The following is a 72,089-nucleotide window of genomic DNA, read 5'->3' as shown; positions in this document are numbered from 1 at the left end:
ATAAGAGAAAATCATTATTAATATTATTTTAAATATTTTCCTCTAATATTTAAATTTTAATTAACTAAAAAAATATTAAAAAAAACATTTGAATTTATAATATACACGGTTCATACTTTAAAAGCATTATTTACACCTATATACATGCTTATTTTGGAATAAATATTTTATAATTTTAATTTATTTATCAATAATCATTAGGTGTGAATAGCACAGATTTAGTCTTCATGGAATATTCATGAATATTTATAGTAGTATACAGGAATTAATTTTTGAAATTTATCTCCAAACTAGTTATGTTGTTTTCACTCTTCTAAATAAATTGATTAATTAAAACAAAATGGCATATGAACATGTGTCATGTGGAGTGAGTTATGGTTTTTTTTAGGCATGTCATATTGATAATCCATGATATTGTAACAAAGTTTATTTACAAATCAAAATTCTCCATGGTAAAGTGGAGGTAAATCTCCATGATAAAAAAATCTTCTTCTATGTTTTTTTTAAATCTATATGTTTAAGTCACATATTAATTCATTTTATAATTAATAATAATAATAATAATAAAGCTATAATTTAGTTAGGGTTTATTATTTTTAATTTTTTTTTTAACAATGTGAGATGTATCATGAAGTAAGTGTTATGATGCAAGAGTTTTGATGCTTATTTTGTATTGATGTCTGCACGATTTAATTTATATAGTTGAGCTAGTAATACATCCAAATTCTTATGTTAACTTCTATCTTATTAATTTTGAACTTATTATATATAAGTTATAGTATTGGTGTCATTAGCCAAGTCAACTTTTTAATAAAATAAATAAAGTGAGATATATGGTAACAAAAAAAACATAAAATGATAAAAAAAATGTTATTTGTTTTTTCAAATGTAGTACTTTATTTTAAATATATTCATTCATAATATTTTTTTTGCACAAGTATCAACTCGCACAACCACATTAATAAAGTGGTTGATATACTTTAACAAATGTCATTTTCCATATGTCAATTGTTATATGAAAAGTAGAAAATGACACTAATAGGTGTAAATCAACCATTTTTTTAATGTGATTGTGCTAATTAATGACTAAAATATATGAATAAGATTAATAAACCATAATAGAGTATGATTAAATATGATCAAACTATACTTTGACGCTATATGATTCATTTCACTATTTTCAATCTCACTTATTCGCCGTGCAATGAGTGCTCAGTGTAATATTAAAAAATCATGAGAAATTAGTGAGTTACGACTACCTCTCATAGAAATGGTCATACATGAATAACTTAAGGCAGTTGAATCCCATACAATGATTTCTGATATAATGTAGTGTGAAAACCCCTTAATACTAAAAACTAAATTATAACTAATAAACACTTCTATCTAAATTGATATGCGATTTTTTTCTATTAATTTGAAATATAAAAATAGTTAAAAAATTATATGTAATAGTACTATTTTTAAGGTTAACCTTTCAACACAAATATCAACAAGGTTAAAGGCGCACTAATGAACACAAGCAAATAAATTAAACTGTGAAAAATTGGACATGCTCTCCTGTTGCTAACTACGCTACACTCGAAACATAAATAATGATTCAAGTTTTGGAATGTTTTAAATTTGGTGCAAAATATATTTTAATTTTATAAACCTAATGTATGTCATACATGAATTGTTCATTTTGGTCGAGGTCACCGAAGTCTATGAAAATTTCGTCTATGTTAGAAATAGTAATTACTCTTGCACGTGGAGTTAGTTAAAAATAGAGAGTCAGCTAATTGAATGATTGAGTACTTGAGTTAAGTTGAGTTAAGTGATAGATGACTTTGAGTGTGTGATTGCATGTCTTTGCATGTCAAGATATTTTAAGTAGTTAGCTAGTTGGAAAATGTTTAAATACCCTTCACCGGGTTCATTGTAATCATCATGTTTTATGTAATCAATAGAAGAGCAGAAACGCGTGAATTTATGTGTGAATTCGTGATTTCTCTACTCTGCCTTTCTAACAAATTGATATTGGAGCCATAATATTTCGGGAGTGAGAGTTTGCCTATAAGGACCTCCGGTCCAGTAGACTCCCGACGTGTGAAGTGTGATATGTTTTGAGTGGACGAGTTAATGAAATGGCAGAGTGAAGCACTCGGGCATGTGTGCGAAGTGTTAGAGCGATCATGTGTTTATACGGTATGAGCTACGAATTCGTTCAACAAGCCGACGATGGAGGATTAGTAATTTGGGTGAAGGTTGGATGGGCCGACTGAACGAGTTGATAATGGAGGGCGTTAGCTAGGCATTAAAACGCAAGTCGGCCAAGGATGGCACGACTGCCCACCAAGCATATATATAACGTGCGATGGATGGGGAGAAAGGCATCGATCAATCACATTCGATGGACATTCGAATGTGAGCATTAGGTGGAGAAGAGAAAGTGTGAGATAGGTGAAGGCCATAGCAAGGAGGCACAACACTTATGTGCCCACTCTTGGGCAGCACTACACGGTGATATGCACAGGTCTTGGTTATCGGGTGAGGATGTGGGTGAAGGCGCCCACTATTCGAAGGATACACGGGTGGAGACTTGGGTGAGGTCGCCCGCCCATCATACGAAGGTGAACAGGTGGAGACTCGGCTGAGGTCGCCTGCCTGTCGTGCAAGGTGAATGCGGTGGAGACTCAAGTGAGGTCGCCCGCCATTTGTTGGCATTTCGGTTGAAGGCTCAGGTAGGCACGGTGCATGGGGCGCCCGCCCGCCTAGTGAAACGAAGTATTGCCGGGGTTGAATGAAGTTCGGTTCAGGAGTGTGGTTGGCGGTCCATGTGAGGGCACGCCCGCCCAACTCAGGCAAGGAACTCAGTTGGCACACGAAGGTGTGACTTGTTATAAAATTGGCTACGTATGAAACTTGGTGTTTCCCAAGTATACTTGTAAATATTGGAAAGTTGAATAATATATTGAATTCGGGCAGACTCATTGTTCAGGGAGTTGCCCCTCCCTTTATACTGTTGCAATTGTCTTGTTATTTATAATTGCTGTGGATAATGAATGTGTATGGGTGTTCATTGGTATAGAGGAATAATAATAATACTTGGTTGAGAAAAAAAAACTAAGTAGACAAGTGGTTAGGCGCAGTCCATGAACATAAGTATTGGTGAAAAGAAAATGTTCGGTGGTGCCGCACCTCGCTATAAGTGATTGAAATACTACCACAGGTGTAGGGGCGTGATAGTTGGTATCATAGCAAGGTTTTCTCGTGACAAAGTGATTATGGAAGCAGGTACTTGTAGGTGAAGGAAGTTGGTTTCGCACAAGTGAAACAAGAACTCCTTCGGTTTTGTAGGAACCTGACAAAGTTGGTGAATGTGGAGAAGCCTGAAATGGTGAAGGTGGTAGATAAACCTATGGAAGGTGAATCTAGACATGATGCAAGTGAAGCTCTCTAGTACAAGGTGTTGGAATAGGTGAGTAGATGGAGTTCTGATTGGGTTCTGATGAAGGCTAAGAATATGAACATTCAGAAAAGTTGTTCAAAGTTGAGGAAGGAACTTGAAGAACTCAAGTCCCAATACGGAAGTATGATGGATGGTGAACTCAGGGAACTTGACAAGGAGATCTGACAGAATGGTCTTGATCTTCAAGAGCTCTTGGATGAAAGGGCCTGCTTGAGGAAGAAAAGTGCCATGGTGGAGACCAAAATCAAGCAACTTGAGGAAGAGATAAAGAAGAAACTTCTTGGTAAGAAGGTTGTTGTAATTGAGGAGGAAGAGCTCGACTACATTGACAAGCTAGGGACTCACTACTGTAACAATCCAGAGGATGTTTGGAAGCTTAGTTCTATGAAGGTAGTCAATGGGCACTTGGTTGGTGCACTTAAGCAGGATGCGATGGAGGACAAGCTTGAAGGAAGTCAAGCTGAGCCAAGATCGAATTGCTTAGAAGAGCCAAGCAAGGAAGTGAAGTACCTTAGGAGGAATGTTAGATTGGAGCACAAGCCAATGGTCACTTCTAAGGCTGTGTTTTTGAAGAAGGTTGCTGATGTGAGACACAAGATAAAGCCGACAGAAGGAGGAGATGCCTTGAAACTGAGTTTTGTGCAGGTGACCGTGAAGGGCAAGAGATTTGTAGCTTTGGTGGATATGGGGGCTACTCATAGTTTCTTGAGTAAGAAGACATCAAATTCTTTTGGGAAGAAAGCTGAAATGGAGAGGGAGTGGAGTGCTTTAAAAGCAGTCAACTCCACCATGAAAGTTGTTACTGCTGTGATGGAGAACACTCAAGTGAGAGTGGGATCATGGTTTGCAAGGTTGGACTTGAGGATAGTGGACATGGATGATCATTCTATGGTGTTGGGGCAAGATTTCATGAAGCTTGCACAAGCCATATGAATGGTGGACTGGGACATTCTCTTGATCACAGCTGGAGGAAGAACTATGTTGGTTCCAATGAATAGAAGGAGTTGCTTGGGGTATCGACCAAGGATGAATTCTATGACTTTGTATCCCAAAGATCCGAATGTGAAGCATGAGGATGTGGAGCAAAGAGGACTTGGGAGTATGACTCAAACGACGAAGGAAGGGAAGGTGATTGACTTTGTTGCAAGAGCGAGGAAGAAGGAAGGAAGTGAGAGGACAATCTCACAGATCATGGAGCAATTGACAAAGACATCTTCTACTGATGATCTTCACAATGGAGTTGCAAATGAAGGGAGTCCAAGTACTACATCAGAGGTAGTGGTTGGAGAGGATTATGCAGGTAGAGATCCAGCTGGTATAGTGGACTTTTGCACGTATGCTATGGGTATATATGACTTTCAGTTGATGAAGGACAAGCTAGGTGAGCTTGGGTGCACATGTGAGGAGGTTGAGGCTGCGCGTAGATATCTGAGGACACAGTATCGATCTGATATATGGGTGGATGAGAGTTAGGAGAAAACTTCCTAACCCTCCTTTTTCTATAAACAACCTTGGAGATGCGTTGGTGCAGGGACCTTAATGGGAAGGGGCTGCACCACCTTGGCAAGGGGCCTTGGAGAAGGCTTCTTTATGACAGATTTGCAGACTTGGATGCGGATGACCAGATGTTGGGATGAGACTACTTGGTTGGGTATCATGGACAACTAGAGTCATGAACATCAGGTTGGAGACATGGAGCATGGTTTATGGAAGGACATGATGCAGGAGCATGTATAGAGGTGTCACTTATGGACATTCTATGGGAATGCCGAGGCAGAGATGTTGTGCAGATGCTGATGTGACATGGAGATGTTTTGTATGATTCGATGGAGAGGTTGTACACTCCTTGTACAATAATACCATGGGCTGGACATGTTGTAGATGGGTTGGAGTTTCCATGGACCTGAGCATGGGATTTTGAGCAGACTTGATGAGTCTGAGATGTAGCAGAAGTTAGGGGAAGATTGATGATGGCATAAGGATGTGCATTCCTGTGGTTTGAGCGTACGGTTGGATTAGCTACCCAACTAGTTTGAGTCATGAGGGGTACCAGTGTGCAAATGTGTGTCAGAATCAGGATGATGGCAAGTAGACTACAGGGAGGGACAAGACAAGATAGAATTGGTCGTTTTTCATATGTTGCAGGGATGCTTGTGATGTATGGATTGATTGGTATCATGGATATGACTGTTTGGATATGAAAATCTTGGTGATAGGATGGTTGCCCGAATGGTAGATATTGTCGAGGACGACAATGACTTCAGGTGGAGAAGGATGTAAGGACCTACGGTCCGGCAGACTCTTTCCATGCGAAGTGCGACATGTTTTGAGTGGACAAGTTAACAGAATGGCAGAGCGAAGCACTTTGTCGCATGTGTGAAGTGTTAGAGCAATCATATGTTTATACAGGACGAGTTGGGCATTCGTTCAACAAGCCGACGATGGAGGATTAGTAATTCGGGTGAAGGTTGGATGGGCCAACCGAATGAATTGATAATGGAGGGTGTCGGCTGGGCATTAAAACGCAGGTCGGCCAAGGATGGCACGCCTGCCCACCAAGCATATATATAACGTGCGACAGATGAGGCGAAAGGCATCGATGGACATTCAAAACGTGAGCATTCAGTGGACAAGAGGAAGTGCGAGATAGGTGAAGGCCGCAGCAACGAGGCGTAGCTCTTATGCGCCTACTCTTGGGCAGCGCTACACGGTGATAGGCACGGGTCTTGGTTATCAGGTGAACACGTGGGTGAAAGCATCCACAGTTTGAAGGATACACTAGTGGAGACTCGGGTGAGGTCGCCCGCTCGTCGTGCGAAGGTGAATAGGTGGAGACTCGGGTGAGGTCGCTCGCCGGTTGTTGGCATTTCAGTTGGAGGCTCGGGTAGGCATGGTGCATGGGGCGCCCGCCCACACGGTGAAATTAAGTATTGCCGGGATTGAACGAAGTTCGGTTGAGGAGTGCAGTTGGCGGTCCGTGGGAGAGCGTGCCCACCCAACTCGGGCAAGGAACTTGGTTGGCATACAAAGGTGTGACTTATTGTAAAATTGGCTAAGTATGAAACTTTGTGTTTCCCATGTATACTTGTAAATATTGGAAAGTTGAATAATATATTGAATTCGCTGCAGCTCGTGAGCCGTAGTGTGTGAGTGATTAAGCATAATTGTAAAGAAAAAATCCAGCGATACGTTGTGGCTTGTGGATTTTTATTTTTGAACACTGTGAGGGCCGCAGCCCAAGTACGTAAACCATGGACGTGAGCAAGTCATCCGTTAATTAAAGAGAGTCGCAACTCTCATCCCTCTTACAGCCGTGTTAACAATCAAACACTTGGGGGCTTTTGTATACACGCGGGTCAACGGTAAATACAGCGCGTTACTAGAATAACGTGGGAGTTCATTTGCGTGGCGTTAACACGTAACCAGTTTCAATGATACAAGGAGTTAACAATTCCGAAGTCGGGTTCACTTCGTTATACGTTGACTCTTCATCACGCAACTTGCAAGCTTAAGTTGACGGCTTATGAGTGACATAGCCTTATGAGTTATGTTTCCAAAGTCAAAGGAGTCACTTAAGCTTTACATTAAAGTGGTTTTTTATTACGTGAGGTTTTTTCAAGTATGTGAGCTTTATTCAAGTATGTTTCACTTAAGCTTTACATTAAAGTGGTTTTATTTAAATATGTGAGTTTTATTAAAGTATATTTAAAAAAGGCGTGCTTAAAAGGTTTAAAGAGTTATTAAAGTGTTTGTATAATTCAAAAAAAGAAAAAAGGTGTTTCGTAGAATATGGTTTTGAACCGAGTTTTTTTAGTTGGCAAAAAATATTTTGAGGATTTAAGTTTATTTATTGGTGAATTTTGTGGTGTTTTGTAAAGCATGACAATTTTTTTGGTGATGATTGTGCCTTATAGGGGCACATTGAAAATCATATTTTTTTTGGCGTAATATGGAAGATAGTTGCATGAAATCAGTGAAGGAGTTATAAGAAAAAAAGATACAACAATCATGGGTCACAAAGCGCCACTGAAGAAGACTAAGAAAATGAATCGAAAAGAAGAGGTAGAGATTGTTGCCATGGTTAGAGAGGTTCAAGCCGCAGTCGAGGAACTGAGAATTATAGCAAAAGACAAAGAAGAAATCGAGGGTGATTGGTGTAGCTTTGATCTACTACCACCTCCTATGTTTACAAGTGAATATTTTGATCATTGGGTTATCAAGATGCTAACTTTTCTTAGAGTTAAAGAGTTAATTGAGTACAATTCCAATAACCCATATGATTAAGTATGCGATGCTTTAGCATTGAATTTTATAAAACAGGCACTAGATGAGCAGTGTTTGTGCAACGTAGAAAAAGCTACAACTTCCAAGGAAGCATGGAAGTTCATGGAAGTAGAGTTTGGTGCAAGGGGGAGTGACATGCAATAGCAGGTTATGTCACAAGCAAAGAAGTTAGTCACAGATCTGAGAGTAGATGAGCAAGACTCTAAGAGGAAAACAGGGCTTGCAGAATCTCACTCAAAAGTGGATGATGGTTGTCAAGACTATAATATTGAAACCCATTATGCAAACATGCGTATGCATGAAGAAGATGCAACAAAGATTGCTGAGAGACAAGTTGAGGCCTCTGTGTGTGAAACAGAATAAGAAAAAATAAGTGCTCAAGGTCTCCATTGTAACGTGGATGATATAGATGATGGTGAATCCCACTTTGGTGAGACAGATGTGGATGATAACTGCAAAGTTATATGCAAATTCATGCATCCAACTGCAGCTGATGGATTTGGTGAAGTTGAAATTGATAATGAGCACATGTGTGCTTCAATATCCCACCATAGTGTGGATGAACATTATATTGATGATATGTGTGGTTTCTTTTTTGGAACAAGGATTGATTGTGACAATATGGTAAGCACAATGTTTGATGAAACATTGAAAGTTGACGCTGCCACTGTAGCAATAAGATATGAAGCAGTTGGAACTACTCATGAAGTAGTGGGTCATCTAGTAAGAGTTGATGATCAAGAATATGATAAAGTGATTGAAGAGTTTTTTATAAGAATATCCACTAAGAACATAACAATGGAAGACAACTTCCATGCAGTTGAAAAGAGGGAAGATGTAGAGAAGGAAGCTCTCACTGAAGAGAGACATATTAAATATTTTTTTAACATTGTTTCTAAATATGCAAGTGTTTAGAATAGCATGGGCAAAGAAGTTGAAAGCAAGGTTGTTAATAAGTTTGATGCAAATTTAAAGCTTATTGAATAATGGATTCAGAAACCAATTGAACAAATTGATGAGAGTCTTAAAGAGACAACTGGAATAAAAGAATTGAATGAAATGGTGAATAATGATCTTGAGTATGCACATTACACGAAAAAAGCACCAGTTCTGATGATGAAAGAGAAAAGAATGAATATGAAGAGAAAAGAAGATAGTTTGAAGATGCAATGTTGTGGAAACAATCCATAGTTGAATGAATATTTGAAGAGGAAGGTGTAGAAGACATGATCCAATTGTTTTTCAGACTAGGTCCAAGAATAAAGCCTACAACAAGAAAGTTCAAGAGAGAATGAAGCAATTTCGAGGATATAGAATTTGGAAGTAGAGAAAAAGAAAATGCAAAATTGTAAAAATATTGAGTCATTGTAAGCCTAACTCAGACATAAACCAGCAGACATGTTTATGTGATAGTGAAGTCATGTCGAGTTATGTTGAGTCATATGGTCGTAATTAAGGGGGAGTGTTAGAAATAGTAATTACTCCCGCATGTTGAGTTAGCTAAAAATAGAGAGTCAGTTAACTGAGTGATTGAGTGGTTGAGTCAAGTTGAGTTAAGTAATATATGACTTTGAGTATGTGATTGCATGTGTTTGCATGTCAAGATATTTTAGGCAATTAACTAGTTCAAAAAGGTTTAGATACCTTTCACCGTGTTCATTGTAATCATCATGTTTTGTGTGATCTATAGAAGAGCAGCAACTCATGGCTTTATATGGGAATTCATGCTTTCTCTCCTCTTCCTTTGTAACAGTCTATTTTTGCTACATTTCCTGTAAAATAATGGGACCGTTGTTCCGCTTCTGTTTCAAAAAAGTTAGCATTTGTCATATCAAATTTGACATTGCCAAAGCCATTTACAGGAATGGAACCCTTTACAAATAGGTCACACCATGAATGGAATCATTTGGAATTTCTTTAATATTACATTTTTTGAATGCTTAACGATGTAGCCGAATAATGAGTTCCTCATTGGGAGCAATGTTTCTGCATTTAGTGTTGATCAAATGTAATGCACCCAAAGTATTATGCAACTTTATTCACATGGCTTGAGACCTGGAAAACATATTCTAGACCTATTTTAGTCTATCAAAATATATATATATATATATATATATATATATATATATATATTTTCATTAATACAAATCTATTAAGATTCACCTGCTTTTACTTTATTGGAAGATTTATCCATCCAACATAGTTGTGAAATGCAATTAAGGCATTATCATATATTCTTAGCAGTCCAGGCCCCGGAGTTGAGCCCTTCTTTACCGTAGCGATGATATCTACCCATCTTGGATACTTTCCTCCTGTTAACCCTTAAAACTACCTCCAAGGTCCATGATCTCCTCTTCTTGGAACAAATGTAGTATTGGCCTCTTCAATACTCTTTCGTAGGGCTTACAGAAGCTGAAGAAGCTGGAAGCCAGTGGTGGACAGTGGCTCAATGTAGGCCGAAATCTAGGCCACACTTGTATGTGCAATTATTTACGATAATGAAAAAACTTGCCCAAGCTTCTGCAATTAAACCCAAAACATCAAATCTCTTCACCGTGTAGTTATGGGCTAGCTAAGAAAATATAGAAGCATATTGCTAAAAAGCCTGCCTACCAGGTGTTCATGTGGCACCCAGGCTATTCAAATTTCAAACCAGTGGTATTGTGTTTAAAAGGATTTAATTGCGTTGAGTTGAATAGTGAGAGAAGTTACCGATAGATAGTGTGAACTACAGTGAAAAAGATACAAGGCGACATGCGCTCCAGATTGCAAATTCTCACCAGTTTTCTGACTTCCACAGCAGAATGGGCTTATAAGTTTATGTAAACAAACATCAACAGAAATGGAGAGTGCTCACTAGCCACGTTGACAAGCCCAACGGAGAGTGCTCACTAGCCACGTTGACAAGCCCAACGAATGTGCAATCTAGATAAACTCGGTGGTTTATTACTAACATGTATCAATGTTTATTAATAGAAATTTGAATTATTGATATGTTAATAACCATTACTTTTTCATGGTTATATTATTGTGGGCCACCCAAGTCTATGGCCACATCTTCTTGAGAGGTGTGTTGCAATAGATACAAATGAATTAGAGGTAGAGTCTCCTGTCGAAAGATATCATTTCTACGACTGATGGCTAACCATAAAAAATAAAGAATGTTCAAGAAGATCCCTAAAAGATGGCCACAAGAAGAGGATCCCTAAAAGATTGCCAGAAGAAGGAAGTTTTTCGTAATCCCCCTGAACCATTTACTTATGGATTGACTTTTCTCATCCCAAGCACCCCTTCGGTGTTCCTTTTCACTTTTAGGTGTGATTACTAGCTATTAGTATATGCTCACAAAGTCGCAATATAACAAGATTTTATAGTGGATTTTTATCAAATAATATGATATTTGAGAGCCAAGTTGTTAGTTTTAAATGTACTTTTTAATCAATGCTCATAATTATTGTGCAATGCAAGGTGATGATTTTTTACTTTAAAAACTTCATTTAAGGGATGACTAACACAAGATGACCTTTTGAAGTAAGGATTATTTACAACTAGGTATAGATTTTTGAAATCGAAGTTAAATATCTTTTACATGTTGATTATGTGATTTATTAATGTGATTTATTAATGGAGAGAAATTAATAATAGTGATTAGAATTTCTATGTTCTCTTCCCTTTTCAATTGTATTTTTCCTTGTATTTGATATTTTTCAAGTCCTTTGTTATGTCTTATGGTGTTTGGGGGCTTTTATATGTATGGATTTTATGTAGAATGATTTTACGTAGGTTTGTTAGTTTTCGATTAATCGTGATTGAATAAATATTTAACTTATTGTTCTTATTTTCAATGATCATTGGTTATTTCTTTACAATATCTTATGATTGTTATGGCTTTAAAATAAAATAAGATTGATATGAGGTATAACTAATAGAATATTTAATTTTAGTTTTTGATAGTTTAATGTGGGATAGTATAGAGTTTTATAAGTTTGTTTAGAAATTCAATTAAATGGAGACAGTTTTTTTACAGGTTGCTACTTAGTTAAACTTAATAACAGAGCGGCATTTTATGCATTGAAAGGGTCCTTTTTATGGGAGGACATATCAATAATGAACTTTAATAGTGGTTCTCAAGGGAAATCCCAAACTTTAGAAAGGAACTTTAATATGAGTAACCTTAACAAAGAACAAAATTATAAATACAAACTAGAGTTATCACTAAATGTTATTGCCAAAATATGTTCCACTAGTTAAAGTGAAATTTGATCATTCATTGCAATTTAATAATCGATAATGTGACCGGGAGCCCAAATCCCCTAATCAATTTCTAACTAAATCCATCAAAATTTCATAGAATCCAAGTAAAATATCTAACAAAAGAAACCACTATATATGGATCCATAACAATGTTTGTAGTATGAAGAAAAGATATAGAAAAAATCCCATGATAAGAGTTGACCTATTATATAAAATCTTACTATTTTTCTTAAAATAGGAAGCATTTTAGAACACTTTTTCACGATTATTACCTTTTTGGGGGGCTAAAAATGGAAAAATTCCATAAAAAATTGATATCATTTGAACTCACTCTCAAGGGTGCCACATTGAAGTGTCATTGGACATATGATGATAAATTATCCTTAATAACTTGGATCAAATTGATTAACTAGTTCCGTGTGAGATAGGGATAAAACCATTAGATTTCACAAAGTTTGTAGGAACCCATAATATGAATGAGAATATTTCTCACCAATGAGAGTATCAACTTTCTAGACCATGTTTTAATGGATTAGTCTATGTTGGATTATTTTTATAACCATACACTATGACTTTGAGGGAATGAGAGACCCTAAATATGGAAATTGCAATGAAGAGAATGAATATGAATATGAAGCATTAGAGGGAGAATTGAGAGACTAGTAAGAAACAAATTAATGTAAGCACCATTAGCTAAAATAAGGGGAATAGCTATAATGCAACATAGTCCACTCCTTTACTACTAATTAATTTATTAAAACCATGCTTCATTTTGGAGGGCCCAGATTTTCACCTTATGCGAGAATGCCTACATTTCCACTGTGTATCATTATTACGGATTGTGGACATAGAGTATAAGTTTCTATGGTGAGAAATTCTTGTGTGTACTACGTTGTCTCTTCACATCACTGTTCTCCACACACATTTTTTCCACTCACCTATTTTGTAGACCCTACCACAGATTATTTCAAAGCCACTTTTGCATACTTGTAACCATCATGAGATTTGGCATGATTGGAAAGAGAAGTAGCAATCTCAGGCATAAAAATTCGGAGAACTCAGTGACAAAACCACCAATTATAGAATTAGCATTTTTTATCCATGCCCTCACTCGTGATACTAGATTAGGATTTTTCTATGAAATGTGAAGGAAAGTGGCTTGATTCGATATAGTCTCTCCTCATTAATATACCCTTCCATGCTATGTTTCTCTACACACCCATTCTCCTTTATTTTTATATTAAAAAATTAACCTTTTATCTTTTTTTCTCAACTCCACATACTAAATTACCTTTATGTAGAGTGTGGAGGAGGAAATATTGACTCGATATAGTCCCTTCTCCTTAACAAACTCCCCCACACACAATTTATTTGCATGCCCTTTCTCCTACACTTGTACTTCCTAGGGCTTCAAATACTATATCATGCGCGTTCATATTGGGGTATAAAAAGTGAAAAAAAAACCTAAAATAATATATTGACAATATAATAATGCCTAAAATGGTTTTTCTTATATTATATTATATTATAATAATTATATTATATGGTATTGTTTATTGCATATTTTGGCTAGGTTGAGGGAAAATTATAGGTCGATACTGTACACTTTTCCTCTGGAGTGCTGAGAGAGGGCAGCGAACTTCGCCGAGGCAAAAGAACAAGCACAATATCGTGGGAGAGTGCAAAAAACTTCGGGTTACTTCGGGAGAGGAAACATTCAAAAATTTGTGGCATGGCAACAAAGGGTTCACCGTTGGTTTTCAATGCAATTTATATTGTAATAGGTTCTATATATCAGCTCGAAATGCAAATTGGCCAAGCGTGACTTGGCTGGAAAGTGCGTGGATAAGTGAGAAACAATGCACAAATGAGTAGAGTTAAAGAACATAGGGCTGAAAGAAACGAGTGGGATTTGAAGACAACAGCCTATAGCATATGAAGCTAGAATAAATATGTATTAGAGGGCATATGGAGTAATGATGTTAAATTCGTAGCGCAATATCTCTTAAAGCATAGAAATTACAAATCATTTTTTTGTGCTACCCTACCTCTTGGGTGTGAGGTCTCAACATGATGCCCTGTGTGCGAGTTTCACGAAATGAACTATTGGAAAATAAAAACAAAAGAATAATAGTTCGAGGCAGAGAGAGAGGAACAAAAGAAAGGGTGCCGAACTACCTAGATATTTTGAGGAGTGTGTGCCGAAGAAATCCAAAGTGATTTATCGCTATGTTATATGCATTATGAGCAACCACATTCTTTTTCTTTGCAACTCCATAAATTTATTTCGCTCAGCGGGTGTGTTCGAAATTAAAATCTTGATTATGTTATATGCATTATGAACAACCACATTCTTGTTCTTTCCAACTCCAAAAATTTATTTGTTTCACGAGTGTGTCCAAAGTTGAAATCTAACCCACATAAGAAAGAACAAACTTTTATGTGTATAATTTCTTCTCTCCAACTCCGAAAATTTATTTTTTTCTGTAGGTGCGCCCGAAGTTGAAATCTGACCCACATAATAAAGAACAAGATTTTATGAGTATAAATTAGAGGAGGGAGCTAAATCTCTGTGGGTAACTCTCCTTCCTCTATTTTCTAGTTAGGCCTTTCTATGAATGCTAAAGGATTGCACATAGACATATTGACACGTTGTTCCAATTTGAGAGGTCAAACCTACACTTTGCTGGTATCTGCACGCATGTCGGGGTGGACTTTCCGTTATCTCATCATATCATTCATTACACTATTAGGAGTGATTCTCGGTTAATAATTCCACTGTAATGAATACCACTTTCCCACATTTTGTAAAAAATTGTTTAATCGAGTCAACTAGTTATTTATGTCATAGTTTGTAGGAGAGTTGAAAAGGTAACAGTAATCTAGAAGTTTACCATTTACATTTATGCCAGTCTAGAACTAACAACTTATCATTCACTTAAGGAGATTAGTGGAGGAAAAACCCCTTTTTGATTGTATGTGTTTACCCTTCATTGTCTTATTTATTCTCGGAAGGAAATGAAAATACCTTGTCTCTAATCTGGTCTATGTTGTCAGATCTACCCTTATTTTCTCGATACCAGTGGATTAGGATTGATTAGTATTGAAGGTTATTTCAAATATGCATTATAAGTGCCTATTCTTCTACTAAGAGGCAACCTTGGATTTAGAAAATTACCTGAACAATATGCAATCTAGGTACGCTCCTCGACTTAATCACTATGAATAATGAACTTAAAAGAGGCTGACGTTTTTATTTTCATAATTATATGTTGATATATATTTGCTTTATTGACATGTGAACCGTGGGTATCCAATAGGTATTATGTTTCCTTGACATCATCTCTTTCGTGTGGAAACTCAGGTTTATTAACTGCAATTTCTCCACACCATTACTGCAATTTTAATCTATTTTCACTGACATGTAGTGTTAGTTTAATGTCTCCCTTATCTCCTTGATATAATCCCTTATTTATGTCTCTTTGCGTTATATGATCTAGATGTGCCTTTTGGGTTGTATTTATCATGTTCTATCCAATAATGGATGGTTAATAAAGTTAATAATAGGGAACACCGTAATGGATATTTAAAAAGGTTCATGGACATACATGATTTGATAATACCATGATATGTTATTTTCAGCCTTACACATGGGGGATTAGGCTCTATTTCTATGTCAAATGCTTATCAATAACTCATGGAATCATCTATATTCCACTGTTAACTTAAGCATAAGGAGGGTGATTCACTAGAATTGGTATTTATGGCTCTACTCAATTAATTACTTGTCACGAGTTCACAATAAAGTACAAATAATTAAAAAAACCCTTTATCAATATTGATTGCAAGACCCCTCCATCAACCTCCTCTCCTCTATTTTTGTTTGAGGTCATACACCAATGGTGGAATTTTGAGGTGAACAAGAGGATTTATACTACATAGAATCACTTAGAAAAGCCTTTGTAGGGTGTTATGTAAAAGGAAATACCCATGCCTCAAATCAGAAATCGTTAATATGATAACATATATGACATCAAAATTATGCATAGACAAAATTTACATATCTTTGTCTATTTTTTATTTTAGAAAATTCCATTATCTACCCTTTATAAAAGGATAACTTGATAAGAGGGTAACTAAAAAAGGACACGATAGTAAGGAAATCATTGACTTACTAATTTACATGATATTCATTGAATACCACTTTAGTCTCATCCAATGAATTAGATTTAAAGACAATGAGCCAATCATTGGCTTACTACATGGTGTTTAGTATTTTCCATTATAGCACATTTGAAGAAACTTCAACTTGGTTGAAACAAGGTGACTCAATCCATGAATCTTATATGTTAACCCCTTCCAAAATTTGATATAACCTTAAACTACAAAGTGGCCTTTTTTTTTGCGACCATAGCTTCTTGTAACTGACTTTGGGAATTTTTCACAATCGTTGCAATGTTCTTCAGATCTCTTTCTATAGTTTTCTTCCTAAATCACCTTTCATATAAAGATTAAAGGCAAAGTAGCTTTCCCACTGATCATAGATTCAGTCAGTGTACTACGAAATCTCTTTAGTTTTCCATATAGGTCTCCATAAAGTTGGTTTCAGAAATTTTTGGCTATAGACTATCCTCCTGACATTTACAGCCATTCCATTACTCCAAATATCTGTGAACAATCAGTTTGTTGCTCCCTCCATTTAAACAATCCATTCATAGTTTTTTTCACTAAATGCATCCTGATTGGCAACAACCCTCCACAATAGCGTTGATGAGTGTAGAAAAGTAGTCATCCATACTTCTTCTCTCTCTCTCTCTCCTTCAACCTAGAGATCACTATTGGAGATTCCAATCCATCCTTAAGGTATTCGAAAAGTTTTTATTTAGTGAACCAAGTACATCATTGCGACATATTCTAGTATTTACAATTAGTAAACATATATGAGATTTAATTTTGAAGTTAACTGTGAATCCTCCAGCCTCAAGGTTTTATCTATAAACAATCGAAATGTATTGATCTCATATTTCCAAGTAATAGACATTAAGCAATTAGGTCACATCTTTTACTATGAGCCAGTAATAGTCAAGCTCATTTTACTAATCATATGCTTATCATTATTCTCTCCCTTACACCAATAATGCCACAAATATTGACAAGACGAGACCTAGTAATGGTCAATTCAAAAACTCCAAATTAATGGTTTCACCCAACAACATCACTTGATAGAATGAAAGGAAAACATTGGTGGTGCACCATTATTGTCCTTACTATTTTACTCTAATGTGCCTGAAATGTTAAACTATAGTCAGTGTTTTTAAACTAGGATGTTTATATTTGAGATTGAACTAGCTTGACATGGCTTCACTACTAATTTATAAATTTAATATTAAAGCTTTCAATGTCCAATTTGGATATGATCCTTTCTCCCATGGAAATCCAGGTTCTTGGTTCACATTACTTTTCTTTATCTCCACCGGAGTCATAATCTTTGGTCTACAATGTTCGAATAACTTAAATCCGAGTAAACAAATATACATTCTTATTTGTGTCCCTACATCTATGACTTCAATCTGATTAAATAAATTATATAGATATATAGAAAACTGAGATCGAACCCAAACTTATAATTTTTTATTAATATCATATTCTTAGTTTCATAAAGACAATTAAAAGGTTGTAGAAAACAATCCTAGTTAACTATTTTCTTAACAAATATTACAATATTAATTACTAGCTCTGCATTTAGCCTCAATTTCAAACTAGACAATAGATTACAAAATTATTGATCATTGAAGGTTGATTACTGTTAAAATTGGCAACTAGGGCCAAACTCCATGTGGGTCATCTTATTCAAGGCTGATAATATTTTTATTAGATTTCTCTCATCAAGAGGTGTAGGATTGATCTAAATATCATCTGATTGTGATAATTATTTATGGAGATATGAATTTATTTCTATTATGGAATAATTATCAAGCCTATGAATAACTCATGTAGGCTCAGAAGCCCAACTGTCGCATCTATTCAATTATCATCAGATCTGTATAAATATAGGAGGAATTTTCCTCATTTGGACTCACTCAACTCATCAAATCTCTCTCTCTCTCTAGCATAGTAAAGAGTCTCTTCTCTCCTGCACAGTAGGTGACTCTCTCTCGAAAAAGTGGAAGGAAGGACGCAAATTTTATTCTTGCAACTGTAGAACCAAAGTTTGACCAGTGTTGACTAAAAGACTCCCTCCTCAGAACTATGTTGTAGGTCCATCTAGACTTCCTTTGAAGGCCCCATTTTTTGGTGGTGGAATCAAGCCGACCCGATGGTCTGTTTGCAAGATATCGACTGCCCTAGTTTTGATGATGAAGATGCTAATGCTAATGTTGTTGATCTACGGTTTGCTATTGATGATATAAATTAGATTTTTTGTACTATTTCTCTCTACTGAATTATTGAAGATAAAAGAAGATTTCATCAAATGGTTTCCCCATATTTGGGTTTGTCCTTGGCTAGCCGCCACATCTTGTGTCTCTTATCTTGGATTGTTTTTTGTTGATCATTTAATGTTCTATATGCACTTTACTTATGCACATGTGATTGCTAATCTGTGAATAATAATAAGAAATATGAAGTAAATTCCTCTAAGCATAGAACATTCCATAAATTAGCATGGTATTAGAGTTGAGGTGAGGACAAAGCCCAAGCAAGAGCAAGAGAAATCACTGAACAGATGATTTCCAAGGCTATCCTAAAGAACTATGGGATCCTCAACACTCTTCCCTACCTAATACAAGCTCCATGAGAAGACTGACTATCACGAATGGAAGATGTCTATCGATCTAACCTTAGAAGATCAAGGAGTGTTGGACCATGTGAGAGGCAATATTGTTGAGCCTCCAACAAATGCACCCACTGCTGTGAGGAACAAATGGAATACGGGTGAATTCAAAACAAAGAAGAGCATCTAGGACTCTATCGACAAGCACTTGGTAGCCTACATCTATGATCTGAACACCTCCAAGGAAATATACGATAGACTGGTGAGTTTATTTAAATTTAATGAAGCAAATCAAGTTCTATTTCTTAGAAATGAGTTGAAGGAAATGAAGAAGGGAAAAGATGAGAGTATGCAAGCATAATTCTTAAGGATCACTGAGATCAGGAATGATCACCTGTCTATTGGGGAGACTATTACTAATTGGGAAATGACACTCACAACTCTTGGATGATTACCATCCAAATGGTATGTGTTCAGGACTACTCTTTTGAACAATAATGTAATTCCTGGTTTCGAGGAATTAATAGCTAGATGCATTCAAGAAGAAACAAGGGTTGAAGAGCAAGAAATGCCCATGCCTAAAGGTCCTCCTACTGCCTTTTCTTCTCAATCTAAGAAAAGAAATAAATCTGGGACTAAATGAAAAAGAAAGGCTGGACATAAGGGTGGAAGAAAAAGACGATGATACATTTGCGATAAACTAGGTCACTATGCAAAGGAGTGCCCTGATAGAAAGATATCACACCGAGACGATGATGAAAATTCCTCTCATGGCAATTAGAGGAATGGGAAATATAATAGCAAAGGTAAAAGCACTGTTGGTAATCAAGGAAGAGGACAACCATTCAAGAAGGCTAAAAATTCTAGGTATGAATCCAATATTGTTGAAAATAAGCAAGATGAATATTATTTACCAACTGCTCTATCTACCTCTGCTCCTTCGGACTCAATGGGAAATTGGCTCATTGATAGTGGTGCGTCAAGGTACTTCACTGGTTACAAAGAAGTTCTCCATAATCTAATAGAGAAGGAAACTAACCTGGAAATTGTCCTTGGAGATAATATGAAATATCCATGAAAGGTGTAGGCAATGTCTCTCTCAAATTGAATCAAGTCAATATGATCCACTTACAATATGTATTATATGTACCTGACCTCAAAAAGAACTTGGTTTCCATCTCGGCAATGGAAGACAAAGTCTACAAGGTAACCTTCGACGATGGCAAGGTACATATATGGAAAAATAATGTTAAAGATGCCTTCACTCTTGGGTTTCGAGTTGATTCATTATACCAGGTCAGAGGAAGTCCGCTAGGTGTCATGTCTTGTGACACATCTCAAGCCTTCATCGAGAATCAAACTGGAAAGAGGATCAAGACCTTAAGGAGTGATAATGGAATTGAATATGAATCTAATGAGATTCATGATGTTTGTAAAGAGGCTGGCATTAATAGGGAGATTACTACACCATATACTCCTGAACATAATGGTGTGGTAGAAAGGAAGAACCATACAATTGTGGAAGCTGTGCATAATCAAAGACTTCAGAAGTTTCTATGGACCGAAGCTGCAAACACCACCGTTTATGTACAAAATCAATGCCCTCATCAAGCATTAGGTTCCAAGGCTCTTGAAGAAATGTTCACCCATAAGAAACCTGACATATCTCATTTTAGAATTTTTGGAAGCCCTGTATATTTTCATGTGCCAAAAAGGAAACAGAATAAATTGGGTGCATCTGGAAAGAAAGGAATCTTCGTGGGCTATGGTGAAAATACTAAGATCTATAGAATCTATGTAGTTGGTTAAAGGAAAGTCGTGATTAGTCATGATGTTACCTTTGATGAAGATATGGCTCTCAGCAAGGTGAAAAATCTTCCTACAGTGAGGAGCTCTCAAGAAGTTGAGACCAGGGAACCAAAAGAAAAAGAGTATGATGAGATATTTGCACCTGTTGCCAGAAATACCACCATCCACTTGATCATAGCCCTTGCGGCTTCACAAGGATGGAAACTACATCAGATGGATGTTAAGACCGCGTTCTTACATTGTTCGATCAAAGAAGATGTCTACATGGATCAAGCTGAAGGATTTTATATTTATGATCAAAAATCTCATGTATGGAGGTTGAAGAAGGCTATCTATGGGCGGAAGCAAGAACCCCGCGGATGATATGAGAAGATCGATAGCTACTTGATGAAGTTGGGATTCACTAAGAGTGAAGCTGATCCCAACCCTTACATTAAGGTTGTAGATGACAAACCTCTCATACTGGTGTTGTATGTTGATGACCTCTTTCTAACAAGTGCAGACCCTCTCATTCACAAATGTAAGAGGGAGTTGGCTTCTGAATTTGAAATGAAGGACCTAGGACTGATGCACTATCTCGTAGGACTTTAAGTCTGGTAGAAGCCAAGGGAAATTTTCCTATTTCAAGGAAAATATGTAGTGAAGATATTGGAAAGATTCAGTATGGTGGACTTCAAGACTGTTACTACCTCGATGGAGCTTGACTTTAATAAGTTAAGCGGTAGTGTTGCTGGACCTGTTTTACGAAATGCCACTAAGTATCATCAACTCGTTAGAGCATTAATGTTCTTAGTGATCTCCCATCCAGATATATGCTTTACAGTCAACACATTAAGTCAACATATGGTTGAACCTCACCACATACATTGGATTGCTGCCAAGAATCTGGTAAGATATCTTTATGGCACAATTACATATGGGTCAAGATACACTTCCAAAGATGTGAGACTACATGGATACACTGATGCTGATTGGGCAGGTAGTGTGGTGGATCGTAAGAGCACTTCTAGGTGATGTTTCTCCTTGGGATCTGCTTCGATATCTTGGATGAATAGGAAGCAGAAGTCGGTGGCTCTAAGCACCATCGAGGCAGCGTATATTGCTACTAGCATGGCCTCTTGTGAGGTAGTTTGGTTGCAAAATCTTTTCATTGAGTTGTTTGGATTTACATTGGATACCAACATAATCGGATGTGACAACCAGAGTGGAATTCGTTTGTCAGAGAATCCCATATTTCATGATCGCTCCAAGCATATCGATATCAGGTACCACTATATTCGAGATATGGTGTAGCGGGGAGTTATAAGGCTCCAACATATCTATATAGATGAATAGGTCACCAACATTCTAACAAAGCCCCTAGGAAAGGTCAAATTTTTTACTTTCCTAGAACAACTTGGTGTCGTTCCTAAACTCTCTGATGAGCGTCTTTTATGATGTATTGAGCTCTGGGAGCTCCGGGGTGTGCAGGGTACTTCTTGGAGTGACATATGACCACAGGGTGAGTCACCATCCCCTGGTGGTGTACGTGTACAAGGTAAGAGAATCAAAACTTTCCCTGTGATACCCCGTGGTGACTATGTAGCAAGATGATTAGTTCTCTTGTTAGGTCTAGATGATGTGTTCTCCATGACGACTATGTAGCAGGATGATTAGTTCTCCTGTGAGGTCTAGATGATGTGTTCTCCATGACGATTGTGTAGCAAGATGATTAGTTCTCCTGTGAGACCTGGATGATATGTTCTCCATGGCAATTGTGGACATGATGATTTGCTTTCTTGTGGATAGGATGATTTTCTATCCTATGGACAAGATGATTCGCTCTCTTGTGGGACAAGATGATTCACTCTCTTGTGGGACAGGATGATTTTCTCTCTTGTGGATAGGATTGATTAGTTCTCCTGTTGATGCATCCTACCCATGCAGTATTGGACTCATGGGAAGTACCTCTCATCTGATCAATGAGCAAGGAAATGAGGATAAGGACCATAGTAGTACCGATGGATGCATCATTGTATCTACCATACTCCTTATGCTAGGATGACCTTCATTGATCTGGGATCAATGACACTGATCTAGGGCCAGTGGTAGGAGTTGTGCCCACTATGACGCTGACTTCAGGTCGGTTGAGACTGGTTTGGAACTAGTGGTACATACTCTGAGACTAACTTCAGGTCAGTGAAGGACTGGTCTTGGACCGGTGGTAGGAGATGTACCAACTATGACACTGACTTTAGGTCGGTTGAGACTGTTTTGGGACCAGTGGTACATACTCTGAGACTGACTTCGAGTCAGTGAAGGACTGGTCTGGGACCAGTGGTAGGAGTGGTACCTACTATGGCGCTGACTACGGGTCAGTTGAGACTAGTCTGGGACTAGTGGTACGCACTCTAAGACTGACTTTGAGTCAGTGGAGGATGATACTGGTCTGGGACTAGTGGTAGGAGTTGTACTCACTATGGCATTGACTTCGTGTTGGTTGAGACTAGTCTGTGACTAGTGGTACATACTCTAAGGCTGAATTAGAGTCACTATGATGCATCCTCGATCATTTCTTCTTCTTCATAATTTGAACAAAAGCAGAGTAGAATAGAACAAACCAGTGTAGAGCAGAACAGAGTAGAGCAGTGCAGATCAGTACAGGGCAGAACAAGACATAGAAAAATAGGCATAATAGAGTAGGGCATGGAAAGGGTCAAGCTATACAGGGCTGTGCATTTGATGGATGAATAGTAGCGACCAACAGACAGATTGTAGATCGAGTTCTCCCTAGTTGAGAGGGGGTGTTAAAATTGGCAACTAGGGCCAAAATTCATGTGCGGCATCTTATTCATAGCTGATAATATTTTTATTAGATTCCTCTCATCAAGAGGTGTGGGATTGATCTAAATATCATCCAATTCTGATAAGTATTTATGGAGATATGAATTTATTTTGATTATGGAATAATTATCAAGCCTACTTACAACTCAAGTAGGCTCAGAATCCCAACAGTCACATCTATTCAATTATCATCAGATGTGTGTAAATACAGGAGGACTTTTCCTCATTTGGACTCACTCAACTTATCACATCTCTCTCCCTCTCCAGCGCATAAAGAGTCTCTTCTCTCCTTTGCACTAGGTGACTCTCTCTCACGTAGGTGGAAGCAAGGATGCAGAATTTAGTGCTGCAATTGCAGAACCAAAGTTTGACAGCGTTGACCAGAAGACTCCCTCCTCAGAACTACGTTGTAGGTCCATCTAGACCTCCTCTTAAGGCTGCATTTTTTGGTGGTGGAATCAAGCTGATCTGACGGTCGGTTTGTGAGATATAAATTTCCCTAGTTTTGATGATGAAGTCATTAAGGGTTTCCCCATATTGGGGTTTGTCCCTGGCTAGCCGCCACATCTTGTGTCTCCTGGCTTGGCTTGCTTTTTGTTGATCATTTAATTCTCTATCTACACTTTACCTATGCACATGTGATTGCTAATGTGTGAATAATAATAAGAAAGAAGAAGTAAATTTCTCTAAGCATAGAGGATACCATAAATTAACAATTATGATTATGATCTTGTTTTGAGTTTTGACCCTTGGACATGATAGGTCGGGAGGGTATCTCTCCTATACTTTTGTTAAAAAACTATATAACAATGGACTCATTCTTTGATGTGCATTACTACTTTCACCAAATATCAAGGTCCTAATAGAACGAGTTTATATCACGACAAATAAAGGGGTCAAGTTTTTGCATGTCTTGAAAATTTTTGGACCTTTTTCAATTTATACAGTACAAATTATCTTTCCAATACAATCATTTGTTTGAATTTATTATATTCATTGACTTCTGAAGTTTACATGAAAGCAAAAAGAGGAGCATGATTATAAGACTCTGGGGTTGGGATATTAATACAAAGAAAAAGTCATGATTAATTTACTACACTACACCATACAGTTAGTATGTCAATCATTTTTGTATTAAGTTCCCTAGATGCTTCATTTATTTCAACTTCTAGAGATCCCAATGAAGTGTTTGCTTCCTAAATAAATGCATGAACATCCTTTAGCTTCTTTATGACTAGTTGCGTGAAAGAGGAGTGATTAGGTTGAAGTTATTCTTTCATTTTCTCATCACAAATTTTTCTTCCTTCCAATTCAACTAGTCTACTAACTACATTTTCAAGACCCTCCCTATTACTCTTCAATTTTTCCTCTTTTCTTTTAACTCCAAACTTGGAAGATTAAAGCTCAAATAATAAAGCATCCATTTCTCAATTTACTTCTTTGTGCGAATCAATTAGAATTGTTTTTCGTTGACAATAATGTAAAAGGAAATATTTGATTCCTTTAAAGAATCAAAGCTTGCCCCTACATGAGACTCCAACTGCTGAATTTAAGATTTTGTTAGCTTAACATGTTTCTCCAACTTCTTAATATTTGTTTTGCAGTCCTTTACTTGAATTGAGGATTTTTTTCAAGGCAGTAAAGAGCTTATTTCTTTCTTATTCACCTTTCAGCAAGGATGCAACCTTGCCAAAATGTGTAGAAACTTGTTATGAAGATGATCTTAAATATGGCGATGAAACAACCTACTTTTCTAACTGAATAACTAGCATTTTCTTCTCAGCATCAATTCTGGGCTCCTAAACAAGCTAAACCTTCTCTATTAAATCACATACCTTAGATTGTGTAATTGTCTCAATCTCCATAGTTTTCTTTAACACAGTTTTTAGTGCCTTCTTATCAGCTTGCAAAACATATATTTCCTCCATATTTTCCCTCACAAGAGAACCAAATGTTTCTAATTTTTCATTTTCCCTTGATTCCCGAGATTTCCAATGCTCTTCAGATGCAGAAAAATGAAACAACAGTGTCTCAAGGGAATTGATTTTTTTTATAGACCCATACCTTATTTTCCTGCATTTGATTGTCACACTTTTTTGTTGTGTTAATTTATATTTTCAGAGACTTTGATTCTTTTCTAAAAAACTACATCTCTTTGTGAGATATCTCCATCAAGCCCAATTTGTCAACTACTCGAGTAATCTATATTATCCTCTCTTTTAAAAAATGCAGCTTGGATCTTGGAAAAGTTATTTCGCATTGAAGCATTTTCTCCTAATTGAAAATTGCATCTTTGTCCCTTGAAAATTTAGAACATTTTCTAGCCTATTTTTATCTTCCATTACTTTAGAGATGGCCTAAATATTATTTACGATGTTCATATTCTTGAAGACTCATTTATAGACATTCAATCTCTAACTGCATAGCCTGAAGATTTTTCTCATTTATTGCAATGCTAAAGAGAATCTTTGTAACCTATCACTAGATTAAATCCAGAGAAGTTTCAAATTTCTTTAAAATAATGTCAAGGCTATCCATTGGTAATCCACATTTTCCAAGCTTGACATCCATCTCTTCAAATAATTTTTGCACCTGTTGTTCATATTATTTCAAGTCTTTAAGTTTCTCTCCAATCCATGCATGCAAGTTAGCAACAAGTGCATCAAATTTCCCTATATTTGTTGTAGAAACTACCACTGTGATTGGTTAGCTTCATTTCCCCAGATTTGTGCCTGAATAATTTTTGGTTGTTAATGACTTAAGTTCATCAGATTGGTTTATTGCAAAATGATATTTTTTGTAGAAACTACCACTGTGATTACTTCCCTTCAGTTCCACAAATCTTTGCCTAACTCAGTTTCAGCTCCCAATGATTGAAGTTCATCACATTTGTTTATTACAAAAGAAGCATCAACATTATTTGATGAGTCCTTGCTTATGTTTAATGCAGCGACTTTTTGAACACATTTCTCATTCCCCTTGACCATATCTTCATTACTCTCTATTAGGTACTTTGGCTTGAACTTGAGATCCTCTATCTCCCTAGAGAAAAGTGTCCTCTCTTTTATGGAATTTTTGAGTTCTTAATAAGTTTTCTCTAATATTTTCCTGATCTTATCATTATCATTTGTAGTTTCCTCATACAGTACTATTAGTTTCTCATATTCACCTGTCATTTCCTTCATTTTCAATTAGAGTTCATCAGCCTCCTTTATCAAAAAGCTAAATATTCTATTCGAGTCTAAATTGTAATCCATGTTTTTTCCAAAGTGAGACTACCCTTGAACACCCTCTACACTTCCCTTGTGGGTAAGAAATATACCATGATGACTTTCAAATATCTAAATGTCCTTTCGCTATTATTGTTGCTTCATTTCCTCAGGAGTTTCTTTTGTGATAAAAAAACAAAGGGGGTTCCCTGATGCAATATGAAGAATCCTAGAAATGATATGGCATCTGTCTCCTTTCAAAAGATCTATATTCTTAGCATGCTTCAGAGCATCTGTTGACTTCTTCCACAACTTCACTAATACATTTATCTCAAATATAGCTTTCTCATACATATTAACCAATTCTCCATTCTCTTGAGACATACTCCTCATCTTTATTTGAATATTTTGAATATCATCAATCATTTCTTGTTGCCATAGTTCTAAGTTCCTCTTTGGATGCTCTGACTTAACATTAGAGGAGGCAAACAAAAATTTACTTTGTGGCATATTTCCATTATTTGATGCTTCTAATGTTCCCCTTATCTCCTCTTGGCATCCATCATCTTTCATGCTAAATTTTAGATATATTTTACCATCTTCCAAATCTATCACCAGTCCATCAGAAGCCTTTTCAGGCACAATCCCTAGTTCTAGTTGTTTAGTCTCATTTCTCAATCCTTGAGATAATATAATTCCCCTTATAGTTGTATTTATTTATGTGGAAGCCTTTTTTTGTACAATTTCTTGCCATAATTCCCTAATTCCATATTTTTCTTGGATTTCCTGCTCATACATGCCAATTAATCACTCATTCTCTTTAGTTATATCCTTTAATTTCATTCGACACTTCTCAACATCCATTCCAGTATGGATCACCTCAGTTTATGCTTTTCCATCCCCATTGATACTAGCATGTTCAGACAATAATGTAGTTTCAACATTGTCTTGAATTTATTGTTCATGCCCTTGAATTAAGGTTTCATGACCTTGTACATTTACCCCATTCCATATTCCATATCTCGCACATGTTCTCCACAAATTCTCTTACCTCCATAATTCCACCACATTCTTCTTTCATCATCTCTTTCTCACATTGATTTTTCATATAGCTCAAGCAGTCTTTCATTCTCTTCTGATGTATCCTACAATTTCACTAGAAGTTCTACAATCTCTTTTCTAAGATGAAGAACTATATGTTATACTTTAGCATTTATAGCACTTGTTCCATCTAGTCAGATATTTGGGAAATCATCCTTTCCATACATGTCTCCCTTGCTTAAAAATTTATGATTCCTTTCTTTAATTTCTTTCTCAAGTTCCTCAACTTGATTCCTGAAGAAATCAACCAGTTCTTGGGATTTTCCATTGATTTCATGTGCATCTTCCTCAAATTTCCTTATTTCATCTAGTTCTTACATGGCTTTCTCATAAATGATAATCAGTATTTCAATATCTTCAAGTTACTCCTTTATTTTTGTGAGTAAATCGTCAACTTCCTCGGTGAGAAAAATAACAGTTCCCTGAGCTTCTACTTCACATTGATTGGCCACTAATTTATTCAACTAAAAATTTAAGTTCCCTTTTCATTGATAAACCATCTTTAACTGATGTCTCCTCTTTCTAATGGGAGCATGCATTACAAAGTTCAGCTATATTGCTCCATCAATATCTGAAAGCATCATCTAATCAAATTGGATCATCCAATCATCAATGTGCCTTTCCAAATTTTCTTTTGCTTCTAGGTAGAAGCACAAGCTATTATGAAGAGCTTCTACTTCCCTTTGGTACAAATCAGCTTATCAATGAACCAAGTTATTCGCCTCACTGATTGAAGAAAGCTCTTCTTCTGATGATTCCTTATAGTTCACAAGGTTTGAGTCATGCTCATCCATAAGGTTCTATTCCAAAGCTTCCAATAACTAATCTCATAATACAACTATATGTTCCAAAATTTTCTCCAACTCTCCACCCTCATAATATTCTTGGTACATTCTTAGTTGTTCCATCAACCTCATATTTTGCATTGCAAACCTCGTCACCTCAATATTGTGATCAAGGCAATTTATTAGAATTTGTAGCTCCTCCATTAACACATTCTTCCATTCTAAAAGGTGTGCTTCTACAGACATCTTGTTAGAAGCAACTGCCTCTAGTCTCTTAATTTTTTCTTCTTGAAAACAGAGCATCATCTTTCTACATTGTGCACCTTCCTCACGTTGTTTAAACTAAAGTTTTAGTTGTTCATTTTTAGTAGCCATTTCCTTCATTGTTGTTTCTAAAGATTCCTCTATTTTCAGGGGTCCTACAAGTGAAAATTCTAAATCTCTTTTGTGAAGAGAATTCTTATGACCAGGTAGTGGGATTGCTACAACTTTCATATCCCATGCATATGGTCTTAAAAATATTAGTAGTGCCATGCTTCCATATCCATATTCTTGAGTGGGTGACACTCCCTTGAGATGACCACACAGATGACTAACTTCTTCGTTCAACTTTTGAATTTGCATCTTCAAAGTTATAACATATCCTGTAGCATCTTCATTTGTAGATGCATTATTCCAAAAAAACTTTGCTCGCTATGAAAATTTCAAATTTATGGGCGTCTCTATTGCACAACATTTAGGAGGGATGAAATTGGCAATGATAGTCATTTTAGAGTTTCCATAAAGAAAATCCTAGAGAAGAAATGTAAGTTTGGAGTCGATATGGTACATGTTGTAGTTCCCCATTGGAAATATTTACAAGATTCATGATTATGAGCCTCAGGGATGAGAGTGGTTTGTTGATGGTTGAGGCTTCTTTCAGGTGCTCACCCTCTTTCTTTTAATTATACAAGCAAATACACTATGTGAGTAGGTGGCGAGAAACTACTATCACAATTCAGATTAGTTACTACAAGTTTCTTGTTAGCCGCTCCTTGCAAGAGTAGCCGAATAACATCATTGACACCTTTCACCTCAACTTCTAGAAGATTGTCAACATACACTCCTTTCTTGCTATCTTCCCTCATTTGTAAATTTGTTGATGATGGTTCTAGGGGATCTACAAACTAGTCATTATATATTTATAGAAATGAACACTTGCAAATAAATTTCAATTTTTCTTCTTTTCGAGCTTCTTCTTCCTTATGGATCCTTGCAAACAAATGCTCAAAAACACGAGGCGTCATTCCATGGTTTGCACTTAGTTTTTGCTTTACCTCCTCAATATCACCAAGCACGGTATGTGTTTTACCACTCCTAGTTTGATCATACACAAACATACAACTGATGTATCCTCCCATGTAATTCTCAATCACGGGTAATATAGCTACTTTTAAAAGCTTTTCCTAAGATATTATTTCGCTAGCTACAAAGTCAAATGTAAAACGAGACTTTCGGGTCCCCAACCATGTAATGGTGTGGTGAATGTCTTGTATGACACATCTATAATGACCTTGAGAAGCAACTTTAGTGCTACTAAGAGGATGAATACGAATAACAACCTTATCATTATAGTCATCCCAAAAATATGGATCTTATTGAAGCTCAAAAATGATTTTGCACAAAATTGTTCTATGAAAGTGATTCCAAATATCTTACATGAGAAAGATTCAGAGTTTCTATAAAAGGAACCATCAGGGGATTTACAGTGCTTGCATTGAGACACTTGTTAGTTTTTATAGATTTAGTGACACCATTTGGGGTACAACCAAAGATGTTTTCTAGATTTCTAGCTCTAGAAAGTGGAGGGTTGGAAAAAAGGTTCAACTCTTGAATTTTTTCTTGGGATGGATATTTCACAAGGCTTGTAGAAGAAAATTGGGAAAAATCCACTTCCGTGGCAGTTGAAAATAGAGTTCTTGACTCATGCCATACAAATCTGTTTCTGGAATATTAAAATATAATTGAGCTATTATGTAGATTGTTCTCGAACGTGTGGAAATTAAATTCTTTGGAAGTATTTTCTGAAAATTGATTTGAAACTTGGTCTTGTCCGGATGTGAATATATTTTCGCAAGAACTTTTTTTAGGAGTACATGGATCTTGCTATGCATTTTTAATAGGTGGTAAATTGTGGTTAGCTTCTACAATGCGACATAATTGAGGTCAAATTGTAGGAAAAGAGTGGTCCTCAACATTGAATTCTTGGAAAGGTCTAGCATCAGAATTGTTATTTTTATTATTTCATTCTATAAATATCTTTTAGGTGTTTTCTTTAAATGTATACGTAGAGGAGAAGAAAATTTCATTATTCTAATTTGTTAATTGAGAAGTAAAACAGGATTTCTCTTGAAGTAATATCAACAAAAACCTGGGGTGAATGGTTGAACCCACTTCCACCACTTCCACTAACATAGTTTCAAAACATTCTGTTAGGCCCCTATACTACTAGTGTAACCCCTTATTGTTATTAGTACAACCCACTTATTATATTGATGTACCCATGTAGTTCCCATACTATTACTATTGTGCCACATAGAAGCCCACTATTGTTATTATTGTGCCCTTACCTTATTATTGTTATGTCGGCTCTGATTATGTTATGACCCCTTAGACTCCTATATATAGAAAAGAGGTCTTTTCATTTCTATCGTCCAAGAATTGTTCATTTATGTAATGTAAAGGAGGTTTCCCATTCGAAGAGGCTGAATTCTAAGGCGTTGATCTATCTTTTCTATCTTTTCTTGAGCTGGTTTCATAACATTTGGTATCAGAGCTTTGGATTCTAGGGTTTCGCTGCTCCAAACAGGTCATCGTGGAATTTTTGCTATAACTTTGTTTCTGCGATGTTTCAGAATTTGAAAAAAAAACCCATTTGAGAAGAAATCGTGCTGAACCTCGGGTCTGAATTTTAAAGCTTTTCGTGCTATATTTGCGGAGACATGATCTGAGGAAGTTGGTCTTTTTACAGACTCCTGAATTATATTCCAAACAGGTGACCTGGGGAAAATCGTCATAACTTTCTCTCTGAGAATCAGATTGAAATTTCATAAGAAGGTACAAAAATAGGACAGACTGTAGTTTCTTGTATATCTTTTTCAGATCCAAAGGTAAAAACAGTGATTTGTGGCACATCGTACAAGTTCGCGCTACCGAACTAGTCTATAATCAGGTCACTGTGGGAGATTTGGCATAACTCTTCCTTGGAGAATCCAATTTGGATAAGACTTGTGGAATTGGAAAGAAGACACAAAGAGCTACTACAGGTTGCAATTTCAGAACTGTAAGAACTGAAGTTACAGGGTTATAGTCGTTTCAAGTTTGAGCTCCTAAAATCAAGAAAAGGCGATATGAGGAAGTTTGATGGCAAGGATCTGGTAAATTGGATACATCAAATGGAGCAATATTTTGATCTACATGGTGTACCATTGTTACAAAAGGTATGTATTGCATCCTCATATTTTAAACCGGATCAATTTTTATGGTATAAAGGGCTTTGTTCTCGTAAACAACTTGTTACATGGTTAATTTTCACGGAGGAAATGATAGCACATTATGAGGATACAAAGAGCAACACCACAACAATTGGAAAGAGTAAAAGAGCTTTTTTACATATTGGAAAGTAAAATTATGGCTACCCCTCACAACTATAATAATAGAAGTGTTGCTTCTCCTAGCCTTCCACAACCTACAAGGGTTACACCACAACAATTGGAAGAGAAAAGAGAAATAGGGCTTTGTTACAATTGTGATAGAAAATGCGCTAAAGGTCATAATTGTGATGAGAAGAAATTATTTTACATAGATTGTGAAGAGGAGGAAGAAATGGATCAAGAAACATCAAAAGAAGAGTATATACACCAGGAACCAACCCCAGAGAAAGAAGAAATGAATCTGACCATATCTTGCGAAGCATTGGCAAGAATTACCACTCCTCAAACTCTCAAGATAGAATGACATAGCAAGAAGGAAAAAGTTCAAGAAGTGAAAGATCACCTCGAGAAACAAGAAATGAATCCAACCATATCTTGTAATGCATTGGCCAGAATTACCACTCCTCAAATTATCAAGATAGAAGGACATATCAAGAAGAAAAATGTTCAAGAAGTGAAAGATCACATCGAGCATCAAGAAATGAATCCGACCATATCTTGTAAAGGATTGGAAGAAATTACCACTCCTCAAACTCTAGAGATAGAAGGACATATCAAGAAGAAAAAGGTTCAAGCAGAGAAATATCACATTGAGCATCAATAACAAGTTCTCCAACTTTTAAAGGATAACGCCACTTCAGTGCAAAATAAAACGAAACAATAGGTAGATCAACATCGTAGTGAAAAATGTTTTGATGTAGGTGATTGTGTATTTTTACTTCTACATCTCAAGCAAGCTATTTATGAGGAGGAAATGTTGTCAATACTACATGCACTTAAAAAATGGCGACCTTACCAAATGCGAAGACTCTTCAAGGATGAGGATGTGGAAGCATTGTTTTTTTCTATTCCTATTATCCAACCAGATTGGATAAACGAAGCAAGGGATGAAAGGGAGAAGGATGAAGAATTATGGCCACTTATTCAAAAGTTGCAAAAGATCCCAATTCAAACAATATTGCCAGAAATTGAAGAGAAAGGAAAAATCATATTGGAACCTGGAGCAGTCACAAAAACAAGAACCTGACAACTACAAAATCGATCAATTTTAGAGTATCTCATCAAGTGGAAGAACTTACCTGCTGAAGATTCCACATGGGAGGACAAGAATTTTATACAGAAGCATCAAGAACTACTCAAGCATTGAGGACAACACTTTTTGAAGGAGAGGGGCATGTTAGGCCCCTACACTACTACTGTAACCTCTTATTTTTATTAGTACAACCCACTTATCATATTGATGTACCCATGTAGTGCCCATATTGTTACTATTTTGCCACATAGAAGCCCACTATTGTTATTATTGTGCCCTTACATTATTATTTTTATGTTGGCTTTGATTATGTTATGACCCCTTAGACTCCTATATATAGAAAGGAGGTCGTTTCATTTGTATCATCCAAGAAATATTCATTTATGTAATGTAAAGGAGGTTACCCCTTCGAAGAGGCTGAATTCTAAGGCGTTGATATATATTTTCTATCTTTTCTTGAGCTGGTTTCATAACACATTCCCCCTCTTGCAAAGATTGATTTTTCAATGGCTAGAGTATCTAAAATACGCTATATTAATCTCTTCTGGTAGATTCAAACCCTATAGTTCGATGCTGAAATAGGACTATACAATTCTGTCTATCCATGTTTTAGGTAAAAAATGGCTCAACTCGTATTCTTTAGACCCATATCACTCAATCCCAAAGAGATTCACTTCAAAATATTCTTTTACCAGAGTTGATTACAGAATCATTGTAGGAGAAGATGGTAAAATTCCCCTCAATTTCCCTAAAATTTAGGACTTCTAGAAATGAAGAAAAAAAGGAACACGAAACTCACATAGTTTAATTTCAATAAATGAAGCGTGCATGCTTTGAATCCTCCAATTTTCTCTCAAAGGAGCTGCAAATCCTTGCCTTATTTTTATTTTCCACATGATATGATATCAATATTATATTATTGGCCAATTCTCTAGCTCTTCCTTTGCCTCTCTATCAATATTATATTCATGGCCAATGCTCTAGCGCTTCCTCTGTTCCCCCGCCATGACATGATATATCATTGAGTGCGATTCTAATATATTGGGGTTTAGGAATGTGATTATATATATTTAAAATATTGATCAATGCCCAAATAATAAAGTATGAAATGTAATGTTAGAATGGGAAGGAAATATAGTTTTAAATTTTTTAATAATTTTAATAATTTTTTTATTATATAAATTTTAAATTTCAAAAATATTATTAATACAGATGTGACAATATATAAGGTCTAATGTTTTAATTTTAATAAAATTAATGAGAATTATTTTAAAAAAATATTCCACTTATTTCTATATGTTTGGAATAAAATGGAAATTTTGAATGGAAAATAAAAAAAATAAAAATAATAATACAATTACACCATAAGGCATTCCCCTCAGAGAAGAACTTTCCAGCTACCACTCTGCATCGGTTTGCACTCTCGGAGAAAATGTTAAATTATTGAAGAATAATGTGTCGTTGAATTGATATAGTTTCAATAGAATGACCTATGATAATCTCTCAACTTGCTCATTGTTAACAAAATTGGTGGTCCAAGGCTTAAACAAATCAAATGCATTGCAATATAACAAACAACTATAGGTTTTTTCTTTTCAAACATTTGTGTAGGGTTTGTTTCTTCTTTTTGAATACCATGCCCTCACTCTATCTGTTGTTGGAAATAATACTCGGGGGGGGGGGTGATCAGTATTAGCAAATCAATAGTATTTTCATTTACATTATCATATTCATATACGCAACATCAGTTAAGGCAACCCGCATGTACTTGCAACTAAAGCAACTAGCGTATATCTAGTAAACTTATGATTCAGTTAGTTGATCTTCAATGAGTGTAGCAAAACATTATTAACCATATGAACAGTAAACAGGTGCAGTAGAACAAAACAGATCGTCACACATAAGAAGCACACATGAATGCCATGATATAAGGTGGAAACCCAATGTGGGTGAAAACCACATGCTGCAATTCGTCTCTATCTTCTTTTAATAAGAAACTTCTTTTTACAATATTTTTGTACTGGAGCAGTCTTATACCAGTAGACAAGCTTCTACCTGTAGAAGGCTACAACCTTCTCTCGTCCTCTAGCTTCTCTTGGAAGGGAGCTACAACCCCCTTAGCTCTTGTACTAGTTGATGTACTAGTACATAGGTCTTGACCTACAGAAGGCTACAACCTTCTCTTTTCTTCTAGGGACCACGTTTCATAAATTTTTAGACTGGACCCATAACTACAAAACAATGACCACTGCAGTATAATCATTAACTCTAAATCATCCAACAACTGAATCAATGAAACCCTGTCATCAAAACACAGTCACTAGAACACAGAGCAAAGCCCAGAACTCTGCAACAGCCACTAGAACCAACAACAACCTCAAACATCAAATCTTATAATGTATACACTACTTGACTGTGTTGAACCATCGTTTATATGCCCTTTCACTAGAGAGAACATGCCTACAGATCTGAAAATAATTACTTATGCCTTCGTTGCAATTTTCAACCTCAGATATACCCTGAACATTAGATACAAAGGATAAAGCATACGTCGATATTCAAATCTATTCATGATCATATCATATAATGATAATGCATTTTAGTCTTCGTGATCTTGGTCCATCAACCTTTATCAACCACATAGGTGCCTCCTAGGTTCAGATCAAGCAAAGCATCACAAACCCATAACCAGCATACTAGATCTCACACTTCATCGGATATTCATCACTTGCACAGTTTCCCCTCTTGGTCAAATGATCTTTACTTATATAGGTTTAATCCTCTCTCAATACCATGGTCCAAAACCACGTAGAACCAATACCTTGGCTCCAATACCTAGGCTCAACACATCGGAACAAATACCATGGACCAAAACTTAGATTCCCAACATGTACGTGCCTTTCCTTCTGTAAACGTGCATGTGTACGTATACGCGACTTGGTATATGGTTAAATTGCATGTATACGCTTCTTTGTTACATCGCACCTGCGTATATCTCTCTGATGATTAATTCTTTGCTATTTACTAGTTGTACTGTGATCTATCATCTAAGTGAGTTGCCATCAAGGACAACACCTGTATCATACAGGTATCATAATGCCAACAATCTCCTCCTATGGACTTGATGGCAACAACCACACCAAGTCACTCTCCCCCATTGGCATCAAGGGCAAAGGGCAGACCAAGATATTCTCTCCCTTGAGATACATTTTGCTATCCATACTCCCCCTTAGTACATGCTGAAATCTCTGATTGAGCTCCCTCTTTGTACATGCAAAGATGTACCAGTCCATCCATGCTCCCCTTGAGCACATGCCGAGTCTACAAAAATAATTTTCAATACCATGATAGTCATCAACAACTACCATACACCATATATGATCTGCACCATAAGCATGAGCATCCAACCCTATAACCTGCAATAGCATTCTTTTGACCAACCAGCAGGATGTATCATTTAGCCACATAAGCATCATCACCAAAGACTTCTAACCATAATGCCAACAATTCATTATTTGAAGTATATGCTCCCCCTGAACCTGTGCCAACCATCGTATACCATGACCGAACCATTTCCTGAGTATGTTCTACTACTTTTTCTTCAGAGCTCCATATACGTGACTCTGCAACCTCTAACTTGCATATATACGTGACTTATCTTCATAATATTTGCGTATGCAAATTGGAATACTGAAGGTCTACACTTTCAGTTTCCCCTGTTATGTCAGCTAACTGAGTTATGGCACATCTTTCTGTTTCTAATCCTGGCTTCTTCAATACCTGGAATTGTGATGATGTATGATCCTCTTGCTTTGGAGTTCGAATTTTGCTCCTGCATTCCCTTACTTTATGTCCAAACTTGTTAAATGCATAACATCTTGCATGTTTCATGTTCCTTCTATTGCAATCAATTTCTTTGTGACCAAACATATTGCAAGCAAAACAATATCCCTTAAAGTACCTGGAACATGATGATCTTTCTATGTGATGGTCTTGAACCATTCTACTTCTGCATTTCACTGGAACATGTCCAAGATTATGACATACGTAACATTCAACATTATTCATCGGAGGAAATCATCGTCTATCACTTCCGCAGTTAGGAGCAAAAGATTTTCTTTAAGGAATGTCTTTCCTTGGTTGTTGATGGGATTTTCCTCTCATCTCCTTGTTGGGAATTTCAGATTTCTCATTAGAGTTCCTTGCCTCAACTTGTGAGCTAGATTCACCTTCAATAGATTCATAAAAACCAAGACCAATTTTGATAGCAGGCGACCTTTGACCGCTAATAATACCATCCAAAATCTTAGTACTATATTCAAATCATAAGATTTTATCCTTTTCTTCTAATTTACCCTTTAAGATATTTACCTCAACCTGATGTTTTTCTTCCTTTTACAAATATTGCTTCCTTATGTTTTCTTCAACTTTTCTTCCTTCTTCCACTTGTTGCCTTAATTCGAGCACTTCATGTTCTTGTTCTTCAAGAGCTTCTTTATTCTTCTTCTTTCATTCTTTAAGATCTTCTTTTAGAGAGAGGATCTTCGATTCAAGTCTCTGAATTGTTATGCTATGATCTTTTACTACATCCTACAGCTGCTCCCTTACTCTGGTTACTATCTCCAGTTGTTCTTTTAATCTGGTAACTTCTTTTGTTTCTGCATCCTTATTTTCATATTCCATGAGAAGTCTAATTTCTTCATCACTATTGGATGAGTCATTACTTTTATCATGAGTATAATAACTTCTATTACCTTCTTCAGACATCTTTCCATTGTTATGAGAGCATCTAGTAGTGTAGTGACAAACTCTACCACAAGAAAAGCATTTGAAAGGTAGCTTACCTTGAACCTTCTAGATCCCCGTTCAAGATTCTTGACAAAATTTACCTCATATTCTTCTTCTGAAATGTATCCTGATTCATTGAGTTTTTCTATTCCATTTTCTGATACTTTAAATGTGGCTTCTCTCATATCTGCTGGTCCTACTTTTCTCATCTCAAAAGTAGTTAAGATTTCGTGAAGCTGCATCATAGTGATTTTCTGCAAATCCTCCTTTTCTTATATCGCAGACACTTTGGATTAAAATTTAGTAGACAGGGATCTCAAAACATTCTCAATTAAGACAACTTCCTTACTTTCTTCACCCAGATTTCTCATACAATTGACAATGTCATCTATACGTAGGAAGTAGTTAGCTATGCTTTCATTACTTTGCATCTTAAGAGTTTCGTACCGTATTCTAAGAGTTTGAAGCTTAGCATGTTTTACTTGATCATCTCCTTCGTAGCTTAGAATGATTTTGTCCCATATTTATTTGGCTGATTTGAATTGCATGACCTTGACAAATTCTGATTATGACAAACTTCCCAATAAGACAGTAATAGCTTTGGCATTGAGTTCATATTGCTTTCTATCTGTCGTATATATAGGAATTGTTGATGGATATGTATATCCTCCTTTCATGATTTCCCGAACATCCGTTCCAAGTGATTGTAGATATGCTGTGGTTATTATCTTCCAGTAGACAATATTGCTCCTAACAAAGATTGGTGGCCTGATGGATGCCTCTCTTCTTGATTACTCATCCTGATGGATCTTCCTTCAAGCAATCAAGCTTCTTCTGAAGGACCTGCTCTGATACCAATTGTTGGAAATAATACTAAGATGGGGGGGTGGAATCAGTATTAGCAAATCAATAATCTTTTCATTTCCATTATCAAATTCATATATGCTACTTCAGTTAAGGGAACTCACGCGTACACACAACTGTGTCTAAAGAAACTAGCATATATCCAGTAAACTTATGATTCAACTAGTTGATCTTCAATGAGTGCATTAGAACATTATTAACCATATTAACAGTAAATAGGTGCAATAAAATAGAACAGGTCGTCACACATAAGAAGCACACATGAACACCCTGATATAATGTGGAAACCCAATGTGGGTGAAAACCACCTGCTGCAATTCGTGTCTATCTTCTTTTAATAAGAAACTTGTTTTTACAATATTTCTGTACTGGTGCAATCTTGTACTAGTACACAGGCATCTACCTGTAGAACGCTATAACCTTCTCTCATTCTCCAGCTTCGTATGGAAGGGAGCTACAACCCCCTTAGCTCTTGTACTAGCTGATGTACTAGTACGTAGGTGCTGACCTTTAGAAGGCTACAACTTTCTCTTTTCTTCCAGGGACCATGTTTCATAAATTTTCAGACTGGATCCATAAATACAAAACAATCACCACTACAATACAATCATTAACTCTGAATCACCCAACAATTGAATCACTGAAACCCTGTCATCAAAACATAGTCACTAGAACACAGATCAGAGCCTAGAACTCTGCAACAACCACTAGAACCAACAACAACCTCAAGCATCAAATCTCATAATGTATATGCTAATTGACTGTGTCGAACCTTCGTGTATATTCCCTTTCACGAGAGAGAACCCGCGTAGAGATTTGAAAATAATTAATTATGCCTTCGCTACAATTTTTAACTTCAAATATACCGAGAACATAAGATATAAAGGATAAAACATGTGTCAGTATTCAGATCTATTCATGATCATACCATATAATGATAATTCATTTTAGTCTTCATGATCCCAGTCCATCAATCTTTATCAAGTGCATAGGTGCCTCCTAGGTTCAGATCAAGCAAAGCATCACTAACCAGCATACTGGATCTCACACTTCATCAGATATTCATCACTTGCACACTTGCCCCTCTTGGCCTAATGATCTTCTCCTTATATAGGTTTAGGCCTCTCTCAATACTATGGTCCAAAACCACGTAGAGCCAATACCTTGGACCCAATACTTCGAGTCAACACTTCAGACCAAATACAATGGACCAATACCAAAATACGATGGGCCAAATACCATGGATCAAAACATAGATTCCCAACATGTACGCTCCTTTACTTCTGTAAACGTGCACGTGTACATATACGCAACCTTGTATATGGTTAAACCGCATGTATATGCTTCTTTGTTACATCACACCTGCGTATACCTCTCTGATCATTAATTCTTTGTTGTTTACTAGTTGTACTATGATCTATCATCTGAGTGTGTTGCCATCAAGGAAAACGCCTGTCTCATACCTGTATCATAATGCCAACATCTGTTGGCATACATACCACACAATACTGTGATTGCGACCATTGAAAATATGTCACTGGAGAAGAATTTATCCTAGAAAGATGAACTCACTGGAGAGGTTTTATTTCTTTGCCTTGAGCTTACTGGACTTGAAATGTATCTGATGTGTAGAAATTAAATTCATTCAAAATTCATGTATATATATTATTTTCATGGAAATATCTCCTCTAGCTCTTTCAATGGTCCAGTAATTGCTTTTGTTTGAAAGGATATTGTAGAGGATGAGGAGAAGAAACTTGAGGACATTCATAGCACCGTATTTGCTTCATTAGGTTTGTTTCTTCTTACAAAATACTAAGCCCCTTCTTAATCTACTGGTGTACACACCACACAATCGTATGATTTACATCGCATAAAATATGTCCCTAGAGAAGAATCTGTCATAGAAAGGCAAACTCATCAGAGGGGTTTCCCTTCTTCGCCTTAGGTTTACTGGACTGGAAATAGATCAAGATATTGTATAGGATCAGGAGAGAAAACTTAAGGGGTTTCATAGCACCATATCTGCTACATTTGTTTGAGTTTACAATCACATGGGTCAATGACTTAGGTTGTCTTTCATCAGAGGAAAATTCTATATGTTCTTTGTTGTTGGGTATGAAATTTAAATTTAGTTTCATAAGCAGGTAATGGAACAATTAGTTTGTAACAGGATGGAATTGTAGATGAACATAGAGGTGAGTGAAAAGTGGTTGAAAGAATGCTTGGGTAGCCATGCTCATCACATATCTCATTATCCTAAATCTATATACAATTAAAAAAATTATTGCTTCTAAAATGAGGTTTTCTTACAAATTCAATTCAATTCAGGTCTAGGGATTCTATAACTGGTATACATCATGACTTGGTTGAATTTAGGAGAAGGATAATTGTATTTTTCATTTGTTTGTATTTTTTCCTATCAATCATGAATGATGTATAATGAAATTGGAATTTGGACTTCCTTGATGCATAGTTCTATGAATATTTGTTTAAGTAGAAAAATCCCCTTGGTCCCTTTTCTTATTTCTCTTTAAATTATCTACTTGAATTTTATGGTGACACCCTAACCACAAAATAAGGAACTCCAAGTTGAGTCTCAATGCTCACAAGATTTGAACTCTTTCCTACTTGTGTCTCTTTTCTGGGGAGTTAAAGCTTATATTTAAGCTTTCACCATATCTCTACCAACCATGTTACTCACCCTTGTTCTCATGGAGGTTTGCAGAATATGCACCACCCAAATATTTGCCTATCTCAATGTCTTGACTATTAAGAACATTCTTGGACACATTGCTCCCATCCGTAGTGCTCCATTATTTTCTCTTTCTTGTAAGGATCTTTTCACCTCTGTTGGCACATCATTGTTTCGTAAAACAATATTTTGTATTGATAAAATGGATATATAACTATCATATAAAAAGATATATATGAAGGTATCATTCATAACTCGTTAATAATTATAAACTCATCCATAATGGTTTCTTTGACTGGAATTATTGTTCAAATTCTTCTTTCTTGTTGTGGAATCAGGGATGGGTGGTACTTTGTCAAGAAACAAATTCACATAGCCATTTTCCTTCATCTAGATTAAAGATAAGGGACTGAATCTATGTGTTGTGCCATTAATAATGACTGTTTTGTTTTCCAAATCTATATGCCCTTACAATTATAGAATGATTAATGTGTTTAATTCATTTCTAACTAATATTAATGGTGTTTAATGAGCTACAAGATTGAGAAGACAATAGATTTCCCACCTTATGATTTATAATTTACAAATTCCACATGATTGTTTGGTAAAGAGTTAATTTGTGTTGATAAAATGGATAAATAACTATCATTAAAATCAAAATATCTATCATATACAAAATGTAAATGAAGGTATCATTCATAACCCATTAATAATGATAAAATCATTCATAATGGTTTCTTTGACTTGAATTATTGTTTAAATTATTCTCCGTTGTTGTGGAATCAAATATGGGTGCTACTTTGAACGCAGGAAAACACAAGAAGGGTTTGATAGTAGCAGTATTTGGCCTTGGCATTGATGGGCTTGCTATAAGTAATAATAGAAAGTTCTCTCTTCATGTTCCACAGTATGCATATTAGTATATGTTGCAGTTTTAAAGTTCTCAAACCTTTTTTCTAGGCATTATTTTGTTCACTTCCCCTACTTGCATTTTTGTTGGGACCAATATGATGAGGGTATAAATTAAGGAGTTTAATTAAATTTTAAACTTCTTATATGATTTTAACTATTCCGGCTTGTGAAAGTGCAAGAATTCTAGGAGTTGCTCAAATAATTGGAATCAATTTCAATAATGAGAAATATGAATGAGGTTGTATATTTCCAAGTTCCATTATTGGAGACTATGTGTACATGTGTTGATATGTTGACTTGTAAAATTCAATTTTTAACCCTTTCCTATAATATTTTGTTTCTTAGAAAAAATATTTGGAGTAATGGAAGTTATAAACCATAAAGAGTACAAAAACCCTATTCAAGGGATACGCTGAGATATTCCCTCAGAATGCGTTAAAAATAATATTTTATTTTACAAAAACCCCATGGAACTGTATTCATTCACAGAGTTTTAATCCCATAGATTAATCCCACTTCCATGTACAACTCCTTTCTTCATAGTTCATTTTAAGAATCTTTGACTAGGGACCATGCAAATTTAACACCAGTTTTTCCATTCTCAATCAAGATTCTTTGCCTACTATTTATTCTTATTTTCCATGTGTATATGTTTGCCTCCAATTGATTTTCCATTTCCAAAGCATTGTTATCTATTGATAAATAAAGCAAGGAGAGAACGTTTTCTGCATATGTATAATCAGTAATCATGATTATATAAAGGGCATCTCCAATACCTAACTTGACCGTGTGCAAAAAGAGACAATTAGAGATTGATAAATGAACTTTATAAATATGCACAACAATCCAAAGTTTAATCTAGGTGTTTAAAACATAGGATCCTTTCAAGAAGGATGGGATGGCATAGAGACAATTCAGGGAAGGTTTACAACAACTGAAGTGGAGAGACAAGAAGAAACAATAAGTATCATTAATAAGTCGTTAATAATTGTAAAATAATTCATAACGGTTTCTTTAACTAGAATTATTTTTTAAATTTTTATGTGTTGTTGTGGAAGCAAGGATGGGTGCTACTTTGTGGGGAAGAAAATTCATAGAGCCATTTTACTTCATCTAGCTTATAGATAAGGGACCGAATATATGTGTCATGCTCCCTCAATAATGATTGTTATGTTTTCCAAATATATATGCCCTTACCATTATAGAATGATTGTTGAATTTAATTAGATTTCAAATAATATTAATTGTGTTTAATGAGCTACAATATTGACAAGACTATAGCTTGCCTGAATTTTGATTTATAATTTAGAAATTGCACATCATTGTTTTGTAAAGAGTTATCTATATCTATAAAATGGATAAATAACTATCATATAAAATAAAAATAACTATAATATAAAAAATATATACAAAGGTATTATTCATAACTTATTAATAATTATAAAATCATTCATAATGGTTTATTTGAGTGGAATTAGTGTTTAAATTCTTCTTTGTTGTCATGGAATGTGAGAGGGGTGCTACTTTGAATTTCGGAAAAACCTAAGAAGGGTCCAATAGTAGCAGTATTTTTCATTGGGATTGTTGGGCTTGTTGGAAGTACTAGTAGCAAGTTCTCTCGCTAAGTTCCATTGTATACATATTAGTATATGTTGCAGTTTCAAAGTCTTCAAACCTTTGTTTGTAGGAATTGTTCTGTTCACTTCCCCTACCTACATTTTAATTAGGACAAATATGGTTAGGGTAGAGTTTAAGGATTTTAATTATATGTTAGCTTTCTGATCCTAGTTTAACTACATGGGCTTGTGAAAGTGCCATAATTACATGTGCTACTCGAATAATTGGAATAAATTGCAATAATCAAATATATGAATACAATTGCATATTTCCAATTTCTTCTATTGGAGACTCTGTGTACATAGGTTGATATGTTGACTTGAACAATTTCATTTTTAACCATTTTTTGCCCTAAATATGTTAAACAATTAGAAGATTACACGTTGCGTATATTTTAACCATTCTAAATGCTTAGTATTTTTGAAGTTGAGAAATATTGCCCATCTAGACTGTTCATTAGCTTGTTTCTTTGAGTGGAAACTCAATTTTCTTAGTACTAAAATCTCTACGAATTCTTGGTTGTAGGGTCACTCGTATATTTTCCAGCATCTCTAGACATGAAGCAACTAGGTATCCACTCTGTTTTCTCACACAAAATTTTGTTTCGAAATAAATTATGTTTCAAATTAATTATTCAATTAGAAATGTTACATTCTATCAGATTATTTTCCTTGTGATTAATTGTTGGTCATTTCTGAACATAGTGAATGTGTTGGAGAAGGCGTAATTGACCTCAAGGTGTGTGATAGTGTCCTTCCTATATTCACTGGAGAATGTAGAGAATCCAAGTATTGCAGTAAAACATTTTTATTTAAAATTACAACTCTAGTCTGTAATTCTATCTATTGAAGAACAACTTTTGGGCACTATTATTCTTGATTGATAAAATTAGAGGTTTTATGAAGATAAATTTGTAAGCCCCATCATTTTTCTTGATAGGGTCTAGGCATTGTGGAGAAGAAAATTCATAGAACCATTTTCCTTCATCTAGATTATAGATAAGGGAATGAATATATGTGTCATGTGCCCTTAATAATGATTGTTGTGTTCTCCAAATCTATATGACCTTACAATTATAGAGTGATTGTTGTGTTTAATGGATTTTTAACTAATATTTATGGTGCATAATGAGCTGGAATATTAATGGTTACGGTCCTTGGGATCTCTAAAATTGGTTACAGTTGTCTTGACCTCTTTGGATAACTTTAAATGCTACTAGTGTTTGCCTGAACCTCTGTAGTATTATTCTCTGTCGGTTCTGAAGAATCTATAGTGTACTAATATCATCCAGAAATGCTAGGAATTTCAGCATTGAATATTTATACATAACAAACAACCACCACGTGATAGGATACATTTTGTCTTGAAAGTGGACTTCGTAGAATGAGGAGGTGGCAATGAGAACACCTGGCATTAGTTGTTTTTATCAAGGAAAGGCCAGGTGAAAACCGTTACTTCTCTTTTAGGTACACCTATTATGAACATAAGAAATGTTAAATTCATATATTTATATATTCTTCATAGAAATCTAATCGGTTCAGTCATTATTCAACAGAAACTACTATTAAGAATCTTTTGCAGTTGAGTTCAGACATGTTTGTAACAAAATACAACAAACCTAAAGTTTCAAGTGTGAATTTCCATGTCAATGGAGTTGGAAAGGGCCATACTTGAATAGAGTCTTCCGGTAATGTAAATGATTGCTTAATGTAATTTGTAAGAGTTTTGATTTATGCTTATACTACAAGATTCTCGTATTTTCCCCTTGTTTTTTATTTTTAATATATAATTTTTTATATTTCTTTGAGCAGAGGTGATATTTTATGTTTCTCAAGGGATCATGCCAATAAAACTATAGTTTGTAATAACTGTGCACTAGACAAGCAATTCATGGAGCTCTTTTCTATCTAAATTCATGGATCTCTTTTGTGACACAAATAGAAAGACAAGTAAAACTATTTCTTGTTTATCTTTTCTAGTTTGATAGTAGATTCAAGAGCAAGGATGCCGATGTGTATACTTTTCCTGGAGCATAACATGTTATCATATTTTCCATCTTCGGGTGCACATTTCTAATTTTCTTGTACTTTCTTCTTTTCATGTTTTGAAAATGAATCTTACATTTCATAACTAAACATGATACAAATACATACATAATGATACATGATGCCAAACAGTTATTTTTTAGTATTAGTCTATAGATATTTTTGGAGTTATGATTGGTAAGACTTAACTTGATTTTGATTAAAAGAATTAAAACTTGTTTACAATATTGATTTTTATACAATATTTATCATATGCTTATTGTAGATATTATACAACACCATGAAAGCTCTTCAAAGATTGTGTCAAAGGAAAGTACCTTCAACATTCTCATTTGTGTCCTTAGAGGGTGATTAGAATCAAATGTGTATTTTATAGGTTTTTGTATTGTTCTTTTTCTTGGTAATAAATGTTGATTGAATGATGCCGAGCATTGTAAATATATCATTTGAAATATGCTAATGGTGTGCAGAGATTGCATCGATTTTACAAGACACTTCAACCTATTGGTTTCTATGCTACCACCTTATGATGTTTCCTTTGAAACATTTGGTGTAATTGCTAGTTTAATGCGCTTTCAATCATTTGTGACATTATATCATGATTTTGTTTGTTTGACTAATAATGAAGATGATAATATGATGTATTTTTAAATGATAAAATGTTGTTTGATAAATAATATCATTATTTGTTTTTTATCACATGTTGGGTTTGTTAAATGATATTAGGATAATAATGATTTTGATTTTATATTTATTAGATGATATGATAAGAAGGAAAAATATTATATTTGTGTTCACTACATTATATTATTATACTCTTTTTAGATAGATAAGATAATGTTAAAGATTGTGCTTTTGTTAGATGATATGATAATGATTTTTTTAGTAAGTTAAATCTTTATATTTATTACAGTAAAGATGATGATGCTGACTGTGTTTTTGTTTATTAGATGGCCATGCCCTCCTCTCCATAAGTTGGGTCACAACTGAGAGATTTGAACCTTGGATATGTCAATTTTCACAGATTTCACATTACTTTGATCACCAATTGAGCTTCTCCCTAGGACATGATAATATTTTCTTTAATTAGATAATATGATTATGCTTTTTTTATTACATTAGATGAATTATGTTTATTAGATTATATTGTGATGATAATGATGACTACTTTTGCATGTTAAATGAAATCAATAAGTTTCTTATAGCATATGGTGTTGATATTTATGTGTTCTTAATGTGTAGTTTTGTTCATATATATATTTGTGTATTTTTGATTGATGAGATAGTTTTATTTGTTACATGAGATGATAATGACAATTGAATTTTATTTTGGTATTAGATGGAGTGTGGTGTGAGGATTATAGAGGAAGAGGAGTGAGAGAGACAGACAAGCAGAAGGGGGGGATGTTAGGGGCATGAGTGTGAAAGAACGGGGGGAGGTCGGAAGGGGGATGGGAGCGAAGAGAGGTGGGGGTGGTGAAAGAGATATTTGGGAAGGAGAGAGAGAGTAATCAGGTAGAGAGAGAGGGAGAAGGAAAGAGAGGTAAAGAGTTGGTGGTGGGGGACGAACGTGGGGAACGGGAGAGGAAAGTGAATGAGAGGTGAAGACAAAGGGGAAGCTGGAGAGGGGGAATGTGCATAAGATAAAATGTTGTTGGGGTTGGTGTTGGGGGGGGGGGGGGGTAGATGGATAAAGAGATTGAGGGGGTGCGGGAATTGAGAGAGCCCAGGGTGGGGTTTTTGTCGATGTATTTGGAGAGCGGGGGAAGGAAAGGGAGTAGGAGGAGAGAAAGAGGCAATAACATAAAAAAGAGATATATGAAAAGAGATGGACAGAGAGATAGTGGGATGGGGAGAGGGAGATATAGAATAAGGAGTGAGAGAGAGGGGTGCGTGAGTGCGTGAGAGAGACATTAGGGAGAGAGAGAGTAGATAGAGTGAGAGAGATAGTGAAGTGGGACGAAGAGGTGGAGAGGAAGATGGATAGAAATTATTCATATCAAGTATATTCCCTTTATTTGCTTGTTGTGAAACATAGTGTTGACTTGTTATGTATATTCCTTTATATGTTCTAGCAACTAGTCTTGACCAAATAGAGCCACTCATTCATCCTTGTCAAAAAAGGATCCTTGAACTCAACTTGACAGAGAACACAATTTTTTAATTAATTACATGAAGGTGTCCATGTTTATGTGATGGAAAGGCCATATTCAAATCATCTACAAGTCAACATTAGAGAAACATTTCACATTAAAGAAGTAATACTCCATGCAATACGATTGAAGAAGGGAGTATAATAATTGAAGGTTAAGTGTAACTTCTAGTAGGATTTTCTCTATGTGAATCCAATTGGTCATTAGAATTTGCTAAAATTTTTTATTTTTATATTTTGTTGAAGTGTGACTGCACATTCAATATGTACTAGAGCTTTTGCATTGGTCTATATGAGAACTAAGAAAATCACAACATAAAATACAATACTTAATCAAGCACACATGCTTACGAATACGACACAATTATTTGAATAAGCAACTAGGACCTCATTCAAATTTATTTTTGGTAGATAAAAGAAAAGGTTTATATTATTTGGAATTTACAAATGAGCACATCAAATGATCGTTGATACTAGACAATCTTTCATCTAGTTCAATGTTCCTATAACATAGTCTGTATATACAACATTTGCCAAAAAAATAGAAAATTCCTCTTGTGTTTGTAATTTGTATTACTACAAAAGGAAATGTCACTTTTAATTAAGGGTGGTTGTTCATGTCCATCATGATTCACCATGAATGCATCTTTATAGCAATATTCTTATATATGCATTACAATAACACAGAAGGAGTTTTCTCTCTTTATACCTCCCTAAAGACCCAAATAGGTTGTAGTAAGTTCCCAGCGAGTGAATGGTTAATTAAGTGATGGTCGTATAACCTCCAACTTTATATGGATTTGAGATTTTGGGTCCCAACCTTATTTGTAGATAAATGTATTGCATCTAGAGGGTCTACACTTGTCCCTGAACATCTTATTTAGTGCAAATGTATTCATAAAGATTCATCAATTGATTTTTTCAACACTAGCTATATATATATATATATATATATATATATATATATATATATATATATATATATGTCATTTTATATACATTCACATAATCAATATTCCTAAAACATGGTTGATCTTTGTGTTCCTTATACGATTATATGCTAGAAATCATAATGAGATATGCTTGACTGGGGGTTGAGTAATTGCATTGTGGGAGAACTAATATGCATTTACAATGTATATATAAAGAATAAAGATGCATTGTAGCATGAATGTGGGGTCATAGGAGAGACATCTTGTCACTATACTAGGGATATAAATAGAAACTGGTATAAAAAATGGTAATGAAAAAATGGTTACCTGTAATATCTAGTGAAAGTAGGGGTTTTTTAAATTGTGAAGGTGTATTAGGTTTGTACTGGTAGGGCTTAAATAAAGTGATTTTTAGAGGTATTTTCCAATATGTAGTCAAATAAAGGGTATTATTTAGTATGCCACAAACATATGTGCTATGTCATAGGTTAATTGAGTGAAGCCCCTGTGCTTCTCATAGACCCTTTTTCCACAAAACAAAATAGTTATAATTACCCCACAATTTCTGGCATCATTGGCAAGAGTAATGTCCTAAAATTAATTAATACTCAATAGACTGTGACCATAAGGTATAAAAATAAATAAATATTTTGATGCTTTAATGCTTTTGTATTCTATTTCCTACAAAAGCATTGGACATGTAGGTTATTTAGTTATGATTTTGTCTCATTTTTCTGAGTTCATCTATGAATTTAGATATTCTTAAATCATTTGAATCCTTAAATCTCGAACTGTACATGTCCCTTTATAATGATATGGAAGAAGCTTTCGTTGTGCAGAGTGCAAAGCTTTCCTTATAGACATGATGCTCTATGTAACAACCCTTGGTTGATCTTCCATGTAAATGAAATAAGACAAAGGTCATGGGACACATATTCCAAACTCAATGGTGGGAAAAAACTATGGTGGTCATCATTTGTATATTATTAATGGCTATGTAAATTGGAAAAGGAATTTGCAAAGGCAATGAGGAATTAATTGGTATTTAATTATGAGAACCAAGGAAAAATGGTGAAAAGGAAGGTGAAGAGACGCAGATTTTCATGCAAGGGAAATTAGAGGGAAAATGAAAAAAAATGAGGAAAAATAGACATTAAGGATAAAAAAGCCATCATAAAATTAGTTCATAACTTTTTCTAGTTTAGCTTTTGACAGTTTGGAGTTGAGAACACTCGCATTCTCCCATACTCTTGCAAGCATAAATAATTCTTGTAGCATACTCGGAGAAATCTAGTATTCACTTGGATTCGAGAAAGAAGGAAAGGTAAAGTAAGGGAGCACAAAGGAATAATGGGATCAACAACTACAAGAAAGGATAATTTGCAGGTAAAATATTTCATGTGTGGTTTCCTTGTTAGTTTTTGGATGCATGATATATGCATGTGATTATTTAGTTATGTGTTGTCATTGGCAAGGAAATTTTCTTGGATTGACATTCATTTCTCCCTTGCCTTTCCATTTCCTGGATAACCATGTTGTTGTGGGTTTCCCGTTTATTTTCCTGATTCATTCTCAGGTTCCCTATGGATTTTGGTTGAAACAAACACTATCGAAGCCCTGGAACAGTTTGGGTGAGTTACTAGTTGTTGGAGTCATAGGGTGGGACAAAAGCTTTAGAGCCCTCGGTGGATTGAGATACTAGTTGTTGGAGCCATGTACATCTTGGGTAGAGACCGATCTAATTGATGTTAGTGATTTCTAGACTATATAGGTGAGATCATTTTGGTTGAGGATTGAGATAGTTATGCCTTTGGAAGCCCTATTTTGGTTTTATTTTGGTTTAAACCATGAGATCCCACATTCCTTCTTGGAATATAGTGTGGGGGTGATTAGCTGAAAGAGATATTTGGTTTAGCCCAATATATGGTTGGGTGGTGCATGGAAGTCTGTGACTTGGTTGGCATTTTCACTTGTTGATATGAGATATTTTACTATTGTGATAGTTGATCATTTGTAATGATTATGTTGGTGATTTTATGGATAATTTTCCATTGTCTTTATATGTTCTATGTATGATGTATTTTATTTATGGCTCTTCACACGTTTTGATAAATCGTTGAAAGGCTGATGAATGCATAGGCTAAAAAGTGTTACTGCAACTAGCTAGAGAGGGCTTAGAGCCTTCTTGTGGATTCTTAGATGAATTTCAAAAGTTTATAATAATATATGTATACATGACCTATAGCTCACTCTTTTACCATATGTTTTACAAAATGTCTATAATGTATTAGGCATGTCTAGGACATGTTATTTCTTTTGTAAATGCAATAAGACAATCCTAATTTAATTTCATCATTGAAATAAATTAGCAATTAAATTCAAATTCCACATCTCATGACAATAGTTAAATAAGTTAATTAGACTTTTTTGGCTCAGTTAATTCGAGTTTCTGATCTAACTGGAGTCATGTAGAGTATCTCCTACTTTTTAGGAGCCTTGGTTCAGTTTATTTTGAGTTGTAATTATTTAATTCAGTTTAATTGAGTTAAATATGGTTAAACTAGTTCAAACTAATCAAGGAATTAGTGGGAGATCCAGTAGTCAGGTGTAACTTGCACAAGTAGGCTGAACCAACAGTGATCAAATAGTAAACATAAGATTCACTCATAATTAACTCATGCATGTTAGATCATAGAAACACCTAGTTCATATTGGAGTTTAGGACAGTGGACTATCAATTGTATAATCATTCAAATTTTGCAGGTGGTGCATGCAATTATAGGAAGGCCTATGAGTATTAAAAAATTCATAATTATGGGATTTACCAATTAAATATGGGCGAATTCCCAAGGGAACAATGCAAGGAAATAGGAGCTTGGAAGGAAATATAATTGGCTTAGTATTGACTTGAGTTTTTTAGGAAGTAGTGAGATAGATAGAGATAGTGCAGAGTGATGGGCCTCTAAATTAGACATAAATTAAGGCTCATGCCTCTAAATTAGAGATAAATTAAGGCCCATCTAACCATACTTCAGCACATTAAACCCCTCTTTTTCCATTAAAAAAAATATTTTTAACATTAATATGTTCATTGGGAAGGTTTATGGAATTTTTCATATTTGTGCTTAATATTATTTATTTTTGTGGAATATTGCGAGAATATTGGGCACATTATGAAGATTTGGAGGAGGAGATAATTTAGGGACTTACTCCCTACTACATGAGGATGAATATTAAATACAAAATCAATAAGATATTCTAGAATTATGGCAGATATTATGGATCTCTAATGATCGAGGAAATCTAGGAATGTGTTCCGTGCGATTTAATGCAGATTCCCAGTATTGGGAAGAGGTCCACTAATCAAGGGATTTTTGTGGATATAGCTTCCTATTTTCATGGGAAATGATTCCTAATATTTTTTTATAAGTACCAAGTCAAATTTTCCTTTAGGGGTTCATATTTATTAGTCTTCTTGTGGAGAGAGCTCATATTTTTGAAGCTCCACTTTCAATTTCTTCAGGGATGTAATTGTACTGATGAAAGTAATGAAGAGTAGTGACATGTTTAGCTTCTAAATATTGGTTTCACTCATAAGAATCTAAGTTTCCTTAGGTTTGGCCATATTAGGGCCCTCGGATCACTTTTGTATAATTTACTTTTCTTCCTTTCACTTCCTATTCACATGCATCTCTTTTTCTTGTTTCTCTATTTCTGCATTTAGTATTAATGACTTGTTGTTCAAGGATTCGGTTAAATGGTTGAATTAAGTTATTTCATAGGATAAAAGGAACCATTTAATAATTTGAACATATTTGGAAGGTCACAGTAATCATTGAGCTACTTGGATTAGTTTGCCCATTCCCAAATCTACATTTATGGAAGTCCCTTGTGGCAAATAACAATAAATTTCTGCTATCTTTTATATCATACTAACTAACTTCAATGAAGTTTGTCCCACTTGAATTATATCACAAGAAAATTATATTTAATAAAAAAACTACCCCATTTCATTTTCACTTGATTACGTTAGGAATTTGATAGATTTACTATCTCACTAGTTCGTGAAATTCTAGATTTTAGACTAGTAATTTTCTGCTTTTTTAGCATGGGTTGATAGAGGGTTTTTTGAGTGATTCCACGTGGAATGGAGACCTAACACATCCTAGTCAATAAAAAATGTGTACCATCCAATTTGTATTTTATTTTATTGGCCATTCAATGAATTATAGTTTCCTATAGTAAATCTGTTGCTTCTTGAAGTACTCTTCTAGCATGTATATACTTGCCCAGATTTGTTCGAAAAGATTGGTTTTCATCCCTTAGGATTGAACCATGACCCCTAGGATCTAAATAAATGATCGATTAATAATAAAAACAAATTAGGACATGCCTTTCAACAATGTAGATTATGTCTATCTATTTAAATTCATGATCTTAGGATTTCAATTACAATTTGTTGTTCTTGCTTAGACTAATTTATTTTCAAAATTAAAATTTCCATTTATGAAATTAGTATATGATTTATTTCCTGACATTCACTCTAGTACATCATGACACCAAAGGAAGGACACATTTTATGTTTCACATATAATGTTGATACCTCTTAAATTTGTACGAACCCTTGTTTGATAATTAAAGTTGTTAGCCTTGGGAGTTGAAGCATTATTGTTGCAATATTGAGGCTCATCACTTTTTGACATTGATTCAAGGGAGGTTTCAAAGTATGCATTGTTTTCTTCCCTAGTTGATTCATTTATTTTAAATTTTTACAAAAACAAAAAAAGATTTTCATTAGGCATATTTCATTTAAAAAATAGAAAAGTGCACTGTGTTAGTGTTTTCATTCAATGATAAAAACAAAAAAAATCTCCAACACCAACCCACCCCCCCATTTTATCACATGGTATATTAAGAGCCACATGACCATCCACTTTTGTGGGTAGAATAAGAAGATATGGCAAATAATGTAGAAGAAATGGATGGAGATGATGATGACAATGAAGAAGATTCTCTTGGATTTCCCATTCAAGATACTGATGGTAGTGTGCACATGAAGAATATCTCTCTATATTTTCTTCCAAAATTTCATGGTCTAAGGTCAAAGGATATGGAAACCTTTCTGTTTGAATTTGAAATCCTTTGTAGATCTTACGGTTACTTACTAAACAATAAAAAAATTGAGATTGCTTCCGACAACATTGAAGGGTAGATGTCTTAAATGGTTCACGAATTTAGTGAATAATTCAATAAGATCATGGGATGATATCCAAAATATATTTTTAGGAAAATATAAATATCATGATCTTAAGCAAGGAATATTTAGATTGAATAAAAGGGAAGATGAGAGCCTTCACGATCTAATAGAAAGATTCATGTATAACGTTAAGAGGGAAAAACTACATCATTTAGGATCTAATACACTAAAATCCATCTTACTTAGGACAATTAGGGATAAACGGATTAATGTAATTTATCTCATGAGTAGAGGTGATGTATAGAAATTATCATTTGAATAAAATTGTGAAACATCAAAACACATACCAAGAGGAAGGGCCAGAGTAAGTAAATCAACATCAAGGTTGGTAAGTCTAGCAAAACATGGAAAATTGTTTGATGACTTTAAAACATAAATTATTAAAAATATAAGAAAACAAGTAGAAATTTTAAGAATGCAAGATGAGGAAAATTAAGATCATGATATTTTTGTTGTCCATGAAGAATCACATGTTAAATATTGCCCCTCATTACCAAGGTTGAAGGAAGTTTACCAAGAGGACGATGGAGCAAGTCAATTGTCAATGTAGCTATGTTATGTAGCTCCAAGAAGACCATGGAAGCATATTCAACTTGATATTAGGCAAGAGCCTAATTCAAAATTTCGAGCTTATGTACATCCATCTCAAAGTAATTGGAGCACACCCTTTCCTTGGAAGCCTTGGCCATCTTGACCCTAGAACCAATCTTGGCAACAATGTTGGTAAGGAACTTATGGGATCCATACACAATATCCTCCATACTCAACTCCATGTTATCCCTACCATCAACCCGCACCACAACCACAATCCCAAACACATCCATCTCAAATATCCACTCCCACTGAACTCCTTGTACCACCATTTTTGAACCCACACAATGAAGTGCTCAGGCCCACGTACAATGCTGAGGTACAACACTTCCAAACATCTCCTCTTGATTAAAATTTTATTAATATTAGCTCAGGAAGAGTATCACAAAAATATATTCTCTTAATATCATTGAAGGACAACATGCAAAAAAATAAGATTCAAATGAGAAGACCAAATAACCATGGGTTGCACTTGACGAAGAGGAGACATCAAAATTAGAGATTGAGAAAGTTCCCTCACGTTCACAATTAGATCATGTATGTGTTCAAGAGAATAATCAAAAAAAGGAAGAAGATATGAATTTCATTGAAGAAGAAGACATCCAAGATTATCCAAATCAGCCAGTGGACCATGGGGAATCAAAACTATATTGAAATATCGTTCTAGATAATCAGTAAGTTGCAACCACACACACTTCTTCAACAATTCCTCATCCCATCTCAATAAAATCATTTGGTCTCTTACATTCAGGTACATGTCAAAGAATATGGTTTGATCCTACACATGATTTTATTTATCATAGAGTTATGCAGTGGATCAATTAGAAGTACTCCTACACTTGAAAAGGATTTTGTTTTTCCAGGTAGAGTAGGATAGGAAAAGAAATAAAAAATGAAAAATAAGAGAAAAAAATAAAATCTCAGGTGAAAATATCCTTTGAGATTCTTAATATTGGCTCATTGATTGAAAAATTCCATGAGGCAATCAATGGGTTCCAAAAAAAGAGAAAAAACATTCCTAGGAGAAAACCTCCTTTGAGGTGCCTAGGTAGACCTAGTAGTTAAAGCGCATGCCCAAGCAATTTCAGAAATTTCTAGTTCACACTTTTCAAGAAATCGACTTCCATCAACCACAACCATATTTCAATTTTCTTGATATTCATGCATCCATTTACAAATTTTTTTGATGTGGGGATACATATAGATGATGGTAGCATGCCCACACAATTTCAACAAATTCTAGTGCACGACTTCTAATAAATCGAGCTCCATCAACTTCAGCCATTTTATTTTTTCTCAAGATTCATGCATCCATTGGAAAAACGTTTTTTATGGGGAGGTGCATAAGGATAATGGAAACATTATATGAACATTTCAGGTCAATCCAATATATCAGTTGCGAGATATTGTTTTAAAAAAGTTGCTACAGGGTTTCTTCTAGTACCACAGGGTGTCCTAGTTTACTATAGGAAATAGGCTAAAATCTATAGGAAGGTAGGGAAGGTGAAATAAATTGTTGGAAAGTTGTCTGATTTTCAATTAAGGAATAGGGAAGCTGAACATCACCCATGGCCAAGCACAACACTCTCAAAAGACCAAATTTGACTAAGATAGCTTTCTCATGGTAACTGGAAGAGAAATGTTCAGAATCACCAAGCTATGGAGACCTGTGCAGAAGTAAACAAAGGAAATTATCACCTCCAAAGGACCATGGATTGATCATCAACTCACCAATAGCATGCATGACTCTCCAACAACCATCATGTACGTATAGGTATGCAATATTCTTGACCTCTTCTATTGAGCATATTATAGTTAGAAATTTTTTGTCAATGCATGAAAGATGATGTTTTATAATATAAGGATGGGTCAGTAGTATCGACCACCTTCAACTAATTAATTTAAACTCACTCCTTCACTAATACAACGTGGAAAATAAAAATTAGGAAGGGTGATGATTTCGAGGAATGGGAACAACCGTTAAAGGAAGGAATTTTTGCAAAGTCAAAGTCACCACAACACTCCAAGCCATCCATCCACTTCATATCCACTATCTATCCATCATTCATCATTCTCATTTCATAAGAAAAAAATAATATTTTTCAAGAACAAACCCTACACTTCGTCTCACCATGAAAATTTCCTGAAAAAACACACAAAGCACATCATATCCATTTTCACAAACCTACACTACTCCCTCTAAGCCCTAGAATGATTCTCCAGATCCTCTACATCATTTCTCATCATTGGAATAAAGTTAGAAGACCCTGAAATAGGAGGAATGAGTGCTACAAGAAGGCAGAATGTTGCTACAAGAAGGAGGAAAGGAACAAATTGCGCTAAGAGAAAAAATGCCAATGCCTAAGAGAGACCCAATCAAAATAGTGAACTCCAAGCCCATTAGGCAATCATCTAGGCAACAAAAGAGAATAATAAGACAACAAAATGAAATAAGGAATTCACCCTCAAAATAGAACTCAAACTGCAGTGATGAAAAGAGCCTTTGCAACAGGTCTCTAGTCTCCTTATAGCTTTTTCCCAAGGCCTAAAATATGCTATAGAAAGAGGAGAAAGGCATGGAAGTCAAGTTGAGGGCCTACCATAGGCTTAGAACATAATTTCTACTAAAAAATGTCTAAACATGCTACTACAGGATTTCTTGTAGTTACTACAGGTTGATATAATGTTTCCTATAGTTACTACATGAATTACTAGAGGGTGTCCTTGTTCTCATCTAAAGGAATTTTAAAGGTTTCACAGGTGTCCAAATGGTGGAAAACGGTAGTAGTAGGTTGGAAAAGGATGTGGAATACCTTGCCAAACAGAAAAATATTCAAGAACCCATCTTGAATAAGGGGAAGAAGGTAGGCTAATAGTCTCAAGAAACAATGTGATTTTTCTACGCCTGAACAGTTTTGGAAAACTGAGTGAAAATGGAATGAAGGTTTGAAGGAAGAGGATATGAATGAAATGGATCTCCAAGCCAACAAATTTCACTTGTAAAGAGGAAAGTTATGTTTTTACCTTGAACCACTATTAAATAATCATGAAAAGAACAACTACATTTTTGTGCTTGTCCTTGCATAACATACAACCAAGATTCTTAAGAGAAAGGACTGAGGAATGCAAAAGAGAGAGGCCACCAGGGCCATGAATGGCACACAATGAGGTCACTAAGTTTCTCAGAGGATGAGCACACTTTCAATAGGGCTGTATGATGGGCCTCCAAATTAGACATAAATTAAGGCTCAGGCCTCTAAATTAGACATAAATTAAGGCCCATCTGACCATCCTTCAGCACATTAAACCTCTCTTTTTTCATTAGATAACGTATTTTTAAATTTAATATCTTCATTACAAATTTTTATGGATAATTTCATATTTGTGCCTAATATTATTTATTTTTGTTGAATATTGCGAGAATATTCGGCAGATTATGAGGATTTGGAGGGGGGAATAATTTAGGGACTTTCTCCCTACTACAAGAGGATAAATACTAAATAATAAATCAACAACATATTTTGAAATTATGACATAGATTGTGGAGCTTGAAATGATTGAGGAATTCAACGAATGTGTTCCCTGGGATTTAATGCAGACTCCTAGTATTGGGAACTAGATCCGTTAATCAAGGGATTTCGGTGGGGAAAGCTTCCTCCTTTCATGTACAATTATTCCTAATCATTTTTTATAAGTACCAAGTCGAATTTTTTCTAGGGTTTGATTTTGATTAGTCTTCTTGTGGAGAGAACTCATATTTTTATAGTTCCACTTTCATTTTTTGTAGCGATGTAATTGTATTGATGGAAATAATGAAGATTGGTGACATGTTAAACTTATAAACATTAGTTCCCTTCATAGGAATTTTAGTTTCCTTGGGCTTGGACATCCCAGGAGCCTTAGAGCACTTTTTTATCATTTAATTTTCTTCCTTTCACTTCTTATTCTCATGCATCTCTTTTTCTTGTTTTTCTATTTTTGCATTTAGTATTAATGATTTCTTGTTGTAGGATTGGGTTAAATGGTTGAAGCAAGTTATTTTTTAGGATCAAACGAATAATTTAATCATTGGAACATATTTGGAAGGTCGTAGTAGTCACCAAGCTACTTGGATTAATTTTCTTATTCCCAAATCTAGATTCCTAGAAGTCCCTTGTGGAAAATAACAGTAAATTTCTATTATTTTTTAGAGCATGGTAAAGAGATTCAATCAAGTTGATTCCACTTGCATTATATCAAAAAAAAATTCTATTTAATAAAAAAAACTACCCCATTTCATTTTCACTTGATTAGGTTAGGAATTTGATATATTTATTAGTCCACTAGTTCTCAAATTTCTATATTTTAGACTATAAATTTTCTGCAGAGCCGAGACATTGATGAGTTGCGGCATAGAAGATTGGGTCACTTGCGCCATGGAGCTTTCAATAACATGCATAAAATTTCCACAGGACTTCCCAACAGTACACTATAGCAGAGAGATACATGCAAAGGGTTTACATTTACAAAGTACACCAAAGCTTCCTTTCATGATAAATATAGTCAAGCACAAACGATCCTTGATAGAGTTCACTTAGATGTGTGGGGACCATTCTCGATGGCATCCACGAACAAGCACACGTATTATGTAATATTTGTTGACCAATTTTCTCGTAAGTGTTGGATTTTCTTCATTTAGAAGAAAGTTTCAATATTTGCTAAATTTTATGAATTTGAATAACTTGTCGAGAAATATATTAGCAGGAATGTTAAAGCTCTCAGAAGAAATAATGATGGATAATATGTGTCAAATGAATTCAATAACTTTTATGCGTTAGAAGGAATTTGATAGTAATTAATAGAACCTCATAAACCATAGCAAAATAGGTGGATGAAATGAAGAACAAAAGTAATGTGGGAGTTACATCGGTGATGTTACATGATCAGAGCATGATGTTGAACTTGTGGGTTGAAGCATGAAACAAAACTATTTATTTGTAGAAAATAAGACTTCAATGAATTCTGAATATGAGTAAACCAGAAAAAGCTTTTTTATGTAAGAAACTAGATGTGGCACACTTCAATATCTTTGGTTCATCGGTCTATTGTAATATTACCAAGGACACATGGAAAAATTTAGAGCCAACATATGAGGTGGACATATTTGTGGGGAACACTAATACACCTCAAAAATATCGGGTGTACCTTCCATCAAACAAGATGATAGTGGTTCATAGATATGTGAAGTTTGATGAAGAGAAAACCATGATATGTTATATTGATAGAGAGATTTAGTTACATGTTGATGAGGATCCTTTACCTCCAAAGGAGGAACGAAAGGATGATGTGGAGCAACCACATGCAGAGGAGAAAAGAGTGGAATAACCCACTCATGCAGATACTTCCATAGATGGAAGGAAGCACACCAAATAGGTTGACAGATTGATGCATGATGCTAGAGAGAATGTGGGAGCACCCACATCATAACATAGGCAGAGGAGGTCGATAGATCGGTACATTGACTACATGGTTCTGGTGAGTAAGAGTGCACAGGTTGAGTCATTCACATTCAAGAAATAAGTGAAACAACTAGTATCGGTTGATGCCATAGTTTATGAGTATGAGTCCATTTTTAGAAATAGTGTTTGGGAAGCAGTCCCAAGATTAGTAGACAAGTCAGTGGTGAATTCTAGATGGTTTTACAAGGTAAATTGAGTAAAAGGTGAGAGTGTGGAGAAACATAAGGCTAGATTTGTGGCTAGAGTATTCTCTCATGTAGAGGGAATTGATTACGATTAGACCTTTACTCTAGTAGAAAGGTACTCTTCAATCAAATATATTCTAGCATTCTTAGCGCAGATGTGATGGAAGATACATTAGATGGATGTAAAGACAACATTCCTCAATGGTATGATTGAGAAAGAGGTGTATATTGAATAGTGAGAAGGATTTGAGACCCTCAATAGAGAGTCGCATGTGTGAAGAAGTATGCGAGTGTTGTATGGAATAAAACAAGAACCCCATGCTTGGTACACCATGATTGACAATTATTTGATTGGGTTGGGCTTAACCAAAAGTGAAGCAGATGCGAACCTTTACCATATTATGGCTGAAGGTTAATTGTTTATTATAGTATTATATGTCAATGATTTGACTCTAGCTTATGAGAAGCTAATAAAATGTTACAAAGGGGAGCTTGCATGAGAATTCGAGATGAAGAACCTAGGGCTTATGATTTACTTTCTTGGTATGGAAGTATGGGAAGGAGATGGGGAACTATTTATCTCTCATGAAAAGTATTTCAATGAGATATAGAAGAAGTTTTATATGGAGACAAACAAACCCATGGAGACTCCTCTAGAAGGTAATTAGAGGAAGGAAGATGCTGCTTCTGGTGTAGTGGAGGCTACTATCTATAGACAACTTGTGGGTTCCCTTGTGTATCTGGTGAACATGATCGAATATGCGTTTTGCAATTAACTAGCTTATTCAAGCCATTGATAAGCCAAACAAACTCTATTGGAAGGTAGGCAGAGGGAGTGAAGCTTAAATACTTCCTAGATGCATATTGGGCAAGGAGTCAATTCGATGGGAATAACACATCAGGGGGAATCTTTAGCATTGGGTTAGCACCAGTTTCTTGGTACAACAAGATGCAAATATTAGTTTCACTTCATTCAATAGAAGCAGAGTACATGCCGACTAGTCAAGTATATTGTGAGTCTCTCTGAATGAGGAAGATCCTTGTTCAGTTATCTAGTTAGAAGATGGATCCTACAATGATTTACTGTGACAATCAATGTTGTATCAAACTCCCTAAGAATCGAGTTTTTCATGATCAGTCCAAGCATATCAACATCCGGTATCACCATTTATGAGATTGTGTGCAAAGGAGAATCATATCATTGGAGTACATTCCGACAAAGGAACAAGATGTAGATATTTTGACAAAGGCATTGCCAATATGAAAATTCTATTTTCATAGATGCAGGATCAGGGTAGTAAATATTTCCTTTCTTGTTGAGAGAAAGTGTTGAAAATGCAACAACAAAATCCTAATTTAATTTTTTCCTTGAATTAAATTAGGAATTAAATTTAAATTCCACATCTCATGACAAATTTTAATAGTTAAATAAGTTGGTTTGACTTATTTGTCTTAGTTAATTCGATTTGATGGTCTACCTAGAGTCATTTTTTTTTTTTTCCGAAGAAAAAGCGAACTTTTTATTAAGAAAATAAAAAGTTACATTGCATATGTTGAGCATTTCCAATACTGCTGATTGATTGACCATGCAATCAATCAAAAAACCTGCTTGCTGACTTTTTGTTCCACTGTTTTCAGAGCAAGATTTTGCTGTAGTAATCAGTTGTGTTTGAATACAGCCATGATCAAAAGATGACCTCGCCTAGAGAGGCGGTTCTAGAACATATAAGGAAAACATACATCCATGTCTTTTGGGTCTCCTCAACAGAGAGGAACACAACCCACAAAAAATATAAAGAGCCATAAGTATCAGATAAGAGAAGTCTGTATGAAAAAGTCTGTGCATGATAAAAGAGAGATAAAAAGATAAACAAAAACAACAGCTGAAGATTTATGCATATGGCAGCACATCTGATGATAAGACCTGTCCTTGACAGTCTTCCACTATTTTCCACCCTCCCAAAGCTTGCTGCAAACCTTCCTTAGAAATCTTGTCCGCGGCGTCATTGTTGTCCTTGTAGATATGGCATATAGAGAAAATGTTAAAAGATGATTTTAATACCTGTAGTTCTTCCAGCATGGGTTTCAATATTTGATTTTTACAAGAGCTTTTTCCGTTGACCCAGTTTATAACATTGAGAGAGTCTCCAAAGATCTGAATAGTGAGGGTGTTTCTTTGAATAAGCCAACATAGGAGGAGTCTCAGTGCTGACAGTTCGGCGAAATTATTTGATCCTAACCCCAAACCCATAGAGGCTTTGAGGGAGTGATTTGCATTTATATGGATGATGATTCCTGCACCTGCTAGGTTGTTTTGAGAGGCTCCATCAAAGAACGCCCAGGGAATACCTTCTTTGATTTGCACTGTCTTATTTATATTTTGAGGTCTTTTTCCCTCTGGTTCTGGAATAGAAGTGTATATGGAGACCGCTTGAATGGAAATGGCATTTGGCGGGGTTCCCTTATCTTGGAAGATAGTTCTATTTCTAGCGAGCCAAACTCCCCAGCAGATGAAGGGTGGAAGGTTTCTCAAGTTCCCATCCAGATATTGTTGCCACCATTTTGACCATGCCTCGTCCAGATTCCCATTTCCCCATTGAAACTTTTTATTCAACAGTTTTTCTACCTCCCCCCAGATTTTCGAAGTTTCAGAGCAATGTAGAAACAGATGGTTGATTGTTTCCTCTTCATTCTTGCAGAGGGGGCACCTCCCAGGACCATACATGAATCTAGCCTGGAGGGTGTCCCAGGTTGGAATTTTCCTTCTGAGAAGGCACCAGAAGAAGAGTCTGGCCTTTGCTGGAAATTTAAGCTTCCAAATGTGTTTTGACCACCACTCTGGTTCTCCCCACCCTTTCCTGGATAGAATGAACTTGTATCCTTCTTTTGGGGAGTAATCTCCAGTTTCTCCATGGGCCCAAATCAGACTGTCCGGACTGTCTTTTATCCTTACATTGGAGCGAACAAGTTCTTGAGTTAAAGAATGCCATTCATTCCACCACCTCTGATCCAGTTGAAGGTCCTCTCCATCTTTCCATGCCTGACTCCATATGCTCGAATGGCCTATCTTTTCCACCTGGTCTAGAGTAAAGATGTTTTTTCCTTCTAAATGCCTGATTAGTTCAGGTGATAAGGCATAGTTTTCGTTGCATCCTATCCAAGGGTCTTTTCCGATATTCAGGTTCCTTGTTATGCATATGGTCGGGGTTTAATCTTCTGAAAAATAAGTCTTATCTCATTAACTAGGCATGAGAGGTTGTGGACCAACTTCTTGGTAATCTAGTGTTCCTAAGGGATGTTAGTAAGTTTTTAGTGTGTGAGCCGCACTTCTATAACTATAACTTCAAGGTTAAGTCATATTATGGTGACACTTGTCTCATGTTTACCTTTGCAAGCTTGTGAATTTGGGTAAATGTGAGAGGATTTGTTACAGGGTGGTATCAAAGTGAGCTTATGTTCTCTTTCGGTGATATCTAACATTGCAGGGTGGTATCATAGCTTCCATGTTCAAGCACTTGGATTTGATGGGCTTCATGTGATTTTTAAGCACACATGCTAGTTGTTAATGTGTTGGTTGTGCATGTGTTGTGATGGTTATGATTATGCATGTGCAGTAGGCCAAACATGCATTGTGAACATTACTATTGTAGTTTGTGTCATCGTGATGAGGTTGATATGTTAGTGTCATTGTGTGTGTGTGTGTGTGTGCTAATCTAGATCGATTGTGGAAACAAGATAGTTTCCATTAAAACATACTGAGGTATGATTTTGATTATGTTTATATTTAGTTTATCTAACATGACATGTTTTTAGGAGATAGAAGATGAGTGATGAAGAGTATAATGGTGGATTATAGTTTATTGACTCTCCTTACCAATCAGCTGAGAAACAAGGAGATGAGTACCATTGTGATTTAGTATACATGTTGATAAGTCTAAATGCAGATATCAGAAGTTGCAATGCATATAATAATAGGTTGGTGGAGGAACAAGAAACAATGGTTAGATCTCACAAATTGAAAGAAGAGGTTATTGCAATGATCATTCAAATCTTATTATATTTGTAGAGACAAGGATACCAAAGGGTCAGTCATGGAAAATAGGAAAGGTCTAATGGAGCATATGGTAGCAGGTCTCATGAAGGAGACATGCTAGATAGTGATGATATAATTATAAGTGGATGATGGTTGGATACAACTGATAGAAGAGGTAGTGCTTATGGGTTTCATTATAGATCTAGTTTAGAGAGACGTCATGTTCATCACCACCATTATCCTTATAGGAGGATTGAGAATAAATACTTTTCATATAAGTTAAGGGAAGTTAAGGCTCTTACATTCGATGAAGAGATAAAGAAACTGGAAGATGAAAAAGCATGGCTACCTAGGATGTAGAAGTTATTTGATTTGCATGATTATATAGAGTATATGAATGTTGGTATAGAAATTTTTAGTCTTACGAAAAATTAGATATCGAGTGGGAAGATGTGAAGCGTGATAGAGGTATCAAGGTAGAATAGTTGAGTTGGCATGAGTTTAAAATACATTTGAGGAATAATTACTTATCAAAGAGACATTATGATGGAAAGACCAAGGAATTATGTGAGTCTAATATTGGTTCCATGATAGATGAAGATTAGATGAACAAGTTCTTAGAGATATTCAACTATGTTCCCTACCTCAAGGATGAGAAGACAAAGGTCCAAAGGTTCATCAATGGATTTCCTTTAGCATTCAAGGATTTCATTGAATATGATGAGCCTCGATCATTGGAGGAAGTGATAGGGAAGTTGAATAATTTTTACGAGTAGTCTAAGAATAATATTGAGCCGAAGCGAAATTGGAAATTTAATGACAGATTAAATGGAAGTGGACTAAGAAGCGAGGAATGTAACACCCTCATTCCACATTTACCCAAGCTAATTAGTCCATCAAGGTAAAAATGTGATGAAGAGTTACTATTATATGATTCAACTTCCCATGTATAGTTAAGGAAATGGAATGGACAAACTGAAACAAAATTGAGCTTCATCAGGAGCTACAAAACCTCTAGGATCCAAGTAACCCCTCTAGGTGTCCAATCCCTAAAAGGACTTGCTTCTTAACTGAACTAGACCACCCTATCTCTGATGACAAGCCCTCCATGTGACTGATACCCTCTATTCACTCCCATAGCTATACCTCCATTTTATTGTGGCCTTTTTCAAGCAGTTTTGGGTCGGCAACCTAGATTTTGAGCCACGTTTTTAGGGCCAGGACTCAAGAACCTACCCAAAACTTCATCAAAAATCCATAAATGATTAATAACATGATGAAAAATCCTATGACAAGGCCTAGACATGACGAACATTATTTTGAACACGTCATGGACATGTAATCTACAGGTCATATAAACAAATCTGAGCATTGGGACTTCATACTTATCTGAGAATTGTTAAGAAGGTTTGATACCCTCTCATAATAACTACATTATCGTCTATTAGGTGATACATTCATTATTCATTCATTTACTAGTCAAAACATGATGAGAGCCATGACTGAGATTTGTCATAAGACCATTCATATAACCAATAGAATAACAATGATAGAACAACCACTAAAATGACATATAACAATTATATTTACACATAGAACATAAGAGGAAAGGAGCTCTTATTAACAAATAAAAAAGACAACCAAGATAGACTTCCACGTACCACCTGACCATAGGTTGGGCTGAAACAAATTTTTATTTCAACCAATCACCCCCATGCGATATTCCAAGCATCAATGTGGGACTCACAACAATACCAGTAAAGGTTTCCTCTTTCTTTTCCATTTATCATGCTAAGGGATTCCTAGAACCAAATAGTAAACATAGAATAGGGGATTTATCACAATCCCTCCATGTACTAGTCAAGGGATCACTAGGCCTTAAGCAAACATGGATGGCTAGGAATTTCTCCACCGAGACCATGAGGAATTTGTCTATCTCCACATCTAGGCTTTGTTGGATATCCCACAATTATGAGTTAAGGGATTCCTAGGCCCAAGGAGATTCTACCCTTTAGGCCTTACCGTGTATCCCACTATTACCAATAAAGTGATTCCTAGTCTCAATGAGAGAATTCACAACCATCCTTTATCATGTATCCTACCATTACAGTCAAGGGATTCTTTGGCCTTGTGAATTTCCCCAGACTACCACACTTAGATTTGAAACCATTAGGAAATGCAAACCCCATCACACCATGCCTAACTGGAAATGGCAAGGCAAGGTTGAAAACCATTATCACACATAGAAAAACCCATGTAGAGGATAACAAGAAAACCAAAAACACACATTCATGTACCATGCATGCCAAAACTAGGAAGGAAATCACATAAGCAACTCGATACATGTAACTAATTTCCTTATAACCGCTACAACCCACTCTTCCTTGCTTGATATTTTCTTCCCTTTGATTTATTTTCCTTCATTTTCCTTTCTTCCTTCAATGTTATAGTGCTCCAAGAATATTGTAAGTGTGCAAGAGTATGAGAGAGAGCGAATAGAGAGAGACCTAGAAAATTGAACTGCCAAAAGTTTTGAACTAATCCTAAGAACCATTTTTATTAATTGAGGCCTCTATTTTCTTCACTTTCCATTATTTTCCTTCATTTTCCTCATCACATCCAACCTGTGACATTTCTCCTTACTTTTCTCCTAAATTCCTTTATTTTCATAAATACAATTCTAACTAATGCCTATTTCCTTTTCAATGTCCTTGCCATTTCATTTTCCAGTTTCCTTAGCCATAACAAACCAAATGAACACCCACACTAGGATTTTTTCCCAACTTTTAGCTTCGAATAACTGCCCCATGACCTTCATTATTATTTTTCCTTTATTAATTTTATGACATGAATTTTTAACCTGGGGATGTTACAAACCCTTCCCCCTTAGGGGAACACCATCCTCAGTGTTCAATTACACCTACAACTAGCAAGACTGATGAAAAGAAAAACATACTTCCCAAGGAGCTTTATAACTTAGCTCAATGTAATATTTACTATGACGAGTCTACAGAAAATAAAACCAACATGAAAACATAACAACCATACCGCTTATTCCATCTTTATAACATGTCTCATGGAGATATTTACATCCATATACATATATATACATATACCAAAACACGATATCAAAACATATGCCAAAATACATCTGCTCAACTGCAAAATAAGGAAGGATACGTAGCCCCCAACTAAGCAGCCATATCCCATGTAACTTCATCACACCCAAAGTGCTTCAATTTCACTTTAACTTTCTTGATTTCCTAGTTCGAGAGCATGATCATATTTCTCTACAAAATACACTAAGGTTCCGACTAGAATTCTCCTTATTGCTCCACCTACAATACAGACCTATCAATAACATTATCAACATCCTTTACATATATTTTAAGCAATGAAACATAGAAAACATGATGGACTTTCAATATCATAGGTGTCGGCACTCATTATTGGTCAATTTTTGCTTAAGGAAACTTACTTAATTCTTATATTATCCATCCATTTTCAATCACATACACCTCATTTTGATTTATTTTATGCATATTCCATTATTTAATTTTAATTTTGAAATTTCTATAAGTTTTTAAGAAAATTGACTTTCAAGTGCAATTTTTGGACAGAATCAGCAATTCCCGTAATAGTTATGTGGATATCATATTTGCAGGACACATGGGCACGATTTGGATACGTGTATGGAAATTTTGGGAACTATCACTAAGCAACTCCAATTGGTTTGGTCAAAAGAAGCTAAATCAGGCCCAACCAAAGCCAGTCAAACAAAACCAGTCGTCGAGAAAATCCCTAGGAAATAGGGCAGGTTTATGATTTCATGGGATTTTCCATATTTTTAGTGGTAGATTGGATGGATTCGAATTGGATAGATGGATATGAGTAGATATACTTGAAGGCTTATGGCATGTAGTTTTAGTATAATTTTATGTTGAGACATTTCAATTTTTCAAGTTAATTTGAAGAACTTGTTCTACTTCCATTTTTCTATACATTGGTCTAGATGGGTGATTGAATTTGCATTAGTGGATAACATCTTCAATTGTGCAAGGAAAGGGCGGAGGGCCCCCACTTCAAGCAAAGTACACTTCATTGTTAAACTAGCTTAATTTTCATGAACTAGTTTCTTCATATTTGTTTACTTGTTTTGTTTTAGATTTTCTTACCTGAATTGATGTGTGATGATTTATGTTGCTGATGAATCTTAGTCTATTTATGATTTTGATAACAAGGGACAACAAAGTGTTGAATTTGAGCCCTCCTTCTATTGAATTAATGGATCAAAACTAGAATTCATCTTTATTGTCTTCAAGAAATTTTATGCAATTTCAATTTTCTAACAATAGCATAATGATGAACGAATTTGTGATGAGGAATATCAAATATCTCTTAAGTTAGAAGTCTCCTTCATTATTTATTTATGCATCTTAAGTTGTTGTTAATTACTGATTTTTTATTTCTATTCATCAAGTGATATTATAGAATAAGGACACAAATGGATCTGTTAAGTTAAGAGCCACTTCATCTATCATATATTGCAAAAGTAAATTAGAAATTGCTTAAATAGATTTATATTTGTAATATGCACTTCCTTAATTCTTGATATTTTATCTTCTGAGCTTGGCTACATCGGGATATCCATACATTGTGGACATGACTCCAAGTTTTACAAACCTGGATTGATAATGAATATTTGTGTTAATTTGTGTTAATAAATTAGCCCAACATTTTGGCGCCGTTTCCGAGGAGGCATTCATCAACATAGTCGAATATAAGATAAAAAAATTATTCTAATTTTTTTTTGATAAAACAAAAACAATAAAAATTCAGTTATAATATATTTTTCTTAGTTATGTTTCTTTATGCCTAGAAATAGAGATTCTAAAAGTATATTTATTAAAAAAATTCGCCCATCAATACAAGTAGGACCATCAAAACTAACCACACTAGTTGCTGGTAAACCAACAATAGAGGAATTTGAGAAAAACAAAGAACATGACAAACATTAACCTTAATTGAAAGACAAACCTTGTTATACTTGGAGGTAAAAAGGAAAAAACTCCAAAAGCAACACCTTATTCAGGAAAACAAAAAGAAATTGTTAAAGTAAATCAACCCATTTTTGAGTGTATAGATCAACCTATTTTCGAAAACAAACAGCAGCCCGAATCTCAAATTGTCATCAAGATAGTTGAAGCTGTGACAGAAGAAGGGAAAGAATCTGTTATTCTTACTCCTAAACAAAGACTTGAATATGAAAGACAACAAAGAGAATTGAGAAGACAAGGAGAGGAAGAAGAAAAAAGAGGAAACGATAGAAAGAGAGAAGAGGATAGGAAAATAGAAAATGATAATGAGAAAGAAAATATTTATCATCAGGAAGCTACTTTTTTCTTTGCAATATTAGATACAAGCGCAATATTATGAGAAGATGTGAAAATGAAAAACATTCCACCTTCTGTATTGCCTATGTTTTATGGAATGTCAACAGAAGATCTTGATTCATTTATGTTTGAATTGAAAATCTTGTGTAGAAATTACGGATACACAGATGGCACACACAAACTTCGTCTCTTTCCTACTATTTTGAAATTAGTGGCATTGAAATGGTTCATGGGTTTAGGAGAGAAAACAATAACTTCTTAGCATGACATAAAGAAAATATTTCTTAAAAAGTACCAAGCCTATTGTATGACTAAGGACTTGAAAGAGGATGTTTTCAGAATGACACAACAAGAAGATGAAAGTTTAGAAGAATACTTAGAAAGATTTGCTTACAATCTACAAAAGTATAAACAACACTCGCTAAACCATGAAACCATTCAAAAAATATTTCTCAAAGGCATAAGAGATGAATACCTTGACATTCTGAATGTAATGGGCAAGGGTGACATTTAAAACTTGCTATTTAATGAAATTGCAGAACGATGTCAAAAATATTCTAGAGGAAGATCAAAAGCCAGAAGGAGAGACGTTAGTTTAAAAGCAACAAAATAAGTAGCAGGAGGGGTAACAAGAGCAAACATAGGAGGCTTGCTGGAAAACTTAGAAACTGATATTATAAGTACAATAGGGACACAAGTAGGTGTTATAAAAGCAAAGAAAAAGGAAGAAGAACAAGAAAAAACCTTATCAATCTTTTGTCGCAAATGTAGAAAGAAGCATGCATTAAGAGAATGTCCTTTAGATAGTGTTCAAGTATGTGGCCTTTGCACTGAAAACCATTCAATCGAAAATTGTCTAATGTGGAAGAAATTGCAAATGAATCTAATGGAAGAAGTACAAGGAGTAGAAGGTTTCTATTATGTGGCACCAAGAATGCCTTGGCAGCCAAGGATTCTTCAACAATTCCCTCAACAATTACCTCAACAAAACTATCAGTATCCTCCTAAAAAATCTTGCAATAACCCAATGCCATGGCATGATTTTCCTCTACAACAATATAAAATAAAACCTCCACAAGGTTGGAGAGGATATAGTTATGGAAACCAACCACCTCAACAAATATATCCTCAATAATACCAACTACAATACCAACACCAATATCAACATCCATTCCCATACCAATAGTTCCAACAATATCCACAATCCATGCCATTTCCACAAGAGAATCCTGCACCATTACTAACAAAACCACAACAACTACAACTGCCTTCAAACCAGCCTAGACCAACTCAACTACCAGCTCGTGCCCAAGTGTCCTGCAAATATGACATCCGTACATTGTGGACATGCCTCCAAATTTTACAAACCTGAATTGATAATGAATACTTGTGTTAATTTTTGTTCATAAATTATCCCAACATTTTGGCGCCATTGATGGGGAGGCATTCATCAGCCTAGTCAAATAGAAGATAAATATATATATATATATATATATATATATATATATATATATATATATATATATATATATATATATATATATATATATATATATATATATATATATATATATATATAAATTTTTTTTTATAAACAAAAACAATAAAAATTCATTTATGATATGTTTTTCTTAGTTATGTTTCTTTATGCCTATAAATAGAGATCCTAATGCTAGATTTATTAAACAAAACCCCTCATCAATAGAAGTAGGACCATGAAAACTAACTACATTGGTTGTTGGTAAACCAACAATAGAGGAATTAGAAGAAAAACAAAGAACAACACAAAGATTAACTTTAATTGAAAGATAAACCTTGTTAGCGTGAGAGGTAAAAATAAAACAAACTCCAAAAGCAACACCTACTTGAGGAAAATAGAAAGAAATTGTTAAAGTAAATCAGCCCATTTTTGAC

At 35.2% G+C, this 72,089-nt stretch overlaps 1 pseudogene; it reads right to left on the bottom strand.

The window, feature by feature from the left end:
• Positions 1–28,830: 28,830 nt before the first annotated feature.
• LOC149142642 (kinesin-like protein KIN-12E pseudogene) lies at positions 28,831–63,662 on the bottom strand (annotated as a pseudogene).
• Positions 63,663–72,089: the final 8,427 nt, after the last annotated feature.

The sequence above is a fragment of the Pinus tabuliformis genome, chromosome X (assembly GCF_031772625.1).
Source record: "Pinus tabuliformis cultivar Carrire ecotype Pingquan chromosome X, CPIR1, whole genome shotgun sequence".
Classification (NCBI taxonomy): domain Eukaryota; kingdom Viridiplantae; phylum Streptophyta; class Pinopsida; order Pinales; family Pinaceae; genus Pinus; species Pinus tabuliformis.
The sequence above is the reverse complement of the archived record's forward strand: the minus strand, read 5'-3'. Positions and strand labels throughout refer to the sequence as shown.